At 42.6% G+C, this 60948-nt stretch overlaps 2 protein-coding genes across 3 annotated transcripts; one reads left to right on the forward strand and one right to left on the reverse strand.

Annotated features, from left to right (window-relative positions):
- Nucleotides 1-9230: 9230 nt before the first annotated feature.
- Nucleotides 9231-37723, forward strand: LOC118402210 (dual specificity protein phosphatase CDC14AB-like). 2 transcript variants are annotated; one of them, XM_035800228.2, is made up of 13 exons: nucleotides 9231-9585; nucleotides 10081-10171; nucleotides 12050-12125; nucleotides 12337-12429; nucleotides 12513-12592; nucleotides 13236-13302; nucleotides 14280-14430; nucleotides 14809-15039; nucleotides 15677-15815; nucleotides 17389-17554; nucleotides 34585-34670; nucleotides 34839-34982; nucleotides 36987-37723. In XM_035800228.2, the coding sequence occupies exons 1-13, from the start codon at nucleotides 9540-9542 to the stop codon at nucleotides 37033-37035; spliced, it is 1419 nt and encodes a 472-aa protein (XP_035656121.1). In that variant the 5' UTR covers nucleotides 9231-9539; the 3' UTR covers nucleotides 37036-37723. The 2 variants fall into 2 exon arrangements, with proteins under 2 accessions (XP_035656121.1, XP_035656120.1); XM_035800227.2 differs by lacking the exon at nucleotides 9231-9585 and adding an exon at nucleotides 9852-9989.
- A 5116-nt stretch (nucleotides 37724-42839) lies between these two features.
- LOC118402211 (cytochrome P450 7A1-like) lies at nucleotides 42840-46838 on the reverse strand. Its single transcript, XM_035800229.1, has 6 exons — nucleotides 46618-46838; nucleotides 45512-45752; nucleotides 44780-45384; nucleotides 44097-44227; nucleotides 43791-43969; nucleotides 42840-43693 (listed from the first exon to the last, which is right to left on the reverse strand). The coding sequence occupies exons 1-6, from the start codon at nucleotides 46698-46700 to the stop codon at nucleotides 43394-43396; spliced, it is 1539 nt and encodes a 512-aa protein (XP_035656122.1). The 5' UTR covers nucleotides 46701-46838; the 3' UTR covers nucleotides 42840-43393.
- Between the last annotated feature and the right edge of the window lie 14110 nt (nucleotides 46839-60948).

Raw genomic sequence — 60948 nt, forward strand, 5'->3', positions numbered from 1 at the left:
AAATTGTTACAGCTCTAAAGTTCACAAGCAATGTTATTCAACTTAAAATGTTGGCTAGATATTTCAATTCTGAATAGCAAGCGTGACTGTATGACTAAACTTTTATGAGGCTGCTTTGAGACACCACTAGTTCTAGCTACATTAGGGATTACTACAAATAACAATGCCTGTAGCAAACCTGTCCTACACGTGAATATCGACTTGACCCCTCCAGCATTGTTTTGTGGCACAGTTGATGCAATGCAGGGCTATGGGCCAGAAGGTTAAGTGTTCGCTGACCACTACTGAGGAGCTCATTCTCCCTGCCAGTTTCATCTCATTACACTATGATCAGAGCCGGATGCAGACAATGATCAGCTAGGGGGAAATCAGATCAACATTTTGATGCTATATTCAATGGCGATTTTTAGGATGTGCATCTTGGTGGCACAAAAAGTTAAATAAAGTGGGATGCATGCCCATAAAGCCAATACACAACACAACACTAAACAATACATGAATTGCACTTTAACGGTGACAAACTGTTAGGGCCTACATAAAGCTGTCCCAACAGCAGCCCCAACATTTTACCACTGCTACAACTGACTATCAGCAGAGCCTTGTCTGGCAGCGAAAGAGTTCATTCATCCTCATTTACTGCCTTTAAAAAAACATAGCCAATATGGCCGACTTGCTTAAACAAATGTGGTTTCTACTGACAATTTGGATGCACAAACTATGGCATAAGGGGGTGACAAGCGGATGAGAGGCAATCCGTAATTTAGATTAATTTAGTTTAATTTAGATTAAGAGTGTGGTGTCAGGAAAATAACCTCACACTCAACGTCAACAAAACTAAGGAGATGATTGTGGACTTCAGGAAACAGCAGAGGGAACACCCCCCCTATCCACATCCATGGAACAGTAGTGGAGAGGGTAGCAAGTTTTAGGTTTTAAATTCCTCGGCGTACACATCACAGACAAACTGAATTGGTCCACCCACACAGACAGCATCGTGAAGGTAGGCGCAGCAGCGCCTCTTCAACCTCAGGAGGCTGAAGAAATTTGGCTTGTCACCAAAAGCACTCACAAACTTCTACAGATGCACAATCGAGAGCATCCTGTCGGGCTGTATCACCACCTGGTACGGCAAATGCTCCGCCCACTACCGTAAGGCTCTCCAGAGGGTAGTGAGGTCTGCACAACGCATCACCGTGGGCAAACTACCTGCCCTCCAGGACACCTACACCACCCGATGTCACTGAAAGGCCATAAAGATCATCAAGGACAACAACCACCCGAGCCACTGGCTGTTCACCCCGCTATCATCCAGAAGGCGAGGTCAGTACAGGTGCATCAAAGCTGGGACCGAGAAACTGAAAAACAGATTCTATCTCAAGGCCATGTTGAATGTTTATCATTTTAAACTTGGAAAAGAGACACTCAATCCCAGATTTTGGACCACACAGCCACTCCACTGAATCGCAGGCTAGTGATTTCTTTACCGTGCTTGCAGTTATCCACTGTCACTGATTCCTTCCAAACCACTCATTGTTGAATTTGCGATTTCCAACTTGTTGTGTAATGTTTAGGTCCAATGGCTGGTGAGCACTGATAAATTTTGTCTATAATTTCTCTTCATTATTTCTCTTCATATGACAAGGACTAAAAAGGATTTGCCAGTAGATTGTTGACTTGATTCATGATGATGACTGCTAGCTAAGATTTTGAAAGTATGATGTTGACATGATCAGTCCAATGAAAGCTACTGTAGATATAACGTGATTTGACATAATTTTATCTGTGGCCAATGACCTTGAGCCTTCTTGGATGTAACTCTATGGCACCACCCAAGAGGCTTGAATTTTGGAGGTATACCCTTAGACTTGGCGGTGATGTAGTGTCCCACCACCACAGAAAGCACTGAGCTAGGCTGAAAAACCTGCATTTAGGAGCTGCCTTCCTCAAGAAATCAAAAAAGAGACCATGTTTGTACGTGGATTCATCAACTCAATGATTTATTTTTTTACATTGTTTTCAAACTGATATGTGATACGTATTAATGCCAAAATAACATGTGGGGCTCAAACCCACCTGTCCTGAATGACAGGTTGCCACTGGCTATAATTATAATTGTATCAAATATATGTAACAAATTTTCCACCAACAGGTTTCTGTGTCAATGCACCATACACAACCCAAAAGCAATGTATAACTGCATCCCGATTGCCGACTTTGAGTGCTTCATCATGGTTTGCGTTTTCAACACCAAAATTAAATAAAGTATGTCAATCTCGAACAAACACAAAATACATCCCTTCCTACTCAGCATCGAAGGCTTGACTTGACAAACTCCGATTGTCATTCGACTTTTTGGTGTTTTGTTTTCTAACCGATGTCTCTTCCCATTCTTCGAATGACCGGTGCACAGTTTGGATGCTGGAATTATATTGGAGTGGATGAACATGCACAGGTAGCCTACAGGAGACATTTGAAATAGCATAATCAGATTAAAACATTGTGACTGGTCGTGTTTATGCCACACATAATAGGTAATACATTTTAAAAGTATGCGCAGAATGTCATTCATTTCAATGGGGAAGTCCACAATGGAGTGAAATCGCAACGCCCCCTTGTGGTTGACGGTTCCGTTGTAAGATTAACACTACGTACTTTGAATTTTCTCTAACTTTCTGTCGTTTTCAGTCCAGCCAGAGTCCACCAAAGAACAGGAAGTGACCAAACCACTGAAGAAGATAAAAATATGTGGTTTTCGGTGATGGCATTATGGGATAGGTAGCAACTTGTAAACAATTGAGTACTATTTTAATAGTAATGTTAAATAATACACATTGTCTGTTAAGCCAACTATATTATGACTGTTGCCTCCCATTTAAGTTTATTGTGATGGTAATGATGTTTGTTTGTGATGATAATTATTAGGTGGAGGTTGCTAGCTACAGTGGTATCTTCGGCGTAATGAAATACGTCAGAAGTTTGCATCCTGTAGCTCTAACTCCAAAAAGTTCTGGGACACTGTGAAGTCCATGGAGAACAAGAGCACCTCCTCCCAGCTGCCCACTGCACTGAGGCTAGGTAACACGGTCACCACCGATAAACCCATGATTATCGAAAACTTCAACAAGCATTTCTCAACGGCTGACCATGCCTTCAGCCTGGCTACTCCAACCTCGGCCAACAGCTCCCCCGCAGCTACTCGCCCAAGCCTCTCCAGGTTCTCCTTTACCCAAATCCAGATAGCAGATGTTCTGAAAGAGCTGCAAAACCTGGACCCGTACAAATCAGCTGGGCTTGACAATCTGGACCCTCTATTTCTGAAACTATCCGCCGCCATTGTCGCAACCCCAAGGATTGGAAAGCTGCCGCAGTCATCTCCCTCTTCAAAGGGGGAGACACCCTGGACCCAAACTGTTACAGACCTATATCCATCCTGCCCTGCCTCTCTAAGGTCTTCGAAATCCAAGTCAACAAACAGGTCACTGACCATCTCGAATCCCACCGTACCTTCTCCGCTGTGCAATCTGGTTTCCGAGCCGGTCACGGGTGCACCTCAGCCACGCTCAAGGTACTAAAGGATATCATAACCGCCATCGATAAAAGACAGTACTGTGCAGCCGTCTTCATCGACCTTGCCAAGGCTTTCGACTCTGTCAATCACCATATTCTTATCGGCAGACTCAGTAGCCTCGGTTTTTCGGATGACTGCCTTGACTGGTTCACCAATTACTTTGCAGACAGAGTTCAGTGTGTCAAATCGGAGGGCATGCTGTCCGGTCCTCTGGCAGTTTCTATGGGGGTGTAACAGGGTTCAATTCTCGGGCCGACTCTTTTCTCTGTATATATCAATGATGTTGCTCTTGCTGCGGGCAATTCCCTGATCCACCTCTACGCAGACGACACCATTCTACATACTTCCGGCCCGTCCTTGGACACTGTGCTATCTAACCTCCAAATGAGCTTCAATGCCATACAACACTCCTTCCGTGGCCTCCAACTGCTCTTAAACGCTAGTAAAACCAAATGCATGCTTTTCAACTGTTCGCTGCCTGAACCCGCACGCCTGACCAGCATCACCACCCCGGATGGTTCCGACCTTGAATATGTGGACATCTATAAGTACCTAGGTGTCTGGCTAGACTGTAAACCCTCCTTCCAGACTCATATCAAACATCTCCAATGTTTCAAATCAAGAATCGGCTTTCTATTCCGCAACAAAGCCTCCTTCACTCACGCTGCCAAACTTACCCTAGTAAAACTGACTATCCTACCGATCCTCGACTTGTCATCTACAAAATTTCTTCCAACACTCTACTCAGCAAACTGGATGCAGTTTATCACAGTGCCATCCGTTTTGTCACTAAAGCACCTTATTCCACCCACCACTGCGACCTGTACATATTCGTCGCCAGACCCACTGGCTCCAGGTCATCTACAAGTCCATGCTAGGTAAAGCTCCGCCTTATCTCAGTTCACTGGTCACGATGGCAACACCCACCCGTAACATGCGCTCCAGCAGGTGTATCTCACTGATCATCCCTAAAGGCAACACCTCATTTGGCCGCCTTTCGTTCCAGTTCTCTGCTGCCTGTGACTGGAACGAATTGCAAAAATCGCTGAAGTTGGAGACTTTTATCTCCCTCACCAACTTCAAACATCTGCTATCTGAGCAGCTAACCGACATAGTCTATCGGTAAATAGCCCACCCCTTTTTACCTACCTCATCCCCATACTGTTTTTATTTATTTTATTTTCTGCTCTTTTGCACACCAATATCTCTACCTGTATATGACCATCTGATCATTTATCACTCCAGTGTTAATCTGCAAAATTGTAATTATTCGCCTACCTCCTCATGCCTTTTGCACACAATGTATATAGACTCTCCTTTTTTCTACTGTATTATTGACTTGTTAATTGTTTAGGCCATGTGTAACTCTGTTGTGTCTATTTACACTGCTATGCTTTATCTTGGCCAGGTCGCAGTTGCAAATGAGAACTTGTTCTCAACTAGCCTACCTGGTTAAATAATGGTGAAATATATATATAAATATATATTATATATATTATATTTTTTATATATATATATACCTCGGCAAGACGGAGCTGCTCTTCCTCCCGGGGAAGGACTGCCCGTTCCATGATTTCGCCGTCACGGTTGACAACTCCATTGTGTCCTCCTCCCAGAGTGCTAAGAACCTTGGCGTGATCCTGGACAACACCCTGTCGTTCTCAACTAACATCAAGGCGGTGGCCCGTTCCTGTAGGTTCATGCTCTACAACATCCGCAGAGTACGACCCTGCCTCACACAGGAAGCGGCGCAGGTCCTAATCCAGGCACTTGTCATCTCCCGTCTGGACTACTGCAACTCGCTGTTGGCTGGGCTCCCTGCCTGTGCCATTAAACCCCTACAACTCATCCAGAATGCCGCAGCCTGTCTGGTGTTCAACCTTCCCAAGTTCTCTCACATCACCCCGCTCCTCCGCTCTCTCCACTGGCTTCCAGTTGAAGCTCGCATCTGCTACAAGACCATGGTGCTTGCCTACGGAGCTGTGAGGGGAACAGCACCTCAGTACCTCCAGGCTCTGATCAGGCCCTACACCCAAACAAGGGCACTGCGTTCATCCACCTCTGGCCTGCTCGCCTCCCTACCACTGAGGAAGTACAGTTCCCGCTCAGCCCAGTCAAAACTGTTCGCTGCTCTGGCCCCCAATGGTGGAACAAACTCCCTCACGACGCCAGGACAGCGGAGTCAATCACCACCTTCCGGAGACACCTGAAACCCCACCTCTTTAAGGAATACCTAGGATAGGATAAGTATTTCTTCTCACCCCCTCCCCCCCCCTTTAAGATTTAGATGCACTATTGTAAGTGACTATTCTACTGGATGTCATAAGGTGAATGCACCAATTTGTAAGTCGCTCTGGATAAGAGCGTCTGCTAAATGACTTAAATGTAAAAAAAAAAATTTTAACGATGTGTATGGGAACACGCATTAAAGGTTACTACAAGCTTAACTCCATTGACCTACGTGTGTGCGAGCACATGAGTGGAGTGGGATTTTTTAGTAGTGGACACATTTTGGCAACATGATATCTTCGTCTGTCCCACTCCTATTCACAAGGGGACGATAGCAACGTTTTTTGTGTGTTTCTTTTGTTGTCTTTTCAGTTTGTGAAAACAAGGAAGTCGCCTTCCCTTGCTAGTAAGTGCTAGCTGGCAGCTTGGCTAGCTGGCTTTAGACTGGCAAAAAAACATACCAAGCTAGTTAGCCTTTTTAGTTTCTCCATGTGAAATAATCAGATTTATAATTTTAAAATATTCCCTGGCCAGTACTCTTATACTTGCTTGTGTAACCTAAAACATTTTCCCAGTTTGTTATGGTGCTTGTGTATTCAGTCCCATATCAGTTTTGGTCAGGAAGCTCTTCAGCTGTTGCTGGTCGGTGGGGTTGGGCCAGTCTCGGACAGCCCCCACTGTCGATGTTACATTGAGCTGGGTGATCGGAATATGAATGACAGTCATCTAATATGCTGTAATAGAAATAAGGTCATGCTCATTAAAAAAATATATCATCCTCCCTCATCTTAAACGGCACCGATCTCCACTGCTATAGATCAGATCAAGGAACCAAGCGACGACAATGACTCCATGGCTGCGGAAGGAATGATAAGCGTGTCTCAATTTTCAGGAAATAAAAAAGAATGTTGAATGCCGGAGCTTATTACAAGGAGATCTCAAGGTGTGATCCCTTTTGTGACGAATAATGACATTGCAACACTCCAGATCTTGCGTCTGCATTGAGCTTGTAGTAAGCTTAAGCTTTGTAAGCTTAAGCTGTCCTGAATAACTGGGCCTGATGAGAACATAGGCCTAGGACGACTTGGGAGAATAAGGATCGGGAACAGACAGCGCATCAGAAGTACAAATACAGCCAGACTGTCCTGTACCGTACCTTTCTAGACCATACAATCTGTCGAGAGTCGACCCACAACTGATCCAAATGGAATGAGATATTCAAATAACAGGCCTTTTGCACCATTATTTAAATTATATTTGCACTGCAGTTTACATCTAGAATAGAATTGTACTAATTTGAAAACAATAATGCAATATTCATTGCATTGTGGCATTGTAGGCTAGTCTAGGTAGAGGCTAGTCTAGGTATTGTCCCCAAGGTCATACAAATTTAATAAACTGTAACAGTTACAAAAAAATAGAAAAGTGAGGTGAGCCAGTGGGGGAAAAAAATCATCATAATAACAAATAAAATAAGAGTTGCACTGCTTGTAATAATACTAAACAACCTTTGTACAACCCCTAGCGACCTCACCGTGAGATTTTAGCCTTTTGGTATTCCCACTTCTGACACCAATGTAGTAAACGGCAGAACAAGGAAGTGCAACCGGCTCACTGGTGTGAAAGGCAAACACCCTGTGCAGTTTTAGTCACAGTACATTTGTGTTAGGCTAGCTGTGTTTCTGTACTGCACATGTGATGGCAGAGTATGCAATACAAATTTGATACAAATCATCATGATATCATTCTGCCAGGTAGGCCTACTTTGCAGTCAACATTTAATTGGGAAGGTTTTTGGGGAAAAACTTTTTATAGAGCCGATATGCTTTATATCTTACCTTTTTTAGAAGTGTTTACATCAGGCTGACTACTAGCATCTATTGAGCTGATATTTCCCATAAATTCAATGTGCAAATCAACTTAAAGTAGTGTATCTACGAAATGTTCGGCAACGACACAATTCGAAAGGTAGGTTACAGCTAAATGGTTTCCTTTTACTGTTTGCGATTCACAAATGACTATTTTGATGGGCATGACTCGATTCACCGAGACTTAACCGACTACAATGGCGAAGAACATCATTCACTTAATGAATAATAATCTTTCAAAAATAATTCATTCATATTAATTAAATTTTTTGAGATGTGTGAAGAGGGGAATCCGTTCTACAGTAAATTACATTTGTATGGCCGAAAAAAGATCAACAGCAGAGCTTTTTGAGCTGCGTGTCTCATGTCTTGACTGTTATTTTATGTGCAGTGACGCACCTGGCCTCTCCACTGCCTGTCAGCTATTCAAATCAAATCAAATTGTATTAGTCACATGCGCCGAATACAACAGGTGTAGGTAGACCTTACAGTGAAATGCTTACTTACTACGAGCCTCTAACCAACAATGCAGGTTTTAAAAAAAATACAGATAAGAATAAGAGATAAAAGTCACAAGTGATTAAAGAGCAGCAGTGAAATAACAATAGCGAGACAATATACAGGGGGGTAACGATACAGAGTCAGTATGCGGGGGCATACGGGGGCGTTATTAAAGTGACTATGCATAGATGACAACAGAGAGTAGTAGTGGTGTAAAGAGTGGGTGGGGGTGGGGTCACTGCAAATAGTCTGGGTAGCCATTTGACTAGATGTTCAGGAGTCTTATGGCTTGGGGTTAGAAGCTGTTTAGAAGCCTCTTGGACCGAGACTTGGCGCTCCGGGTAAGGCTTGCCGTACGGTAGCAGAGAGAACAGTCTCTGACTAGGGTGGCTGTAGTCTTTGACAATTTTTTAAGGCCTTCCACTGACACCGCCTGGTACAGAGGTACTGGATGGCAGGAAGCTTGGCCCCAATTAGTGTCGGGGGTGTTAAACACTTCAGTGGCATGTCCTGCTATGGAGAGGTAGCAAGGCATAATGGTAGTCAGGTGGGAAGATATAGTTAGTTAAAGGACTGGATCACATGCCACAGGGAATGCCAAGCACACACACCAAGATTTAGATGCAAGTGGCTGTTCCACTGGTTGTCATAAGGTGTATGCACCAATTTGTAAGTCGCTCTGGATAAGAGCGTCTGCTAAATGACTTAAATGTAAATGTAAATGTAAATGAGTGTGCCATTTGTGTTGGTGGCTTGCACTTTACATCACTTCAATGTTAACCACACTATAAATGTGACTGTTTTACAGTTTTTACAAACCTACAGTTAGGTCTATGTACTTTTAATTCAGACATATCAAAACGAAAACTGACTGAAAAAAACATTGTAAAATGGCTATTATAAGACTAAAAGTGGAAAAGTAAACTTAAGAATGTAAAATAACAACTGAAATATGACACACAAATCCACAAAGAACATTCTGGAATCCTCATGCGTAAAAGACGTGGCACTTATTGTACTTGGCTAGGCTAGATGAGTAACCATCACTGCGCAGCCCAGACACTTGACAGGGGATTTACTTCTTAGGTCAGAGCCGCCTCCTATTAAATGATGATTGGCCGGACTCAACTAAACCATAGCGACGTGCCCTGTGTTGAGGTTAAGAAACATATGTTTTATTGACTCTTCACTAGTTCGTCAATATAAGATAAACAAGAGGAATACATTTACATTTACATTTAAGTGTGTTGTAGTTTAGTTGAAAAGGGGGCGCGTATAAATAACTTATTTTTGCACCAACAATTTGCGCCCTCCATCTCCAATTCATCTGTCGAAGGACCCTATATAATTTTGAGATTTTAACGACGAATGAAATGGCAGATGAATATGTACTACTTGGAGCGTCTGAGTTCATCAAAGGTAACAAAATAAAAGTAGTTGCGCAACTTGGCTTGAATAACATCCACTTATTGCGCGAGAGTTCATGGACGTGTTGTTCAGGCACATCATTAGATTGCTTTCGCCCACCAACGTTTAGAACGTGATTTAACAGCTGTTTAACTCATTTGTATGTGGAATCAATGCTTTTCATTCGTGTAGTTAGTTTCTATGAGCATTTTTTGTACAGTTTCTAGTGACTTTAGTACTTTATTAATATCCCAGAACGGAAATGTGATTGCACTAGCCCAAGCATAGGCCTACATGGACTCACATTTTAATGGAAGAGTAACTTTATATTTCCGGTGTTAATGAATGTTTGATGTTCTGGAAGAAACAAAGAAGGCTAAGCCTCGGGAAATGGAAAGGGTTTAAGAACCACCAATGTGGGTCACCGAGCGTGGGAAAATAAATATGATTATTCTTATTGTTGTTATCTCTTTGCCCTTGTTTTACATGGTCTTCATTCTCTTACAGACCGGCTGTATTTTGCAACCCTTAGAACCAAACCGAAAACTACAGCAAACTCTCACTACTTCAGCACAGATGATGAATTTCTCTATGAGAAGTAAGTAGGCCTGTTGTATGGACTACCCTCTTCAAATCAAACCACAGGTTTTCAATGGGTTTCATGTCTGGAGACAGATGTACTGGATACATTTCATGATCAGCACTATTTTCATGTAATCTGACCAAAGCACCAGGGGTTTACGGTGCATTCAGAAAGTATTCAGACCCCTTCACTTTTTCCACATTTTGTTACGTTACAGCCTTATTCTAAAATTGATTAAATAAAACATTTTCCTTATCAATCTACACACAATACCCCATAACGACAAAGCAAAAACATTTTTTTTGAAATGTTAGCAAATGTATTAAAAATTGAAAAACTAGTATCACAACTTGTATTCAGACCCTTTACTCCGGACTTTGTTGAAGCACCTTTGTCAGAGATTACAAACTCGAATCTTCTTAGGTGTGACGCAACAAGCTTGGCACACTTGTATTTTGGGAGTTTCAACCATTCTTCTCTGCAGATCCTCTCAAGTTCTGTCAGGTTGGATGGGGAGCGTCGCTGCACTGCTATTTTCCGCTCTCTCCAGAGATGTCCGATTGAGTTCAAGTCCGGGCTCTGGCTGGGCCACTCAAAGACATTGAGACTTGTCCTGAAGCCACTCTTGCGTTGACTTGGCTGTGTGCTTAGGGTCATGGTCCTGTTGGAAGGTGAACCTTTGCCTCAGTCTGAGGTCCAGAGTGATCAGGAGCAAGTTTTCATCAAGGATCTCTCTGTACTTTGCTCCGTTCATATTTCCCTCGATCCTGACTAATCTCCCAGTCCCTGCCGCTGAACATCATCCCCACAGCATGATGCTGCCACCACCATGCTTCACCGTAGGGATGGTGCCAGGTTTCCTCCAGACGTGATGCTTGGCATTCAGGCCAAAGAGTTCAATCTTGGTTTCTCAAGACCAGAGAATCTTGTTTCCCATGGTCAGAGTCCTTTAATTTGGCAAACTCCAAGTGGGGTGTCATGTGCCTTTTACTGAGGAGTGGTTTCCATCTGGCCACTCTACCATAAAGGCCTGATTTGGTGTTATGCTGCAGAGATTTTTGTCCTTCTGGATGGTTCTCCCATCTCCACAGAGGAACTCTGGAGCTCCGTCAGAGTAACCATCGGGTTCTTGGTCAGCTCCCTGATCATGGCCCTTCTCTCCCGATTTGGCTAGGCGGCCAGCTCTAGGACAAGTCTTGGTGGTTCCTAACTTCTTCTATTTAAGAATGAATGAGGCCACAGTGTTTTTGGGGACCTTCAGTGCTGCGGACATTTTTTGGTACCCCAAAAATGTGAGTGTACAATATAGTTTAGCATTTAAATAATTTATTTCATACAGTAATCTTTGCTCACCTTTATCAAGTGTGTCAAAAATGTCAGACCCAACTGTTTTATTATTTAAAAAAATATTTAACATTTATTTCACTAGGAACATCATTCTTACCCTGGCCAAACCCTAACCCGGACTACGCTGGGCCAATTGTGCACCGCCCTTTGGGACTCCCAATCACGGCCAGTTGTGATACAGCCTGGAATCAAACCAGGGTCTGTAGTGACGCTTCTAAGCACTGAGATGCAGTGCCTTAGACCGCTGCGCCACTCGGGAGTCACTCAGGACACTGTAGCCCACATAGATAAAACACGTGTTGCCTCTGGATTTAGCCTAACCAATAATCAGTAGGTCTAGGCCTAATGGCAACCAGTTACCATGTGTAAAATTGGATTTTATAATCTGATTTCTAAATTTAAAAAATGTGTATTACATGTACCTTATTCTGTAGTTGTTAATTTACAGTATTCAGGCCTACGTAATATTACCTTCCTCCACTGAAGAGTAATAGTTATACTATTCCTTACATTATTTACATTTGCTCTCTCGGGCTTGTGTCTCAGCTTCTATGCTGACTTTGGACCCCTGAATCTGGGCATGCTGTACAGGTACTGCTGTAAACTGAACAAGAAGCTCAAGGTAAGACACAGATACATTACCATTACTCCAAGGGGGTTTCCTCAATATGCACTTTACTTTACCCCTTTTGATAACCCATTCCATGAAGTTGCTCCTATTACTGTGTAATCGCAATGTCATTTCCAACACAATCTTTCCTATAAAACCAAACGTAGAAGCCGTTCAACAAACACCTCATGATTTGAAATGTTGATAGTCTGGTTTCTTTCAGTCCTTCACTCATTCCAGAAAGAGGGTGATTCACTACACCAGCTATGACCAGAGGAAGAGGGCCAATGCTGCAGTACTTATTGGTGCCTATTCTGTGAGTGTTCATCTTCTTGTCTTTATTATGTTATTCTCTTATTGTCTCTAATGCGTACGCACGCATGCACACGTCTGTTTCAGGTGATCTATTTGAAGAGAAGCCCAGAGGAGGCCTACAGGAGCCTCATCTCAGGAAACAATACTGCATATCTGCCTTTCAGGTAAACGAACAAAACACCTCTCCAGCTAACTATTCAGTTACTCTAGCGCCCAGTCTTACATTTAGAGGTTGGTAGGCTAATGCTGCGTACATAACACCCTGCATGAATGGTTCATATACAAATACTGCCAAACTTCATGCCGAATGCCTTTATGCCTAATGTTTGACACCGATAATGCTAAAGTAGCGTGCCGCTGAACAAAGGGGAATATTTGTTGTTTCTTTTCTATAACTGGTATCCATGTGCTCGCATTAGACTCCGATATGCTGCAAATCACAGTTTAGCCGGGCTGTGCCACTGACTGAAATGAGAATGTGGACGAATGATGGCAAAATTCCTGCAGAACTTTCTAGATTCCTGATGACTCAATGCCACATTGTAACCCCATCATCCTGACACCACAGGATGATACGACACCATACCAAATGACACTGTCACCGTTTGGGTGTATGTTGAGTAAATATCATTGGAGACGTTTATAATGAGGTTAGCTGTTGAAGTGACGACCATTTCATGTTCAACAGGATGGTTGGAAATAGTGCTTTTCCAGCAAGCATGTTAGGCCATTTCAACACACTGTGATGCACAGCCAACAATAGTCTCTAAATGTGAAATGAACTCACCATTTGTTCTTCTCTTTTAGGGACGCTGCTCTCGGAGACTGCACGTACAATTTGACCATCCTAGACTGTTTACAAGGGATACGCAAGGTAAAAATGCATTGTTTATTTTCAGTTGAGCCTTGGGTTGCTATTTACTATAAACAAGAAGATATTATTAGACTGTCCCTCTTGTCCTGGGTATTTGGTGTCTTCCAATGCTTGATATTAGTTATAACTGTCAGTAATAAGTATTAATAGACTTTTTATAAGTAGTACATACTCTTAATAAATGATTATTCCATTGTGTATTAACAGTTATGGCATTTACAATAGTGTAGCATTCAAACATGCTATAACATATTACCCAGCCTTTTTATGAGTTTGAAAGGACCCATAGACAGGTTAAATAGCCTCAACGAATCCATTTTCTTTCTCAATATCTCCCTCTCTCTCCCCCCTCTCTCTGTCTTGTTCGCAGTGTTAATCTTTTAGTCCAATTATGCTCACAGGGGGAGAAACATGGTTAGCATGTATCAACATGGAGGAAGGGTTACATCATGGGTTCACTCCAGAATGTTCCGTTCAGATAGAAATATAGAATTTAGATTAGACATGATTCTCAACTATGTAGAATATGGACTCATCTTAGTTCTCTGCAAAACATTTCTATCTGAGCATTTCAAAATGTTGCTCGCCTGGATGCGATCCTGCTCTATGTGATGGTGGTCACCCTAGCCTTTTAGTCAGGGACTCAATTCTTCACACGCAACCTGGTGTGTGGACTCTATATCCAGTTAATGGATTGGTTAACCAATCAAGTGCCAGCGAATTGCGAAGACCAGAAGGGTTGCGCAATGGAGTGCGTAATCAATAAGAGAAAAAGAGAAGATGAGGAAGAGCCGCAATTTCTCCTGGCCCCACGTTGACACAGGTCCTTGTGACTGCAAGGATATGTCTATAGTAATGACTCTACAGTGTATGTAAGTGGCTCCTAAGTACTGGTCTTCTTGTGAACAACAATTAATGTCAGGTTTGATTCAATACCACCCTGTGTGCTTTTTTTTTTTTTTTTTTTACATCCGTAGGCCCTGCAATGTGGATTCTTCAACTTTGAGACGTTTGATGTGGAAGAGTATGAGCATTACGAGCAAGTGGAGAATGGAGACATGAACTGGATTATTCCTGGGAAGATTTTGGCCTTTAGTGGACCTCACCCAAGAAGCAAGATAGAGAATGGTGACTTTTCCCTTGCTGCCTATACATGTTTTTCATAGTTCATGGTTTTAAGAGACAATTACAGCGCTTGTCATGTCACAGTAAATGGAATGGCAGTTGATAGTACAGAATACCTACATGTATTTAACTAGGCAAGTCAGTTAAGAACAAATTCTTATTTTCAATGACGGCCTTGGAACAGTGGGTTAACTGCCGTGTTCAGGGGCAGAATGACAGATTTTTTTTTTTACCTTGTCAGCTCGGGGATTTGATCTTGCGACCTTTCGGTTACTAGTCCAACACTCTCCACTAGGTTACCTGCCGCCCCAAATGACTGTCCTTCATCAACCTCCACTATAATGGCACTGACCCCAACCCTGTCCCCCCCCTCCCTCACAGGATACCCTCTCCATGCTCCAGAGGCCTACTTCCGGTATTTCCAGGAGCATCATGTAACCGCCGTGGTGCGGCTCAACAGGAAGATCTACGACGGACGGCGGTTCACTGACGGCGGCTTCGAGCACCATGACCTGTTCTTCGTGGATGGAACCACTCCCAGTGACCTCATCACACGACGCTTCCTCCACGTGTGTGAGAGCACAGAGGGCGCTGTGGCTGTCCACTGCAAGGGTGAGAGACTTTGTGTGTGTATTAATGAGTTCGTAAAGCCGTCATGTACGTTATACTTAGCTCTGCTGTTTGTTCAGTAGTAAATAAGGTCATTATTCAGTGTTGGACTCTAGCATGCAGTGACACAGAGACTCATCATTAGAGGGCAGCAATAGGCTGACATTTCAACAGTAGGCTTACTCCTCTCTCACCATTAGTCTATGTCAAGGCTCAGGAGAAGACCCAGGTGCAGACTGTTTCGAAGCAACAAAAGTTTATTACAAAAACAGGGAGGGCACGCAAACGACAGCTCAAAGGCAGGCAGAAGTCAGTACTCCAGGGTGGTATGGCAAGGTACAGAAAGACAGGCTTTCTCAGGGTCAGGGCAGGAAGAATGGTCAAAACCGGGAATGGTAGAAAACAGGAACTAGAGACAAGCAGGAGCATGGGACAAAATGGCTTGATGAAACAAAACAAACTGGCAACAGACAAACGGAGAACACAGGTATAAGTACACTGGGGATAATGCCGAAGATGGCCGACACCTGGAGGGTGGTGAAAACAAGCACAAAGACAGGTGTGTGACACTCATAAAGAACTGTCTTTTCTCTTCACTCTCACTCTTTTCTGCCCACTCTTCCCCTCTGTCCATTCACAGCGGGTCTGGGTCGTACGGGGACTCTGATAGGTTGTTACCTGATGAAGCACTATCGTTTCACAGCGGCTGACGCCATCGCCTGGATCAGGATCTGCAGGCCTGGATCCATCATCGGACCTCAGCAGGACTTTCTAGAAGAGTAAGGAATAAACCCCAATATGTCACACTAAGACCCAGTGAAAGATACAGTGCATTCAGAAAGTATTCAGACCCCTTGACTTTTTCTAAATGTTGTTATGTTACAGCCTTATTCTAAAATGGATTCAATTGTTTTTTTCTCTCATCAATCTACACACAATATCCCATAATGACAAAGCAAAAATGGACAAAAATGGACACATTTACAAAAGTATTCAGACCCGTTACTCAGTACTTTGTTGAAGCACCTTTGGCAGCGATTACAGCCTTGAGTCTTCTTGGGTATGACGCTACAAGCTTGGCACACCTGTATTTGGGGAGTTTCTCCCATTCTTCTCCAGATCCTCTCAAGCTCTGTCAGGTTGGATGGGGAGCGTCGCTGCACAGCTATTTTCAGGTCTCCAGAGATGTTTGATCGGGTTCAAGTCTGGGCCACTCCAGGACATTCAGAGACTTGTCCCGTAGCCACTCCTGCAGAGTCTTGGCTTTATGCTTAGGGTCGTTGTCCTGTTGGAAGGTGATCCTTCGCCACAGTCTGAGGTCCTGAGCACTCTGGTGAGAGTTTTCATCAAGGATCTCTCTGTGCTTTGCTACGTTCATCTTTCACCCGATCCTGACTAGCCTCCCAGTCCCTGCCGCCGAAAAACATTCCCACAGCATAATGCTGCCACCACCATGCTTCACCGTAGGGATTGTGCCAGGTTTCCTCCAGATGTGACACTTGGCATTCAGGCAAAATAGTTTAATCTTGTTTTCAACAGATCAGAGAATCTTGTTTCTCAAGGTCTGAGAGTCTTTTAGGTGCCTTTTGTCAAACTCAAGCGGGCTGTCATGTGCCTTTTACTGAGGAGTGGCTTCCGTCTGGCCACTCTACCATAAATGCCTGATTGGTGGAGTGCTGCAGAGATGGTTGTCCTTCTGGAGGGTTCTCCCATCCCCACAGAGGAACTCTGGAACTCTGTCAGAGTGACCATCGGGTTCCTGGTTACCTCCCTGACCAAGGCCCTTCTCCCCCGATTGCTCAGTTTGGCCAGGCGGCCAGCTCTACCAAGAGTCTTGGTGGTTCCAAACTTCTTCTATTTAAGAATGATGGAGACCTTCAATGCTGATGGGGACCTTCAATGCTGTAGACATTTTTTGGTACCCTTCCACAGATATGTGCCTCGACATAATCCTGTCTCGAGCGCTCTATGGACAATTCCTTCAACTTCATGGCTTGACATGCACTGTCAACTGTGGGACCTTATATAGGCAGGTGTGTGCCTTTCCAAATCATGTCCAATCAATTGAATTTACCACAGGTGGACTCCAATCAGGTTGTAGAAACATCTCAAGGATGATCAATGGAAACAGGATGCACCTGAGCTCGAGTCGCATAGCAAAGGTTCTGAATACTTATTGTAAATAAGGTATTTCTAAAAACCTATTTTCGCTTTGTCATTATGGGGTACTGTGTGTAGATTGAGGAGGAAAACAATTTAATCCATTTTAGTTTATAATCTGCCTCTTATATCTGTGGAAGTTTGGTACAGTTGAATATTTTTCTCCTCCTGACTCCTTATCTCTCTCTTTAGTAAGCAGCACAGTATGTGGGTGCAGGGTGACATGCATCGCACCAAACAGAAGCAGCAGCAGCGTCGCCAGCGGCCAAAGCTGGACCAGGAAGTGACTTGCCTCGTCTCCAGCATGGACGACCTGTCAATCAACACCGTTCTTTATAAGTCCTTCAGCCTGGATGAGGTTAGTGACTTTGGCAATGGTTCTTTGTAGGGTTGGGTAGGTTACTTTCTAAATGTGATCCATTAGTTACCTGTCCAAAATTGTAATCAGTAATGTCATTTTGGGATTTCCCAAACTCAGTAATGTGATTTGATTACTTTCCCTTTAAGAGCATTTTCGTTATGCATCTTGTCCTGGAGGCAGCTCTGCAGAGTGGTCACTAGGTGGCACACAGTAGCCACAAAGTTATACAATCCGATTTTAAACCTAACCTTAACCACACTGCTAACCCCTAGTGCCTAACCCTAACCTTAAATTAAGACCAAATTGTATTTTTGGTTTTCATACATTTTTACAATATAGACAATTTGTGTTCTGCAGCTGGCCCATCTAGTGGAAATCTCTCAGTTCTGCCTCAAGGACAAGACTCATCCCAATAAATGTCAACCTGCTTAAGAGGCATTAGAAGGAGACATAAGTAAATATTACCAATTGAACAGCATCCATTGCAGGATAAATCATTGTTAGAGTTTACATAGGTGGTCATAAATGGATGTTGGATTTTACTTAATGGGTTGGTTATATAGGCGGCTTCTAACACATTGCTTTCTTTTTGCATGTGAAAAATGTATGCCATATGCTGCATTTGCTATAGAGGCCTATTGTTTACGTTTTTGTTGGTGACACTGATATCTTGATAATTTGCAGCTGTTTGGGTCTATCAAAAGAGTGTGAGTTTGAGCATTTGTCCGTTAGGCCTATGTTATTTACAATTTTTTTTTATCAGCTTTCGATTGAGCAATAAAATCCCCACTCGTGGTCTTATTAAACAAATTTTTGACAGTACGGAGCACAGTACCACAGGGGAGTTTACTGGGTGTCCACTAAGGTCATATTAATTATGCCGATTCTGTTACAAAACGAAAGCAAACGGAACAAAATGGGAAGGGACCTACCTGAATTTTCTGATAGGAACTCTTATTTTACTCTGTTTGCTTAAAGTTTGGTTCTTAAACGGTAACAGATTTCTTGATGAATACACCCCTGGTCACAAAAACAATGATTCATAAGCAGCGTACAATTCTTCAATTCAACCATTGTGTTAAAATACACATATACATTTGTGAACAGCCATTCACATTCACAACACCGTAAAGCACAAATAGCTAAATGAGAGAGTAGCAGTGAGATTCACATCAATGCCCTACGTACACTGAACAAAAATACAAACACATGTAAAGTGTTGGTCCCATGTTCCATGAGCTGAAATAAAATATCCCGGAATTTTTGCATACGCACAAACAGCTTGTTTCTCAAAAATATTGTGCCCAAATTTGTTTACATCCCTGTTAGTGAGCATTTCTCCTTTACCAAGGTAAATCCATCCACCTGGCAGGTGGGGCATATCAAGAAGCTGATTAAACAGCATGATCATTACACATGTCCACCTTGTGCAGGGGACAATAAAAGGCCACTTGAAAATGTATAGTTTTGTCACACAACAACACAATGTCTCAAGTCATTGGATGATATCAGGTATGAAGGGAAGACCGAGATGCAGACCACGTCGAATAAACAATAGTTTAATCTTCTAACAGGAGCAGGCAATAGACAGGTCAAGGCAGGCAGGGGTCATAAAACCAGAGGTCAGGCAACGGTACCAGACCGCAGGCTGGCTCAGGGTCTGGGTAAGGCAGAGGTCGGTAATCCAGAGGGGGGTAGCGGTACAGATTGTCAGGCAGGCTGTGGGCTGGGCAGGCAGAGTGGTCAGGCAGGCTGTGGGTTGGGCAGGCAGAGTGGTCAGGCAGGCTGTGGGTTGGGCAGGCAGAGTGGTCAGGCAGGCTGTGGGTTGGGCAGGCAGAGTGGTCAGGCAGGCTGTGGGTTGGGCAGGCAGAGTGGTCAGGCAGGCTGTGGGTTGGGCAGGCAGAGTGGTCAGGCAGGCTGTGGGTTGGGTAGGCAGAGTGGTCAGGCAGGCTGTGGGTTGGGCAGGCAGAGTGGTCAGGCAGGCTGTGGGTTGGGCAGGCAGAGTGGTCAGGCAGGCTGCGGGTTGGGCAGGCAGAGTGGTCAGGCAGGCTGTGGGTTGGGCAGGCAGAGTGGTCAGGCAGGCGAGGGTCAAAACTGGGAGGGCAAGAAAAGAGAGACTAGAAAAAGCAGGTGAAACACAAAACGCTGGTTGACTCGAACAAACAAGACGAACTGGCAACAGACCAACAGAGAACACAGGTATAAATACACAGGAGAAGATGTGCGACACCTGGAGGGGGGTGGAGACGATCACAAAGACAGGTGAAACAGATCAGGGTGTGACAGATGACTTCATATTCCATTCACCCAGTTCAACGTAACAGCAATAGGTTTAGGCTACTACATGATACTCACATTTTCCCTATACCCATCATGAGGTTGCTAACCTAGCCTATGAATGAAAGTTTACAACGTACAGTTGAAGTCGTAAGTTTACATACACCTTAGCCAAACACATTTAAACTCAGATTTTCACAATTCCTGACATTTAGTCCTAGTAGAAATTCACTGTCTTCGGTCAGTTAGGATCACCACTTTATTTTAAGAATGTGAAATATCAGAATAATAGTAGAGTGATTTATTTAAGCTTTTGTTTCTTTCATCACATTCCCAGTGGGTCAGAAGTTTACATACACTCAATTAGTATTTGGTAGCATTGCCTTTAAATGGTTTAACTTGGGTCAAACATTTTGGTTAGCCTTCCACAAGCTTCCCACAATAAATTGGGTGCATTTTGGCCCATTCCTTTTGACAGAGCTGGTGTAACTGAATCAGGTTTGTAGGCCTCCTTGCTCGCACATGCTTTTTCAGTTCTGCCCACAACTTTTCTATAGGATTGAGGTCAGGGCTTTGTGATGGCCACTCCAATACCTTGACTTTGTTGTCCTTAAGCCATTTTTGCCACACATTTGGAAGTATGCTTGGGGTCATTGTCCATTTGGAAGACCCATTTGCGACCAAGCATTAACTTCCTGACTGATGTCTTTAGATGTTGCTTCAATATATCCACATAATTTTCCCTCCTCATTATGCCATCTATTTTGTGAAGTACACCATGCCCTCCTGCAGCAAAGCACCCCCACACCCCCTCCAGCTAACCGATCGCTGCAGCTGTACATAGTCTATCGGTAAATAGCCCACCCAATTTTACCTACCTCATCCCCATACTGTTTATATTTATTTACTTTTCTGCTCTTTTGCACACCAATATCTCTACCTGTATATGACCATCTGATCATTTATCACTCCAGTGTTAATCTGCAAAATTGTAATTATTCGCCTACCTCCTCATGTCTTTTGCACACAATGTATATAGACTCTTTTTTTCTACTGTGTTATTGACTTATTAATTGTTTACTCCATGTGTAACTCTGTGTTGTTGTCTGTTCACACTGCTATGCTTTATCTTGGCCAGGTCGCAGTTGCAAATGAGAACTTGTTCTCAACTTGTCTACCTGGTTAAATAAAGGTGAAATAAAAAATAAAAACATGATGCTGCCACCCCCGTGCTTCACGGTTGGGATGGTGTTCTACGGCTTGCAAGCCTCTCCATTACTCCTCCAAACATAACCATTGTCATGTGCAGTTGCAAACCGAGTCTGGCTTTTTTTATGGCAGTTTTGGAGCAGTGGCTTCTTCCTTGCTGAGCGGCCATTCAGGTTATGTCGATATAGGACTCATTTTACTGTGGATATATATACTTTGGTACCTGTTTCCTCCAGCATCTTCACAAGGTCCTTTGTTGTTGTTCTGGGATTGATTTGCACCTTTCGCACCAAAGTACGTTCATCTCTAGGAGACAGAATGCGTCTCATTCCTGAGGGGTATGATGGGACTTGTCCCATGGTGTTTATACTTGCGTACTATTGTTTGTACAGATGAACGTGGTACCTTCAGGAGTTTGGAAATTGCTACAAAGGATGAACCAGAGTTGTGGAGGTCTACAATCTTTTTTTCCGAGGTCTTGGCTGATTTCTTTTGATATTCCCATGATGTCAGGCGAAGAGGCACTGAATTTGAAGGTAGGACTTGAAATACATCCACAGGTACAACTCCAATTGACTCATTTACATTTACATTTAAGTCATTTAGCAGACGCTCTTATCCAGAGCGACTTACAAATTGGTGCATTCACCTTATGACATCCAGTGGAACAGCCACTTTACAATAGTGCATCTAAATCTATTAAGGGGGGGGGGGTGAGAAGGATTACTTTATCCTATCCTAGGTATTCCTTAAAGAGGTGGTGTTTCAGGTGTCTCCGGAAGGTGGTGATTGACCCCGCTGTCCTGGCGTCGTGAGGGAGTTTGTTCCACCATTGGGGGGCCAGAGCAGCGAACAGTTTTGACTGGGCTGAGCGGGAACTGTACTTCCTCAGTGGTAGGGAGGCGAGCAGGCCAGAGGTGGATGAACGCAGTGCCCTTGTTTGGGTGTAGGGTCTGATCAGAGCCTGGAGGTACTGAGGTGCCGTTCCCCTCACAGCTCCGTAGGCAAGCACCATGGTCTTGTAGCGGATGCGAGCTTCAACTGGAAGCCAGTGGAGAGAGCGGAGGAGCGGGGTGACGTGAGAGAACTTGGGAAGGTTGAACACCAGACGGGCTGCGGCGTTCTGGATGAGTTGTAGGGGTTTAATGGCACAGGCAGGAGCCCAGCCAAAAGCGAGTTGCAGTAATCCAGACGGGAGATGACAAGTGCCTGGATTAGGACCTGCGCCGCTTCCTGTGTGAGGCAGGGTCGTACTCTGCGGATGTTGTAGAGCATGAACCTACAGGAACGGGCCACCGCCTTGATGTTAGTTGAGAACGATAGGGTGTTGTCCAGGATCACGCCAAGGTTCTTAGCGCTCTGGGAGGAGGACACAATGGAGTTGTCAACCGTGATGGCGAGATCATGGAACGGGCAGTCCTTCCCCGGGAGGAAGAGCAGCTCCGTCTTGCCGAGGTTCAGCTTGAGGTGGTGATCCGTCATCCACACTGATATGTCTGCCAGACATGCAGAGATGCGATTCGCCACCTGGTCATCAGAAGGGGGAAAGGAGAAGATTAATTGTGTGTCGTCTGCATAGCAATGATAGGAGAGACCATGTGAGGTTATGACAGAGCCAAGTGACTTGGTGTATAGCGAGAATAGGAGAGGGCCTAGAACAGAGCCCTGGGGGACACCAGTGGTGAGAGCGCGTGGTGAGGAGACAGATTCTCGCCACGCCACCTGGTAGGAGCGACCTGTCAGGTAGGACGCAATCCAAGTGTGGGCCGCGCCGGAGATGCCCAACTCGGAGAGGGTGGAGAGGAGGATCTGATGGTTCACAGTATCGAAGGCAGCCGATAGGTCTAGAAGGATGAGAGCAGAGGAGAGAGAGTTAGCTTTAGCAGTGCGGAGCGCCTCCGTGATACAGAGAAGAGCAGTCTCAGTTGAATGACTAGTCTTGAAACCTGACTGATTTGGATCAAGAAGGTCATTCTGAGAGAGATAGCGGGAGAGCTGGCCAAGGACGGCACGTTCAAGAGTTTTGGAGAGAAAAGAAAGAAGGGATACTGGTCTGTAGTTGTTGACATCGGAGGGATCGAGTGTAGGTTTTTTCAGAAGGGGTGCAACTCTCGCTCTCTTGAAGACGGAAGAGACGTAGCCAGCGGTCAGGGATGAGTTGATGAGCGAGGTGAGGTAAGGGATAAGGTCTCCGGAAATGGTCTGGAGAAGAGAGGAGGGGATAGGATCAAGCGGGCAGGTTGTTGGGCGGCCGGCCGTCACAAGACGCGAGATTTCATCTGGAGAGAGAGGGGAGAAAGAGGTCAGAGCACAGGGTAGGGCAGTGTGAGCAGAACCAGCGGTGTCGTTTGACTTAGCAAACGAGGATCGGATGTCGTCGACCTTCTTTTCAAAATGGTTGACGAAGTCATCTGCAGAGAGGGAGGAGGGGGAGGATTCAGGAGGGAGGAGAAGGTGGCAAAGAGCTTCCTAGGGTTAGAGGCAGATGCTTGGAATTTAGAGTGGTAGAAAGTGGCTTTAGCAGCAGAGACAGAGGAGGAAAATGTAGAGAGGAGGGAGTGAAAGGATGCCAGGTCCGCAGGGAGGCGAGTTTTCCTCCATTTCCGCTCGGCTGCCCGGAGCCCTGTTCTGTGAGCTCGCAATGAGTCGTCGAGCCACGGAGCGGGAGGGGAGGACCGAGCCGGCCTGGAGGATAGGGGACATAGAGAGTCAAAGGATGCAGAAAGGGAGGAGAGGAGGGTTGAGGAGGCAGAATCAGGAGATAGGTTGGAGAAGGTTTGAGCAGAGGGAAGAGATGATAGGATGGAAGAGGAGAGAGTAGCGGGGGAGAGAGAGCGAAGGTTGGGACGGCGCGATACCATCCGAGTAGGGGCAGTGTGGGAAGTGTTGGATGAGAGCGAGAGGGAAAAGGATACAAGGTAGTGGTCGGAGACTTGGAGGGGAGTTGCAATGAGGTTAGTGGAAGAACAGCATCTAGTAAAGATGAGGTTCGATTCCCGGGCGTAGAATGTATGCATGACTGCCTTGTGCTAAAGCATATATATTTATATTATTATTGAGGGGGAAGGTGAGAGGGTGAGGTCAAAAGAGGAGAGGAGTGGAAAGAAGGAGGCAGAGAGGAATGAGTCAAAGGTAGACGTGGGGAGGTTAAAGTCGCCCAGAACTGTGAGAGGTGAGCCGTCCTCAGGAAAGGAGCTTATCAAGGCATCAAGCTCATTGATGAACTCTCCGAGGGGACCTGGAGGGCGATAAATGATAAGGATGTTAAGCTTGAAAGGGCTGGTAACTGTGACAGCATGGAATTCAAAGGATGCGATAGACAGATGGGTAAGGGGAGAAAGAGAGAATGACCACTTGGGAGAGATGAGGATCCCGGTGCCACCACCCCGCTGACCAGAAGCTCTCGGGGTGTGCGAGAACACGTGGGCGGACGAAGAGAGAGCAGTAGGAGTAGCAGTGTTATCTGTGGTGATCCATGTTTCCGTCAGTGCCAAGAAGTCGAGGGACTGGAGGGAGGCATAGGCTGAGATGAACTCTGCCTTGTTGGCCGCAGATCGGCAGTTCCAGAGGCTACCGGAGACCTGGAACTCCACGTGGGTCGTGCGCGCTGGGACCACCAGATTAGGGTGGCCGCGGCCACGCGGTGTGGAGCGTTTGTATGGTCTGTGCAGAGAGGAGAGAACAGGGATAGACAGACACATAGTTGACAGGCTACAGAAGAGGCTACGCTAATGCAAGGAGATTGGAATGACAAGTGGACTACACGTCTCGAATGTTCAGAAAGTTAAGCTTACGTAGCAAGAATCTTATTGACTAAAATGATTAAAATGATACAGTACTGCTGAAGTAGGCTAGCTGGCAGTGGCTGCGTTGTTGACTTTGTAGGCTAGCTGGCAGTGGCTGCGTTGTTGACACTACACTAATCAAGTCGTTCCGTTGAGTGTAATAGTTTCTACAGTGCTGCTATTCGGGGCTAGCTGGCTAGCTAGCAGTGTTGATTACGTTACGTTGCGTTAAAAGAACGACAATAGCTGGCTAGCTAACCTAGAAAATCGCTCTAGACTACACAATTATCTTTGATACAAAGACGGCTATGTAGCTAGCTATGTAGCAAGCTACGATCAAACAAATCAAACCGTTGTGCTGTAATGAAATTAAATGAAAATGTGATACTACCTGTGGAGCGAAGCGGAATGCGACCGGGTTGTTGAGTGCGGAAGACGTTGGCTAGCTGTTGGCTAGCTAGCAGTGTCTCCTACGTTAAGGATGACAAATAGCTGGCTAGCTAACCTCGGTAAATTAAGATAATCACTCTAAGACTACACACTCTAAACTACACAATTATCTTGGATACGAAGACAGCAAAGACAACTATGTAGCTAGCTAACACTACACTAATCAAGTCGTTCAGTTGAGTGTAATAGTGTAATAGTTTCTACAGTGCTGCTATTCGGTAGACGGTGGACGTTTGCTAGCTGGCTAGCTGCTGGGCAGATAGCAGTGTAGACTACGTTAGGACGACGAAATACGATAATTACGCAATTATCTTTGATACAAAGACGGCTATGTAGCTAGCTAAGAAGAAATTGCTAAGATTAGACAAATCAAACCGTTGTACTATAATGAAATGTAATGAAAAGTTATACTACCTGCGGACCGAAGTGCGGATGCGACCTGGCCTGTCAGAAGCTTCTAAAGCCATGACATAATTTTCTGGAATTTTCCAAGCTGTTTAAAGGCACAGTCAAGTTAGTGTATGTAAGCTTCTGACCCACTGGAATTGTGATACAGTGAATTATAAGTGAAATAATCTATCTGTAAACAACTGTTGGAAAAATTACTTGTGTCACACGCCAAGTAGATGTCCTAACCAACTTGCCAAAACTATAGTTTGTTAACAATACATTTGTGGAGTGGTTGAAAAACGAGTTTTAATGACTCCAACCTAAGTGTATGTAAACTTCCAACTTCAACTGTATAGGTGCACACACGTCGAGAGACAAGTTTCTATTGGACAAATTCTGGTATGTTTATCCCCATTTTGTTGTTTGCTTGCATTTAAGAAGCGTTTTTTTCAACAGAATCGGCAGAATGAATACACACCCCATATCATGCGTAAACGGAGTTCACTCTCATAACAGCCATGTTGTATTCCTTCTCTTCCCTCCGTTTGTGGACTTCAATGCACAACACATCAGCTGTATGTGACCAGGCGAAAATACCTTTCCAAGCCAAACCGCTACACACAGCCTACACCATGTCACCATATTAGCTAAAGTAACGTCATAGCTAATAGAACTAACGTGTTAGTAAACCCGCTACAATCATGCATTTCACTGGCGGGCCCCGGTGGCAATACTTTTGTAATAGCAAACGCTTACCTTGACTTGGAAGAGTTCCAGTGTTGTTTTGGACAGTCATAGCCACCTAGGTAACATAGCATCCCTCTGTTTGAGCAGGCTAAACTAGCTGCATTTGCTAGCTAAGTAAGTGAAAGTGAAAAAAATAAATATTTCTCTCTTGCTTCTCCATCATTTTGGAAGAAATTAAGTTGTTAAACTGTTAAACTATTGTCTTTCCCTCTCTTTGAGTCAAATACTCACCATATTTTAAAGAATGCAGTGCTAGCTTATGCTTTCAGTACTAGTTTAATTATCTGATCATTTGATTGGGTGGACAACATGTCAATTCATGCTGCAAGACCTCTGATAGGCTGGAGGATGTCCTCCGGAAGTTGTCATAATTACTGTGTAAGCCTATGGAAGGTCTTGAGAACCATGAGCCTCCTAGGTTTTGTATTGAAGTCAGAGGAGGGCGGAAGCCAGCTGTCTTCCGGCTACACCATGGTGCTACCCTACAGAGTGCTGCTGAGGCTACTGTAGACCTTTGAAAAATAGTGTTTTAATCAGTTATTTGGTGACGTGATTATATTTAGTATAGTTTTTTCTAAAAAGGATAACTTTTTAGATAAAAAAAAGCTGAAGGGGGGGTTCGCCCAGGGAGCCATACTAGCTAGAACCGCCACTTCGAGTCACGACCACTCACACTGTAGCCTAAACATAGTCCAGTTCAAAGTGAATGGCACAGATCTATATATGACAATGGCTATTTACAAATAGGCCTACTACAGCTCTGATTGGTTATGGCGCACCGGTTTGTGTAGAGTACAGGCCTGATTCGAGCCTGTCAATGCAATAGAATCCTACTCCAATGCACTCTACCTACAAGACAATCTCTAGCAAAGTTAATTTAGCATACCGTCTTCATTGTTTGTTTTGTTACGATATGTTACATTTAATGTGGCTAATATTGCCACAGTAGAGCCAAACGTTGATAGTGTTAACTAAAGAGGAAAACTCTAGAAAATTGAGTGAAGTTCAATCGAGTACTTCTTTGCGTGGGCCGAGGGGAGCTGAGCGCCCACGCATGTGTGCAGCTTAAAGGAACATTGCTATTGAGCATGTTTTGGATGCTCTGGATCGACGTGTACCACAGCGTGTTCCAGGTCCTGCCAATATCCAGCAACTTCACACAGCCATTGAAGAGGCATGGGACAAAAAACATTCCTCAGGCCACAATTAACAGCCTGACCAACTCTATGCAAAGGAGATGTGTTGCGCTACATGAGGCAAATGGTGGTGACACCAGATACTGACTGGTTTTCTGATTCACACCCCTACCATTTTTTAAGGTATCTGTGACCAACAGATTTATACTGTATCTGTATTGGCAGGACCTGTACATAGCACCTGTACATAGCCCATCTGTAAATAGCCCAAACAACTACCTCATCCCCTACTGTATTTATTTATTTATCTTGCTCCTTTGAACCCCAGTATTTCTACTTTGCACATTCATCTACTGCACATCTACCATTCCAGTGTTTAATTGCTATATTGTATTTACTTTGCCACCATGGCCTATTTATTGCCTTTACCTCCCTTATCTCACCTCATTTGCACACATTGTATATAGACTTGTTTTTCTACTGTATTATTGACTGTATGTTTGTTTACTCCATGTGTAACTCTGTGTTGTTATATGTGTCGAACTGCTTTGCTTTATCTTGACCAGGTCGCAGTTGTAAAGGAGAACTTGTTCTCAACTATCCTACCTGGTTATAAAGGTGAAATAAAAATAAATGAATACATTCCCAGTCATGTGAAATCCATAGATATGGGCATAAATTAATTTATTTCAGTTGACTGATATGAACTGTAACTCAGTAAAATCTTTAAGATTTTTGCATGTTGCGTTTATTTTTTGTTCAGTTTAGATAATAAGTGATATCCAAATCGCCCGTAGGCTACACCACTGCTGTTATCCTTACCTCCAAGCATTTATTCAAGTTGGATAATCTTTGATTGCCAAACTGCAGTCACTCCATTGGAAGATGTAGCTTGGACTATATTCCTTCAAAAGCCTATTCCTGCTCTTTCCCCGAGATTCATCAAACGCATTTGGTGTGTCATCATAGTGGTCTCTGACTTGTGGTCAGACTCGCTCAGGCGGAAACAAATGTAAACTTGAGTCTTTTTTCAATGCTGATTTGAATGTCATTGAGAAAACAAAAAGGTGTCCAAATAAAATGATGCAAACATCCTTTCTGAATTTAAAAGTAAGCCTAGAAGTAATCTAGTTTTTCAAAAGTATCTGTAATCTGATTACTATATTTTTGCTGCTAATATAACATATTCGTTAGTTTTTTTGTAATCTGTTACATGTAACGGATTACATCTAATCCGTTACCCCCCCCATCCCTGTTTGTATGTTTTACTTTTCAACTTTATTTATAGACTTAAGATATAACAACAAAAACAATACAACCCCAACCCCTCATTCTCCCATCCATCCCCTCCCTCCCTCCCTCCCTCCCTCCCTCCCTACAAACCACCCACCAAGGCATCTATAAAAGTAAGTTAAATAGGACAGAAAAACAGAAACAAACAGTAATAGAAATAAAAACAATGGGGATAAAGTTATATAAAAATTCTTATCAGCACAAATGGCCACTAGAACAGACATGACCGCTTACCAAACTATGCAAGTTACACTAAGTAAAATACTTTCCATGTATTATGTTAATGGAGACCAGTTTAAGTCAAACTGTTGTTGGGACCCATGCACAGTGTACCTAACCTTCTCCAGAAGCAGAGATGACATCACCTCCTTAACCCACTGCATAAAGGAGGGCGGCTTTCGCATTTGCCTGATGCTTGGTAGCATTCTGGTCTAGGGGAAGTACCCCAAAAATGTCAGGGACCGGGTTGGTGCTAACAGTTGTATTACACATATGTGAGAATGCCTCTCAAATGGGTCCCAGAAGCCAGTCAAAGATTGGCATGACCAAAACATATGTCCCACAGTCGCTGGACTCTGGTGGCATCTGAAACACTTGGTCAACATTTGGGTGTATTTTCCCAATCTGTCATTTGACAAAAGCCCACGCCTTATTCAAAATGATGATGTGTGGATACACTCAATACTCTGTTGCCAAAAATCATCATGTAGCTCGCCACCTACAGTGGGGGAAAAAAGTATTTAGTCAGCCACCAATTGTGCAAGTTCTCTCACTTAAAACGATGAGAGGCCTGTACTTTTTATCATAGGTACACTTCAACTATGACAGACAAAATGAGAAAAAAAATCCAGAAAATCACATTGTAGGATTTTTAATGAATTTATTTGCAAATTATGGTGGAAAATAAGTATTTGGTCAATAACAAAAGTTTATCTCAATACTTTGTTATATACCCTTTGTTGGCAATGACAGTGGTCAAATGTTTTCTGTAAGTCTTCACAAGGTTTTCACACACTGTTGCTGGTATTTTGGTCCATTCCTCCATGCAGATCTCCTCTAGAGCAGAGATGTTTTGGGGCTGTTGCTGGGCAACACGGACTTTCAACTCCCTCCAAAGATTTTCTATGGGGTTGAGATCTGGAGACTGGCTAGGCCACTCCAGGACCTTGAAATGCTTCTTACAAAGCCACTCCTTCGTTGCCCGGGCGGTGTGTTTGGGATCATTGTCATGCTGAAAGACCCAGCCACGTTTCATCTTCAATGCCCTTGCTGATGGAAGGAGGTTTTCACTCAAAATCTCACGATACATGGCCCCATTCATTCTTTCCTTTACACGGATCAGTCGTCCTGGTCCCTTTGCAGGAAAACAGCCCCACGCATGATGTTTCCTCCCCCATGCTTCACAGTAGGTATGGTGTTCTTTGGATGCAACTCAGCATTCTTTGTCCTCCAAACAAGACGAGTTGAGTTTTTACCAAAAAGTTCTATTTTGGTTTCATCTGACCATATGACATTCTCCCAATCTTCTTCTGGGTCATCCAAATGCTCTCTAGCAAACTTCAGACGGGCCTGGACATGTACTGGCTTAAGCAGGGGGACACGTCTGGCATTTGAGTCCTTGGCGGCGTGGTGTGTTACTGATGGTAGGCTTTGTTACTTTGGTCCCAGCTCTCTGCAGGTCATTCACTAGGTCCCCCCGTGTGGTTCTGGTTTTGCTCACCGTTCTTGTGATCATTTTGACCCCACGAGGTGAGATCTTGCGTGGAGCCCCAGATCGAGGGAGATTATCAGTGGTCTTGTATGTCTTCCATTTCCTAATAATTGCTCCCACAGTTGATTTCTTCAAACCAAGCTGCTTACCTATTGCAGATTCAGTCTTCCCAGCCTGGTGCAGGTCTACAATTTTGTTTCTGGTGTCCTTTGACAGCTCTTTGGTCTTGGCCATAGTGGAGTTTGGAGTGTGACTGTTTCAGGTTGTCTTTTATACTGATAACAAGTTCAAACAGGTGTCATTAATACAGGTAACGAGTGGAGGACAGAGGAGCCTATTAAAGAAGAAGTTACAGGTCTGTGAGAGCCAGAAATCTTGCTTGTTTGTAGGTGACCAAATACTCATTTTCCACCATAAATTCATTAAAAATCCTACAATGTGATTTTCTGGATTTTCTTTTCTAATTTTGTCTGTCATAGTTGAAGTGTACCTATGATGAAAATTACAGGCCTCTCTCATCTTTTTAAGTGGGAGAAGTTGCACAATTGGTGAAAAAATACTTTTTGGCCCCACTGTATGTCTTGCTCCCATGCAGACTTTGTATTTGCAAAGGAAGGCGGATTAATGTTCTGTATTATGTCGTATAGAGATTGTGCCCTTCAGATAAGGGTTAAGATCTAAGCACCTCTCAACTGGACACTTAGTGGGCTCAAGTGGAAATGAAGGGAAATGTTTTTTGGCAAAGCTGCAAGTTTGTAGGTATCTAAAAAAAAAGTGGGTATTGGGAATATTATGGTCAACCCTCAGAGTATCGAATGAGACAAATGTGTTATCAACAAATAGGTCACAAAAAAACAGCAGACCGTTCCTAGGCCAGAACTGGAATGCCGTGTCAATCTGTGATGCTGGGAAGAGATGATTAGATGTTAATGGAGAGAAGCCACTTGCTTGTTAAAGGCTAAAGTGACTTTGGAATTGGGACCAGATTTTAAGGGAGTTCTTAACAATGGGGTTCAAAACATGGATGCCAAGGTTCATGGGCATTGGGGAGCACAGGAGCGATACCGGAGACGTTGGAAGGCTTGACTGTAACTCTATGATGGCCCAAGTTGGGCCGTCCTTGTTTTCAAATGTAGAAACCCAATAAACACATTTAGAAATATTTGCTGACCAGTAGTAGTGTAAAAAAGCCTGTGGGCTTAGGCCTCTCTAGATATACCTTTCTCATTCGTGGATTTGACTTATTCCAAATGAAGTTGGAAATGTAACTGTCCAGTTGTTTGAACATCGACTTTGGCAGAAAAATGTCAATCATTTGGAATAGGTACAAAAACCTAGGTAGTACAGGCATCTTAACAGAGTTAATGCGACCTGCTAATGAAATGGGAAGAGACGAGCACCTAATGAAATCCTGCTTAGTGCGCTCCAGGAGTGTTTTGAAGTTATGTTTGGACAGAGCCTTAAATGAGCGTGTGACCTTTATCCCCAAATAAATAAAGACCTGATGCTTAAATGGGAAATTGGCATACCCAATTCCTTCTGCGAATGGATTAATGGGGAGGAGCACACTTTTTGTTAGGTTTAGCTGACAACCAAAACCTTGTAGCATGTCTAAGAGAGCGGGCATAGTGTTAGAGATGTATAAAAGAAGATTGTCTGCATATAAGGACACCTTGTGAGTTATGTTGCCCCTTAGTATTCCCTTAATCCTCTCCTCCGCCCCGCAGGGCGATAGCAAGAGGCTTACACAGATATAAGCAACCCTACCCTATACGGATAAACAGCAACCCTGCCTGGCCCTCTGTGGAGAGGAAGTAGCTGGAGGTAACATTGTTGGTGTGAACAAAATCCACTGGGGATGAGTACAACATCTTAATCCAGGAAAGGAATGACAGGACCAAACCCAAATCTCTCTAGTACTGCAAATAGATATTCCCACTCAACCCCCGGTCGAAAGCCTTTTCAGCATAAGAGATGACAACTTCTGGCTGTAGAGTTGAGTGGGCAGAATAAAGTACATTTAAATAGGCGGCGAATATTATAGAAAGATTGCCTACCTGAGATAAATCCGGTTTGGTCAGAGTTAGTTTGTATGTTTTTTAAATGTGATTTTACAGTTTGAATGGGGTGTCATGGGTCCTGTTCTGAAGGGTGTAATGTCACAGAACGTTCAGATAGAAATGTATTGTGCAACAAACACAGGGCTGCCAAACTCAACCAGTGCATATTGAAAAAGCTCAACGAATTTGCGGGCCAGACATAGCCTATTATATTTGTTAAAAACATTTTTTTGCATAGTCCTACAACTGCTACCCATGTCCATTTTATAATGTCCACTTATCTACGTAGGATTCTGCATATAGCATTTTAACATATTGAAACAAAAGAAGAGATATTTGTCCAGTCTTTGCTGCTACGCTTGTGCATTCCTGTGACCTTAATCAAAAAGTATTTCATAACGCCGAATAACAAAAACATAGCTCAGTTGTTGTAACATTTAAAACATTTTTTTCATTTCTTGCACTGCGTGGATCACTGGTGTGGCAGAATGCAACATTGCTGTATGGTGCAATCAAAATGTCTTGATTTGAGTAGGTAGCCTAGGCTACTTCTTAAATGTTGCTGTAATAGTCCCACATGTTTCTCCTTTGCATGGTTGTTAGATATCTTATGAATAATGACTAAACCATATTTACATTTAAATAGAACTATAACTAATTAAACTCTAACCTGTTTTACAATATCTGATTAATAATGTTAGTTCCTAAGGAAGAGGTTATGTAGCATGGACAAGGGGTAATTGGAAATTATAGCCATTGTGGATGAAGGAATGTATGTGTGTGTGTGTCTAAAGTAAGCAAAGAGTGTCATTAACCTATGTTTGAACCGACTCAGCTATAACTCTGTGGCGATCAAATAAGACAGCGGGAGCCCCTCCAGGTTTTCCTTATCTGGAACTGTCTGCTAAGTGGTAATAGACTATGGTGAGACTTCAGGAGTTAATCCAGGTATAGTGTGTCAGGTATGTGCGCTAGTGAGTTGGAATGAACTTTTGAACCTGCTTTGTCCTGGTCGAGAGGAGGAGAGACATTTTATAACCTATGACTTCATATGTGATATATAAACTGTTGTACATGGTTCTATGAGCAGCGCTCTCGAGAATGCTATTGGCTAATTTTGATAGACTGGTCTCTGTCTGTTTTATGCAAATGAGGATCTTACAAATTCTTAGAAACAGACAGTGATTTCAATTGAATTGGTTAATGAATATATATTTATAGGAATTGTTCAATTCCTTTGACAATGGTGTTTTTTTTTTTTGGCTAGTCATTGTCAAGCTACAACATATTTGCCAGACCACAACATATTTGTAGCTTAGCTAGGACTGTGGCATGTGTCTGTACCCTCTGCTGCGAGCTGTAAATGGGACACACAGAAAGCAACGTAAACGGGACACAGAAAAGCAGCGCAAAGGAACTTTGAATTCACCGGGCGCATCAGGTTGTAATTTTGTAAAGTTTACTAATTTATACTCGCTTGTGTGTCCTATTGTCCTTTAGTAGTAATTTATACCCTCGTGGGAATCCTTTATCTTAACTCTTTTGACAACCAAGATGACATTTTATGTAGGTTACAGCAATGACTAGTCGGTACCGAAACTCGGCATGGACATTTGGCTTACACCACTTTTAAACACTGGCTGGCTCGTGCATTGCTTGCTGTGACTTCTAGTGCAGCGCATAGCAGGCGGTATGGAAGCGGGCCAAAATGAATTGACATCCCAAATCATTTCACGGGCCAGATAGAAATGTGTCACGGGCCAGACTCGGCCCGTATTGGACACATGTGGTGTTACATATAGGACTGTCTGTCAGGTACAATAAGGATTCAGGTCAGTTTTATTCATTGCATTATAATCTGAAATGGTCTGACCCTGTCTAAGTCTTTTGAGGGCTGGCATTTTGCTTAGGATGTGAAATGATTGCGACTGCATGTCTTGGTTTGTCGCCCTCTCTCTGTCATCTGCAGAATAACTACAGGGAGTGTCTGACCCAAGGAGATAAACTCAGGGATTTGAAAGGCCGTCGCTCATCCAGGTCTGCCACCACTTCACGGTATGGGCGTGTGCTGTGCGAAAGTGAATGTGGTTAAACATCCATCAATACTTCGTTGACGTTGATTGCATTGTACATCGACAGACATAACCCTGCGTTCAACTTTAGAGCTATACTATTTTTAAATGGTTATAAAGCCTTATTGTTTGTTGTACCATCTTTCTCCAGGTTGAATTTGACAAAGACCAGTCAGACCTCTATCACCCCTCCCAAGTGTTCCAGGCTATCTCAGGTCCCTGTCCCCTTCTCCTCCTCCTCTTCTCCCAAGAGGCTGGTGCAAAGCTCCTCATCATCAGCTAGTAACCTTAAGAGGTGAGTTTCTGTGTGTGTGATGTGTGTGTTTTTGTGCCATCTTCATATGTGTTCAGGTATGTACAGTTGAAGTCGGAAGTTTACATACACTTAGGTCGGAGTCATTAAAACTAGTTTTTCAACCACTCCACTAATTTCTTCTTAACAGACTATAGTTTTGGCAAGTCGATTAGGACATCTACTTTGTGCATGACACAAGTAATTTTTCCAACAATTGTTTACAGACAGATTTTTCACTTATAATTAACTTTATCACAATTCCAGTGGGTCAGAAGTTTACATACACTAAGTTGACTGTGCCTTTAATCAGCTTGTAAAAATCCAGAAAATGATGTCATGGCTTTAGAAGCTTCTGATGACACCATTTGAGTCAATTCGAGGTGTACCTGTGGATGTACATTGGGGCAAAAAAGTATTTAGTCAGCCACCAAATGTGCAAGGTCTCCCACTTAAGAAGATGAGAGAGGCCTGTAATTTTCATCATAGGTACACTTCAACTATGACAGACAAAATGAGGAGAAAAAATCCAGAAAATCACATTGTAGGATTTTTAATGAATTTATTTGCAAATTTTGGTGGAAAATAAGTATTTGGTCACCTACAAACAAGTGGGAGAACTTGCACAAGTGGGAGAAATTGCACAATTGGTGGCTGACTAAATACTTTTTTGCCCCACTGTATTTCAAGTCCTACCTTCAAACTCAGTGCCTCTTTGCTTGACATCATGGGAAAATCAAAAGAAATCAGCCATGATATCAAAAAAAAAATTGTAGACCTCTACAAGTCTGGTTCATCCTTGGGAGCGATTTCCAAACGCCTGAAGGTACCACGTTCATTTGCACAAACAATAGTACGTAAGTATAAACACCATGCAGCCGTCATACTGCTCAGGAAGGAGACGCGTTCTGTCTCCTAGAGATTAATGTATTTTGGTGCGAAAAGTGCAAATCAATCCCAGAACAACAGCAAAGGACCTTGTGAAGATGCTGGAGGAAACAGGTACAAAAGTATATATATCCACAGTAAAACGAGTCCTATATCAACATAACCTGAAAGGCCACTCAGCAAGGAAGAAGCCGCTGCTCCAAAACTGCCATAAAAAAGCCAGACTACAGTTTGCAACTGCAGATGGGGACAATGATCATACTTTTTGGAGAAATGTCCTCTGGTCTGATGAAACAAAAATAGAACTGTTTGGGCATAATGACCATCGTTATGTTTGGAGGAAAAAGGGGGAGGCTTGCAAGCCGAAGAACACCATCCCAACCATGAAGCACGGGGGTGGCTGCATCATGTTGTGGGGTTGCTTTGCTGCAGGAGGGACTGGTGCACTTCACAAAATAGATGGCATCATGAGGTAGGAAAAGTATGTACTTATATTGAAGCAACATCTCAAGACATCAGTCAGGAAGTTAATGCTTGGTCGCAAATGGGTCTTCCAAATGGACAATGACCCCAAGCATACTTCCAAAGTTGTGGCAAAATTGCTTAAGGATAACAAAGTCAAGGTATTGGAGTGGCCATCACAAAGCCCTGACCTCAATCCTATAGAACATTTGTGGTCAGAACTGAAAAAGCATGTGCGAGCAAGGAGGCCTGCAAACCTGATTCAGTTACACCAGCTCTATCAGAAGGAACGGGCCAAAATTCAACCAACTTATTGTGGGAAGCTTGTGGAAGGTTACCTGAAACGTTTGACCCAAGTTTAAAAAATGTAAAGGCAATGCTACCAAATACAAATTGAGTGTATGTAAACGTCTGACCCACTAGGAATGTGATGAAAGAAATAAAAGCTGAAATAAATCATTCTCTCTACTATTATTCTGACATTTCACATTCTTAAAATAAAGTGGTGATCCTAACTGACCTAAGACAGTGAATCTTTACCAGGATTAAATGTCAGGACTTGTGAAAAACTGAGTTTAAATGTATTTGGCTAAGGTGTATGTAAACTTCCGACTTCAACTGTATGATCTCTCCCGTTGTCTCTCTCTCTCCTTCTAGTCCCTTTAGCCTGAGTATGTTCAGCTCTAAGGCTACTACCATTCACTGAGCCCACGTTGATCACTGACTTTTCATCTTTGACCTTCTGACCTTCCAGTTGACCCCAGGAGACAGGAGGTTAACCCCCTCAACAGCTGGAGAAATGTGCACGATAGTCTCTGTTATAAATGCACGTTAAATAACATTTAATAATACAACAACAAAAAATCGAATCCACCCCTGAGACACTCTGTAAAAAATAATATTTGTAACAATTGGATTTGTAGACATGATCTCGTTTCAATCAATGTAATTGTTTGGTTTCAAAATGGGTTTATTATCATTGTTATTGTGTGCAAGGAGAATGTTTATCATGGCTTTCTCTTATTCAGTTATTGAATTGATTTATATTGTTTGATTGACGCTGTAAAAGAGGACACATCCTACTGTACACTCAATTGATTCATGAGTGGCTGTCTTATGAATGTTGTCATTCAGGAGATCCATTTGTTTTATGTGAATACAGATTTGGATTGTAACAGAAGTGACTCTGGTTGAGCACTTTTTTCTGACTTGTTTTTACGACTCTTGTTGACAGGCTCGAGACAATTGTTTTGTTTTAAATGACTTTAAGTAGTAGGCCTGTATGGCGTATATGGAATGTATTTCTGCAAACTTTGCAGAAATACTATTGGTACATTGTCATTTAAATTTGATTAAAATCATTCCTTGTTAAAATAAGTTGTCTTTCTCTGCAAATGTTATTTGACTCATAAACATGGCAGGTTAAGACACATTTTTCGGCTTATATTAATATCTCCAACAATAAAATAGGGACCATGTATAGCAGTTGTAAGGGCAGGAAATCAACAGAAGTCAAGGCAGATTGAAGTGCTACCTTTAAAAAATATATATATATTTGCAGATCTTGTGTTTACACAGGCAGCCCAATTCTGATGATTTTTTTCCACTAATTGGTATTTTATGACCAATCAGATTTCTTCACAAGATGTTTTTCAGAATTGATCTGATTGGTCAAAATACCAAAAAATACCAGTGAAAAAAAATATCAGAATTGGGCTGCCTGTGTAAACGCAGCCTTATAGTGATCCAATGGTGAATATGCCATAGGCCTACTTGGCCTCATACGTGACCATACCATTACCAAATTGTAAACCAATGAACTGGTTCTACAATGTAAAAGGCAATTTACATATCCATCTTTACTTTGATACATTTGTATATATCAGAAATAACGGAAGAAGTTTTGATTTATTAAATAACATTTATGTTAAATTGAACACTTTCAATACTTTTCTAACAACTCATAGTAACCTCCCTAGGCTTGGACTTCCAAATGAGGAGCGCAGGCCACGTATATACATATACTTATGACCAATTAGATCAGCTCTTTTGCCAATAATTGGGCAAAATATCAGAATTGGGCTGCCTGTGTAAACGCAGCAAGAGAAACTAGACTCATGCACAGATGGAGCGCTCCAAACAAAAGTACATAAATGTTATGTAATAAATCAAAACTTCTTTCTCACAAGTGTAACATAGGCCTCGTTTGTGAACACTGCAAACAATGTGACCACTCCATAGCCGTGGGAAGATGTGGGGGTACTGAGAATTCTTTTGAAAACGTTTTTTCGCCCGTGCTACAGACGACTATATCGGCCCGTTAATTCAGGACTAGTGAAGGCCCAGTGCATAACCTTCGTGAACTATTTCATTGTTTATGTCACGCCGGGAATAAGAACAGAAGTTAAAGATGTCGACTAACCAAACACTTACATTCTAGAACACCGGGTATGACGTTGGTTAACGCATTGGCATTGGCCCCCTAGATTGGGCAATTCCATTCAACTCTGTTTGAACTTTAGTCACCCAACAACAAAGGGACCAAATGAATGACCAGCTGTACAGATTTCATTCATAGCATTCTTCATCTCGCCCCAGAGTAACCCCTGTTCCAGTTAAATGACCTCACATAGACTCTCTCTCCCAACCCGCGCTTGTGGCTCAGACCGCAAATCAATGATTGCATCTCTGCTCAAAGGTCACACTTTCAATTGTTTTGAATGGCTCTCGTCTTGGGTTTACCTGAGGATGGAATGGCGGGTAAGGTTCGCTAAATCTCAGAACCGTATGTGCTTTAAGCCAAACGGTCATTTTGTACATGTCATGTCAGGGTAAAGCACATAGCTACAGAACTGGTGCCAGGCTAGGGAAAGTTAAACCACAGTTATGAAAGCTTCTGGGATTATGGTGACATTTGTAAGAACTAAGAATGCAGTGTATCTCAGGAGTCTCTGACATGAAATGATTTGTATAACACCTTGAATAGCCTAAAGTTGTGAAGAAAGACTATCTTTAAAGTTATCATTATCTTCTCCTGTTATCCTGTCTTTTGTATTTTTAACATAGTTCCATTATACAGTACCATGGTTTTGGTATATGATTGATGGTAGCCCACATAGGCACATTTGGGTCTGAACTGTGGTAAACTCAACTGTTTAATTTGATGGCCTTTACAAACTCTCTGAAGAGCAAACAAGCAATTCAACAGTAATATTTCAACAGCAAACACTGCAGTACAATTGAATCACAAGTTAGTTTAAACGAGATTCAAGTCAATCTAATCGTACATGTTCACTTCTGAAGCGTCATTAGCATCAAGGATGTGCTTTTGGGTGTAGGTTATATATAACCAGATCAAATTCCAAAGAAATAAAGCTAGATGGGTTCTTCGGTTAGAACACTACAGCGAGAACATAATTTTGGGATTAAATCAAGCACAGATATAAAACAACAAATAGATCAAATAGGATCAAAGTTATTAATTGTGTTGCAGTCATTAAGGCTGCTCAGCCAAGCTGTGCCTGAGGCATGAAATGCTCTTCCAATAACTACTTTCACAGACGGTAGCTCACAAATGCACCCGTTGGCCTGTTGGTGAGACAGCTGTGCTGACAGCAGCAGTTGGGGTTACGATGTGCCAGTGACACTGTGCCTACTGGTTCTCTTATCATCCTGGGGTTGATGTCTAGCCCAGCTGGCACACATACAGTCAGGTCCATAATTATTGGCAGGTCCATAATTATTGGCACTCTTGATGAAGATGAGAAAGAAAATACTGTATAAAATAAAGCATTTCAAGACTGAGGTATTATTTTGTTCTCAAAAAAAGGGAAAATTATATTATTTTATACGAATACAATTGCTCAAAGATATATATTTTATTTAAGAAGTAATAAAAAAATATATATAAAAACGATAGGGGTTAAAATTATTGGCACCCCTCTTTTCAATTTTTTCGAACCCTCCTCTGGCGAGGATAACGACACTGCCTTTTTCTAAAATGTTTAATGAGATTAGAGAACACATTGGGAGGGATCTTAGATAATTTCTCCATACAGAATATTTCCAGATCCTTGATATCCTTTGTCTGCGTTTATAGACTGCCTTCTTCAATTCAAACCACAGGCTTTCAAGGGGTTTCAAGTCCAGAGACTGAGATGGCCATTGCAAAATGTTGATTTTGTTGTCAAAAATTGCCAACAAGTGACATCAATAAGGGATCACAACTTTCACCTGGTCAGTCTGTCATGGAAAGAGCAGGTGTCCTTCATGTTTTGTACACTCGGTTCTTTGTGAATTTTGATTAGTGCTTGGGGTTATAGTCTTCCTGGAAGACGACCAGGTTTTTGGCTAAAATGTCCTGGTACTGGGTAAAGTTCATGATGCCGTTGACCTTAACAAGGGCCCCATGACAAGTGTAAGTTAAATAGCCCCATAACATCAAAGATCCACCACCATATTTTACCATAGGTATGATGTACTTTTATGCATATGCTTCTGTCTTCAACTCCAAACCCACCACTGGTTTGTGTGGCCAAAGAGCTCTATTTTCATGTTATCTGACCATAGCACCTGTTCCAACAGGTCTAAACACCCTGCCGGAATGTTCTCCAATCTCATCAAACAAGGCTCATCTGTATTCCTCCAGTGGTGTGTATTCATGGATGCCGAGGGAAGCCAGGCTTTCCCCAAAAATGACCAACAAGTGACATCAATAAGGGATCATAGCTTTCACCTGGTCAGTCTGTCATGGGAAAGAGCAGGTGTCCTTCATGTTTTGTACACTCAGTGTCAATGCCTAAGGCCGAGTACAACACAACGACACAGTGGCAGAATAAATTAAACCACACCTTTGTTACATCACAAAACCGGAGAGCAACCTCTGTCTGGTGAAGCCCACAAAGCATATTGCATGTAACAAACAGTTACATGACCTACAGTATGGTCAAGGAAGTGAATGTTTTCGACATTTTCGGACTACTAAACAACTATTGATTTAGAACCATGGAGAGTTACAGCAAGTCGCAAAGAAAACAATAGCTGCCTCTACTATTCCAGCGTCATTTCAACTTCAACATCAAAACAATCACCTATGCTTAGTCTAATACAGTGACAACTAAAAGAAACCAAAAACAATTTAGTCCAATCAACGTAAGCTGAATATGATGTCCATGGTTCTGATTTTTGTGTGTGTATGCGTGCGTGCAAGTTGAAAAAACATGTTGACTCCACCTACTTGTAGAGAAACGCCAATGCCATCCTCCTCTCTTTAATGTTGATGAAACGGTTTATGACTCTGTCATACCGTACACAATTTTTTTAAAGTTATGTCCTAGGCTACGTGGCTAAAGTACTTCCTCAATAGCCTAACTTCCTTTCATGGGAAACGTTAGCTAGTTGACGTTGGCCTACTACATCTAGCTACATATTGAAGTTCCATCCTCTCAGTCCAGGGGCACAATGTAAGAATTTACGGATGGATCAGAATGGCCTTTATAATCATTGGCCAGTACGGAGAATTAAGTAAAGCCACAAGTCTGAATCCCTATCTCCATCCATTGCTAATTTAGGAAAGTGCCAATTTTAGCTAGCTACCTAGCCACCGGAGGACGACAACACAATGAGATGCAACAAGTTGTTTCAGTCAATCACGTATTTATCTCAATGCGATGTAATAGGAGTGAAGCCAAATCCAAACTGGCTTCCCTTGACACTTCTGTTGGTGCGCCAGGACCATTCACAGTTGAGCTCACTCAGTTAAGCTCAACACTGATTGGCTATTATTTTATACTTTTTTTTTATCAAGGGAGGCCAAATGCTCACTGGCTACACATACAGAGACAGAGGGGCGCTGTTTTACTCATTTGGATACTTTCTCCGGTGAGATACATTCAGCCTCTTGCGAATTGAAGGAAAATTATGAAACACACAGAGACAAAATAAATAAATAAATAAATATGTTTTTCAATTTTTTTTCTTGGTCAATTTGTTTGGGAAGGCTGGCTTCCTTTGGCACCCATGAATACATGTCACTGGATTTCTTGTATTACTTTTTTCTCTGAGCAATTGTATAAAATAATAGAATTTCTCGTTTCTTACATACAATATAGTCAATTTCATACAGTATTTTTTGCTAATCTTTATCAAGGGTGCCAAGGGTGCCAATAATTTATGATCTAATGATGACTGGACAAGTTACCACAGGACATTAGGAGCTGACCCATTGTTCTATAGGTCTATTTACTGAATCTTGTCATAGTCTTGATATCTTCTAAATGATTCATTCCAATGCTAGTCTTCTAAATAAAACCCAAATAGTACTAACCACCAAGCCCTTATGGACCTGAGATGGGACACCAGCACCTGGTGTACCACATTTACCTTCCAATGTAGAAGAGAGAGAGAGAGATACCTTATCTGAGGTTTATGGAATTACCTAATACCATGAGAGTGTGGTCAAACTAATGACTGAATAAACAAATGAATGACACAATACACTGTTATAGAAATGTATTGATTTTATACTCGTTTTATAAAGTATATCAAATTAAACATTGCATGCATTTTAATACTTGTTTTGTACAGTATATCAAAGTAAACATTAATACAGATTACCAAAATGTATTTCATCCTAGCAGAGGGAATCATTCAATGGAACTACAATGTACATTACTCTACTCAGTCGGTGTAGTTAGAGCCATTCAACATCACAGTAAATAGTGGCATTTACCAACTAACTACTGATAGTGAGGGTCACAAACAGAATTACCTCCGCAATGTTGAATGATTTCACAGTTCAAAGATGGAGGTCGACAATAAGGATATAGTTATGATGATTAACTGGAAGATGCAGTAAATATTACTGATAACACTTATATGGAGTTCTACCAATGTCACTTTCGAAATGGGATGGGCGTTTCGCCAGTGCTACCATTCTGAGGCGATCACAAACCACTCTGTGGCTTTTGTTTTGCGCATCAACTTCAAAAAGACATTAGAACAATTCTTAAATATACAATATGTACAATTTACATTATTAAGAAAGTAGATGAGTGGAGTCCGTCTTACTGAGTTTTCAGTTTGTATCGAAAGTCAATGTCATAGGTGGGTTGCAGGATCCCCAGACCTGCACGTGATTGGTCGAGAGGAGGCACTTTAACGGCTGAGTCTAGGAGCTCCATGTTGAAGTAGGACAGAACCAGCGCCAGGAACTGCTTGATCTCATGCACGGCGAAGAAGCGCCCAGGGCACTTGGTCACCCCTGAGCCGAAAGGCATGTAATAGTACCTCAGCTTGCGTCCCTCCCTGTAGAACGTCGTCTTCTCCTGGCCGTTGTCATCAAGATATCTGTCGTATTTGTAGGTCTGTGGATTGAGAGGGGAGTTAGAGGAAAGACTGACACTCCTAACCCTAGTTATATGGCCTTTCATCTTTAAAGGGAAGACACTGAGCATCACTCACCAAGGGATCCTCATAAATCTTTGGGTCAAAGTGGAGCATCTGGGGGTAAAGGGCGATGACGTCATCTTTGCGGATGCGGTACGACTCCTGGTTATCAAGGTGAAGCAGGAAGTCCTCTTTGGCCACTCGGATGTTCATTGATGCGCTCGACAGACGCATGGCCTCCTTGATGATGCTGTCTGCAGGGTCAAGAAGACATGGTTCTTTATTATACCATATTCACTGGACAGCTTGACTTTCGTGTCAAACATGATTTTGGAAAAATATCTACTAAATCATTTTTTGTATATTGCAGCTTCCCCTTACCTATTACAGGCATATTGTCCAGGTCCTCCCGGGAGAGAGTGAGTTGTGGTTTGCTAGGGTCGACACGCTGACCTGAACTCTCCAGAATATTCTTCACCTCCTCATTGGCTGCTTTCATAGCCTCAGGACTCCTGAAGAGGCAAGACAAGATGGAGGGTAAGTCAAACCATCAAGTTCAGACTATACAGATCATGTATCAAAATATTCCCAACATGCACTTTGGACCAGGTTGTTCTCTGCAGCTCTATGACATAAAGGGAATGCTATGTCTCTCCAATGAGCCGTTCTTGACACATCTGTTATCACAGGAGTTACTGTGAGCTAGCACTAAGTCGCAGTCAGTAGTTGAGAATGACAATTTACTGTACAGGACTGTTACAAAATACATTGCCCAGCCCTTATCTCCACCCTAATGAGCACAGCATCTATGTTCAGCTGTTTGAACAAGATAGCTAAGCTGATACACCCCCCCCACAATGCAGGAAATGCAAACTTGTATTGTATTTGAGTTTTAAAAAGGATTGACATTTCAGACTTGTTTTGCCCTAATAAAAAATGTATCAACCCCTATAGAAATGTCCATGAATTGTAATCCACATAATAATTCAAATGTCCTGTTGCTGCAGGACACTTTTCCTGCTGTAGTAAGCTGGCTCAAATTAAGATCCAACATCTGTACATACCTAATCATGTGGAGCAGGCTCCAGAAGGCAGTCGGGAGCGTGTTGGCCTGCGAGGCCCACAGCAGAGCCACGTGGGTGCGGGCCTTGCTCAGGTCATTGAAGGTCGACAGGGTGTCATTCAGCAGCATGCGCAGTGAGATCAGGTCCGATACATTCTCGCGTTTGCTCAAGTTCTCAGCCAGCATGGTCTTCGCCAGGTTCTCCCTTGCAGAGTGGGCACTCTTGAACACATGGATGGGCAACCCAGCCACCAACGCCGGGAAGATCTTGTCGAACTCCTTGAAGTTCTCCAGGGTGTTGAGGACCAAAGCCTTCTGGGCCTCCTGGCGCGCAGCATTCTTGTCGTTACCCAGATCCTTGCCGAAGAGTGTCAGGTAGCTCGACTCGAACATGACCTTGTAGCAGAAGGCGAAAATGCCATCCACGTCCCATCGATCCTTGCTGGGGCTGAGGGTGTCTGACTGCAGCATGACCGACTGCAGGTTCTCCATCATGGTCTCGATGAGCGAAGGGAGGGCTTCACCTTGCAAGGTCTTCATGAAGGTCTGGTGGAGGTTCTCTGTGGTGTAACCGTGCCTGGGGTCCATGCTGTCATGGCCGAAAGCCTGGGTGGAGATAAAGAGAGGTTTCATTTAAGACTCTTGAAAGCCTGCATTGACAGATATGGATAGATTAACTCATCATCAGCAAATATTTAGTTGAACAACAATTCAGAGTTAGGCATGTCTTTACCTTGACCGAGGTGGAGAAGTGAAACTTCTTCCAGTCCAGATGCCTGCCTTGGCGGATGACGGCGTGGTAGGAGAAAGGGTCGCACAGGAAGTGAAAGTACTTGCCAGCGATCTTGCAAGTGAAGATGTGCCCATACTTATTCTGTCGGCTCCGGAGAAACTCCAGGGGGTTGGTTCCAAACTGGACGGCACAGCCGAGGTACGGGATCAAACCATTTTCCACTGGTGGTTCACCTGGTTTTCTTGAAGAGCAACAACAATCATTTAGCATCATAGCAATGATAAAGCAATGTCCAAAGCAAGCCATCGGAAATACTTGAACATAGGAAACACAAAGGTGATGTTTAGACATGAGATGTTTAAAATACGTGAGTTAAAGCAACATCCAAAGGACACCTAAAGATGTCCAATGAATCCAGACTTGTATCTGAACCTAATTTAAATGTTGTCTTATAAACCCAAAGCAAACAACAACAAGGTGATGTCAGAATCGAGTGATGTGCTCAAATGACAAAACTTTGGAAAGTTGTAAGTCACATCCAGCAGAACAAAACCCAATGCCACTGCAGCAATCTCAGAATAACACTACCACTTATACATAACTGTCAGGTTTGTACAACAAAATAAAGTATGTCACGAAATTACAGCTGGCTTTTTTTGGCAAGTAGACATCACTAAAGTCTCCATAAAAATGAATAACCTTTTGCAACATGGAACCCTTTTACATATTTTTTAAGAGCAATACAGGTGACACAAATAAAACCCACATAACATCAAAGAAAGAAAACAATAAAAGGGTCAGCTGTAAATATGGTTGTTCAAATCAAATCAAATGTATTGATATTGCCCTTCGTACATCAGCTGATATCTCAAAGTGCTGTACAGAAACCCAGCCTTAAAACCCCAAACAGCAAGCAATGCAGGTGTAGAAGCACGTTGTTGTACACTTTAAAAGGAATACCACACCCAAAGCCTTCACATTATCAGACACATGTTCCATTCCACAATGTTATGCTGTGTGCTTCATTAGACTGTTGACCATCAAACATTGAATACCATTCAACATTACTTTTTGCATTACTATAAAATGCGTGGGTCTCTGCTTACCTCTTACGGATCCCCAGAGCAAGCCACAGACAGCAGCAAAAGCTGATCACCACAACCCAAATCAAAGAGACAGTGATGATCATGGTTGCTTAAGATGCTCGTGGCAAATACCTGTGTGGAGAATAGACCAAAAGGTGCCAGGTGCTAGAGAGGGCTAATGGCCAGGTTTAGTGTTAACTCCCTGGCAGAGAGAACTCAGCTAGATGACAGTGGAGGTTCTGGAAACTGTGCTCGTGGAATCCTAAACTCTGATTCAGATTATTTATATGGTGCTCCACACAAGCCATGGGGAGGGACATGAAGCATAGAAGCAGTGGGGATGACTGATTGGCAAGTGCAGCCAAGACACCGCCCTCCTGTTACATGTTTGCCAGTGTTACCTATTACACTAGATGTCTCTAGTAAATCCATGGAGGTGTGTGTGTGAGTTGTACAATGGCCTTGACTGTAGTCCATGGACAACACCACCTGAAGGACAGCAGACTGTACCTGATAGCACCACTGGGTGGGCAAATAGATTTCAAGGTAATTGATGCTTTTTCTGTGTCCCACTCGCACTGTGTGTGTGTGTGTGTGTGTGTGTGTGTGTGTGTGTGTGTGTGTGTGTGTGTGTGTGTGTGTGTGTGTGTGTGTGTGTGTGTGTGTGTGTGTGTGTGTGTGTGTGTGCGCGTGCCTGTTTTGACCCATTGAGACCAGTAACTAGGCGGAGGAGGCAAAGTATTATTTTTCAGCTACTCTTAGAACATAAATATCAAAACAATTCATATTTTTGCACTCAAGAGGTAATTATCTTGAACAATAACCGTTTCCCCATACCTCATCAACCCTCAGTATAGAACATTTACATGCAGTACATTATTATTACCCTCAGGTGGTGACTAGTCCTTTTCCAGCGTTTTATAGAGAACAGCAGCTCTTGTATCTACAGTTTATGAGATTAGTCAGATATGTGGAACCTAGTATATAATTAGAAGTGAAAGAAGTGAAATAGTCTCCAATGTCTCAACAGTATGTTAGGTTTGGATGATGTAAGCTTTTTTGGAAAGAGCCTCTCTACATGGTTGTTTTGGACAAGTGACTATGTCTGGACAAGTGACTGAGTCAGACACCCATGCTTGAACAATAGGTACCCTGTCATGTCGGGGGATCTTTGTGGTTGAACAACACGTGTCATTTCATCAGTTATGGTCCTTCTGTAGCTCAGTTGGTAGAGCATGGCGCTTGTAACGCCAGGGTAGTGGGTTCGATTCCCGGGACCACCCATACGTAGAATGTATGCACACATGACTGTAAGTCGCTTTGGATAAAAGCGTCTGCTAAATGGCATATATTATTATATTATATATTATAAAGACTATGTAGTGCTGGAACTGAGTGACACTGCTCTTAAAATAGGGTTTCTTTCTCAAGATTAATTCATGTTCAAAAGTGGGACCATTTGAGCTCAGAGTGTGTGGATTTTCAGGATCTAAGTAAAATCTTGAAATTGTAAGAGGATTGTTGCATCTTTCCTCATACATTTTTACAAAGGTGAATTATATATTCTCCAAACCACAGGATGATACTCTGATGAAAATAACTAACTAAGATGTTCATTTATGTTCATCCATGTCTGCAAGACTGCCTACCAATGTAGTACTATACTTATTTTCTTCCCACCTCACCAAATGCAGCCACTATGCACACACAGCAGACAACTGACAGTTCAAGATGAAATCATGAGATTGATTAAAGAGGAACAGTTGGAATGAACCAGTGAAGATGTGAACAGGATGGGACTTGTCCACCTTTCAAAGTTAGCCGTTCACGAAAGAGATGACATGTATTTCACCTCACCGACAGTTTGAAAAGACTTGCTGACACAGGTTATGTCCTTATCCCTGGCGTCATGCCAACTGATTTCAAGTTTAAAGTATTGTTCATTGTTTGTATTATGTCCCTTGTGGTCTCAGATGGAAAGGAGTTTTGCTACATTTTTTTATTGTAAACTTTACCATGTGAAACTTTTAGAACACTCCTTAATAGATGTACTAAAAAACAGACACTCAAATCAGTTGATCAGATGACTCTTTGAAAAATTCTAAAAAATTCTCCACTTGTGTTTACACAAAACCATACCAAACCCCTCTTTCTTTCTGTAACTAACTCCCTACTTTACATAGCTTCAGATTTACTACAAATGTGAGTCAAACCAAAAGCTCCTTCTGACCAGTGATGTGGTTGGATTGCATCACCACTTTCCTGCCCGCCTGCCCTTTGAGTTTAGACTGTAGTAACCTAAATCCATCCGCCTCCACACAGGTCACTCCTGGATAAAAGGTTACTCCCCTACCATGGTTGTGGCAACCTGTGGCTGATGGCTCTCATATCATTCAGTTAACAGTCAGGAAGGCCAACCATTCCTTAATTTGAGCTATCACCTAATGCTGGGATGGGCAACTTTGATGGGGGTGGGGGCCACAACAAATCTGAACTCGCAGTGGCTCGCAGGTCTGTGTACCCACATATGCGGTCAGAGCCAGCCCTAGCCTTTTGGGAGACCCTAAGCAAAATGTTGTGTATTTTACTATTCTTACTCTCAACAGTAAGTTGAGCCCCCGACTGAGCCTACCATTTTTGAGAATGGCTATGTTGGTGGTTGTGGATCCTGTTAATGCTTGTATTAGGTTGGTGTCACAATTTGTGACAGAATGTATTTATACGCTACTCTGTCAGGCAGCTACAGTGCTTCAGAATGTTTTTATACACTACTCTGTCAGGCAGCTACAGTGCCTTCAGAATGTATTTATACACTACTCTGTCAGGCAGCTACAGTGCTTCAGAATGTTTTTATACACTACTCTGTCAGGCAGCTACAGTGCTTCAGAATGTTTTTATACACTACTCTGTCAGGCAGCTACAGTGCTTCAGAATGTTTTTATACACTACTCTGTCAGGCAGCTACAGTGCCTTCAGAATGTATTTATACAATACTCGGTCAGGCAGCTACAGTGCCTTCAGACTGTATTTATACACTACTCTGTCAGGCAGCTACAGTGCCTTGAGAATTTAATTATACACCACTCTGTCAGGCAGCTACAGTGCCTTCAGAATTTAATTATACACTACTCTGTCAGGCAGCTACAGTGCCTTCAGAATGTATTTATACACTACTCTGTCAGGTAGCTACAGTGCTTCAGACTGTATTTATACACTACTCTGTCAGGCAGCTACAGTGCCTTCAGAATTTAATTATACACTACTCTGTCAGGCAGCTACAGTGCCTTCAGAATGTTTTTATACACTACTCTGTCAGGCAGCTACAGTGCCTTCAGAATGTATTTATACACTACTCTGTCAGGCAGCTACATTGCCTTCAGAATGTATTTATACACTACTCTGTCAGGTAGCTACAGTGCTTCAGACTGTATTTATACACTACTCTGTCAGGCAGCTACAGTGCCTTCAGAATTTAATTATACACTACTCTGTCAGGTAGCTACAGTGCTTCAGACTGTATTTATACACTACTCTGTCAGGCAGCTACAGTGCCTTCAGAATGTTTTTATACACTACTCTGTCAGGCAGCTACAGTGCCTTCAGAATGTATTTATACACTACTCTGTCAGGCAGCTACAGTGCCTTCAGAATGTATTTATACACTACTCTGTCAGGCAGCTACAGTGCCTTCAGAATGTATTTATACACTACTCTGTCAGGCAGCTACAGTTCCTTCAGAATGTATTTATACACTACTCTGTCAGGCAGCTACAGTGCCTTCAGAATGTATTTATACACTACTCTGTCAGGCAGCTACAGTTCCTTCAGAATGTATTTATACACTACTCTGTCAGGCAGCTACAGTGCCTTCAGAATGTTTTTATACACTACTCTGTCAGGCAGCTACAGTGCCTTCAGAATGTATTTATACACTACTCTGTCAGGCAGCTACAGTGCCTTCAGAATGTATTTATATACTACTCTGTCAGGCAGCTACAGTGCTTCAGAATGTATTTATACACTACTCTGTCAGGCAGCTACAGTGCTTCAGAATGTTTTTATACACTACTCTGTCAGGCAGCTACAGTGCCTTCAGAATGTATTTATACACTACTCTGTCAGGCAGCTACAGTGCCTTCAGAATGTATTTATACACTACTCTGTCAGGCAGCTACAGTGCCTTCAGAATGTATTTATACACTACTCTGTCAGGCAGCTACAGTTCCTTCAGAATGTATTTATACACTACTCTGTCAGGCAGCTACAGTGCCTTCAGAATGTATTTATACACTACTCTGTCAGGCAGCTACAGTGCTTCAGAATGTATTTATACACTACTCTGTCAGGCAGCTACAGTTCCTTCAGAATGTATTTATACACTACTCTGTCAGGCAGCTACAGTGCCTTCAGAATGCATTTATACACTACTCTGTCAGGCAGCTACAGTTCCTTCAGAATGTATTTATACACTACTCTGTCAGGCAGCTACAGTTCCTTCAGAATGTATTTATACACTACTCTGTCAGGCAGCTACAGTGCCTTCAGAATGTATTTATACACTACTCTGTCAGGCAGCTACAGTGCCTTCAGAATGTATTTATACACTACTCTGTCAGGCAGCTACAGTTCCTTCAGAATGTATTTATACAATACTCGGTCAGGCAGCTACAGTGCCTTCAGAATGTATTTATACGCTACTCTGTCAGGCAGCTACAGTGCCTTCAGAATTTAATTATACACTACTCTGTCAGGCAGCTACAGTACCTTCAGAATTTTATTATACACCACTCTGTCAGGCAGCTACAGTGCCTTCAGAATTTAATTATACACTACTCTGTCAGGCAGCTACAGTGCCTTCAGAATGTATTTATACACTACTCTGTCAGGTAGCTACAGTGCTTCAGACTGTATTTATACACTACTCTGTCAGGCAGCTACAGTGCCTTCAGAATTTAATTATACACCACTCTGTCAGGCAGCTACAGTGCCTTCAGAATTTAATTATACACTACTCTGTCAGGCAGCTACAGTGCCTTCAGAATGTATTTATACACTACTCTGTCAGGTAGCTACAGTGCTTCAGACTGTATTTATACACTACTCTGTCAGGCAGCTACAGTGCCTTCAGAATTTAATTATACACTACTCTGTCAGGCAGCTACAGTGCCTTCAGAATGTTTTTATACACTACTCTGTCAGGCAGCTACAGTGCCTTCAGAATGTATTTATACACTACTCTGTCAGGCAGCTACAGTGCCTTCAGAATGTATTTATACACTACTCTGTCAGGTAGCTACAGTGCTTCAGACTGTATTTATACACTACTCTGTCAGGCAGCTACAGTGCCTTCAGAATTTAATTATACACTACTCTGTCAGGTAGCTACAGTGCTTCAGACTGTATTTATACACTACTCTGTCAGGCAGCTACAGTGCCTTCAGAATGTTTTTATACACTACTCTGTCAGGCAGCTACAGTGCCTTCAGAATGTATTTATACACTACTCTGTCAGGCAGCTACAGTGCCTTCAGAATGTATTTATACACTACTCTGTCAGGCAGCTACAGTTCCTTCAGAATGTATTTATACACTACTCTGTCAGGCAGCTACAGTGCCTTCAGAATGTATTTATATACTACTCTGTCAGGCAGCTACAGTGCTTCAGAATGTATTTATACACTACTCTGTCAGGCAGCTACAGTGCCTTCAGAATGTATTTATACACTACTCTGTCAGGCAGCTACAGTGCCTTCAGAATGTATTTATACACTACTCTGTCAGGCAGCTACAGTGCCTTCAGAATGTATTTATACACTACTCTGTCAGGCAGCTACAGTGCCTTCAGAATGTATTTATACACTACTCTGTCAGGCAGCTACAGTGCCTTCAGAATGTATTTATACACTACTCTGTCAGGCAGCTACAGTGCCTTCAGAATGTATTTATACACTACTCTGTCAGGCAGCTACAGTTCCTTCAGAATGTATTTATACACTACTCTGTCAGGCAGCTACAGTGCCTTCAGAATGTATTTATACACTACTCTGTCAGGCAGCTACAGTGCCTTCAGAATGTATTTATACACTACTCTGTCAGGCAGCTACAGTGCCTTCAGAATGTATTTATACACTACTCTGTCAGGCAGCTACAGTGCCTTCAGAATGTATTTATACACTACTCTGTCAGGCAGCTACAGTTCCTTCAGAATGTATTTATTTATACACTACTCTGTCAGGCAGCTACAGTGCCTTCAGAATGTATTTATACACTACTCTGTCAGGCAGCTACAGTGCCTTCAGAATGTATTTATACACTACTCTGTCAGGCAGCTACAGTGCCTTCAGAATGTATTTATACACTACTCTGTCAGGCAGCTACAGTGCCTTCAGAATGTATTTATACACTACTCTGTCAGGCAGCTACAGTGCCTTCAGAATGTATTTATACACTACTCTGTCAGGCAGCTACAGTGCTTCAGAATGTTTTTATACACTACTCTGTCAGGCAGCTACAGTGCCTTCAGAATGTATTTATACAATACTCGGTCAGGCAGCTACAGTGCCTTCAGAATGTATTTATACGCTACTCTGTCAGGCAGCTACAGTGCCTTCAGAATTTAATTATACACTACTCTGTCAGGCAGCTACAGTGCCTTCAGAATTTAATTATACACCACTCTGTCAGGCAGCTATAGTGCCTTCAGAATTTAATTATACACTACTCTGTCAGGCAGCTACAGTGTCTTCAGAATGTATTTATACACTACTCTGTCAGGTAGCTACAGTGCTTCAGACTGTATTTATACACTACTCTGTCAGGCAGCTACAGTGCCTTCAGAATTTAATTATACACCACTCTGTCAGGCAGCTACAGTGCCTTCAGAATTTAATTATACACTACTCTGTCAGGCAGCTACAGTGCCTTCAGAATGTATTTATACACTACTCTGTCAGGTAGCTACAGTGCTTCAGACTGTATTTATACACTACTCTGTCAGGCAGCTACAGTGCCTTCAGAATTTAATTATACACTACTCTGTCAGGCAGCTACAGTGCCTTCAGAATGTTTTTATACACTACTCTGTCAGGCAGCTACAGTGCCTTCAGAATGTATTTATACACTACTCTGTCAGGTAGCTACAGTGCTTCAGACTGTATTTATACACTACTCTGTCAGGCAGCTACAGTGCCTTCAGAATTTAATTATACACTACTCTGTCAGGTAGCTACAGTGCTTCAGACTGTATTTATACACTACTCTGTCAGGCAGCTACAGTGCCTTCAGAATGTTTTTATACACTACTCTGTCAGGCAGCTACAGTGCCTTCAGAATGTATTTATACACTACTCTGTCAGGTAGCTACAGTGCTTCAGACTGTATTTATACACTACTCTGTCAGGCAGCTACAGTGCCTTCAGAATTTAATTATACACTACTCTGTCAGGTAGCTACAGTGCTTCAGACTGTATTTATACACTACTCTGTCAGGCAGCTACAGTGCCTTCAGAATGTTTTTATACACTACTCTGTCAGGCAGCTACAGTGCCTTCAGAATGTATTTATACACTACTCTGTCAGGCAGCTACAGTGCCTTCAGAATGTATTTATACACTACTCTGTCAGGCAGCTACAGTGCCTTCAGAATTTAATTATACACTACTCTGTCAGGTAGCTACAGTGCTTCAGACTGTATTTATACACTACTCTGTCAGGCAGCTACAGTGCCTTCAGAATTTAATTATACACTACTCTGTCAGGTAGCTACAGTGCTTCAGACTGTATTTATACACTACTCTGTCAGGCAGCTACAGTGCCTTCAGAATGTTTTTATACACTACTCTGTCAGGCAGCTACAGTGCCTTCAGAATGTATTTATACACTACTCTGTCAGGCAGCTACAGTGCCTTCAGAATGTATTTATACACTACTCTGTCAGGCAGCTACAGTGCCTTCAGAATGTATTTATACACTACTCTGTCAGGCAGCTACAGTTCCTTCAGAATGTATTTATACACTACTCTGTCAGGCAGCTACAGTGCCTTCAGAATGTATTTATACACTACTCTGTCAGGCAGCTACAGTGCTTCAGAATTTTATTATACACCACTCTGTCAGGCAGCTACAGTGCCTTCAGAATTTAATTATACACTACTCTGTCAGGCAGCTACAGTGCCTTCAGAATGTATTTATACACTACTCTGTCAGGTAGCTACAGTGCTTCAGACTGTATTTATACACTACTCTGTCAGGCAGCTACAGTGCCTTCAGAATTTAATTATACACCACTCTGTCAGGCAGCTACAGTGCCTTCAGAATTTAATTATACACTACTCTGTCAGGCAGCTACAGTGCCTTCAGAATGTATTTATACACTACTCTGTCAGGTAGCTACAGTGCTTCAGACTGTATTTATACACTACTCTGTCAGGCAGCTACAGTGCCTTCAGAATTTAATTATACACTACTCTGTCAGGCAGCTACAGTGCCTTCAGAATGTTTTTATACACTACTCTGTCAGGCAGCTACAGTGCCTTCAGAATGTATTTATACACTACTCTGTCAGGCAGCTACAGTGCCTTCAGAATGTATTTATACACTACTCTGTCAGGCAGCTACAGTGCCTTCAGAATGTATTTATACACTACTCTGTCAGGCAGCTACAGTGCCTTCAGAATTTAATTATACACCACTCTGTCAGGCAGCTACAGTGCCTTCAGAATTTAATTATACACTACTCTGTCAGGCAGCTACAGTGCCTTCAGAATGTATTTATACACTACTCTGTCAGGTAGCTACAGTGCTTCAGACTGTATTTATACACTACTCTGTCAGGCAGCTACAGTGCCTTCAGAATTTAATTATACACTACTCTGTCAGGCAGCTACAGTGCCTTCAGAATGTTTTTATACACTACTCTGTCAGGCAGCTACAGTGCCTTCAGAATGTATTTATACACTACTCTGTCAGGCAGCTACAGTGCCTTCAGAATGTATTTATACACTACTCTGTCAGGCAGCTACAGTGCCTTCAGAATGTATTTATACACTACTCTGTCAGGCAGCTACAGTGCCTTCAGAATGTATTTATACACTACTCTGTCAGGCAGCTACAGTGCCTTCAGAATGTATTTATACACTACTCTGTCAGGCAGCTACAGTGCCTTCAGAATGTATTTATACACTACTCTGTCAGGCAGCTACAGTTCCTTCAGAATGTATTTATTTATACACTACTCTGTCAGGCAGCTACAGTGCCTTCAGAATGTATTTATACACTACTCTGTCAGGCAGCTACAGTGCCTTCAGAATGTATTTATACACTACTCTGTCAGGCAGCTACAGTGCCTTCAGAATGTATTTATACACTACTCTGTCAGGCAGCTACAGTGCCTTCAGAATGTATTTATACACTACTCTGTCAGGCAGCTAAAGTGCCTTCAGAATGTATTTATACACTACTCTGTCAGGCAGCTACAGTGCCTTCAGAATGTATTTATACACTACTCTGTCAGGCAGCTACAGTTCCTTCAGAATGTATTTATACACTACTCTGTCAGGCAGCTACAGTGCCTTCAGAATGTATTTATACACTACTCTGTCAGGCAGCTACAGTGCTTCAGAATTTTATTATACACCACTCTGTCAGGCAGCTACAGTGCCTTCAGAATTTAATTATACACTACTCTGTCAGGCAGCTACAGTGCCTTCAGAATGTATTTATACACTACTCTGTCAGGTAGCTACAGTGCTTCAGACTGTATTTATACACTACTCTGTCAGGCAGCTACAGTGCCTTCAGAATTTAATTATACACCACTCTGTCAGGCAGCTACAGTGCCTTCAGAATTTAATTATACACTACTCTGTCAGGCAGCTACAGTGCCTTCAGAATGTATTTATACACTACTCTGTCAGGTAGCTACAGTGCTTCAGACTGTATTTATACACTACTCTGTCAGGCAGCTACAGTGCCTTCAGAATTTAATTATACACTACTCTGTCAGGCAGCTACAGTGCCTTCAGAATGTTTTTATACACTACTCTGTCAGGCAGCTACAGTGCCTTCAGAATGTATTTATACACTACTCTGTCAGGCAGCTACAGTGCCTTCAGAATGTATTTATACACTACTCTGTCAGGCAGCTACAGTGCCTTCAGAATGTATTTATACACTACTCTGTCAGGCAGCTACAGTGCCTTCAGAATTTAATTATACACCACTCTGTCAGGCAGCTACAGTGCCTTCAGAATTTAATTATACACTACTCTGTCAGGCAGCTACAGTGCCTTCAGAATGTATTTATACACTACTCTGTCAGGTAGCTACAGTGCTTCAGACTGTATTTATACACTACTCTGTCAGGCAGCTACAGTGCCTTCAGAATTTAATTATACACTACTCTGTCAGGCAGCTACAGTGCCTTCAGAATGTTTTTATACACTACTCTGTCAGGCAGCTACAGTGCCTTCAGAATGTATTTATACACTACTCTGTCAGGCAGCTACAGTGCCTTCAGAATGTATTTATACACTACTCTGTCAGGCAGCTACAGTGCCTTCAGAATGTATTTATACACTACTCTGTCAGGCAGCTACAGTGCCTTCAGAATGTATTTATACACTACTCTGTCAGGCAGCTACAGTGCCTTCAGAATGTATTTATACACTACTCTGTCAGGCAGCTACAGTGCCTTCAGAATGTATTTATACACTACTCTGTCAGGCAGCTACAGTTCCTTCAGAATGTATTTATTTATACACTACTCTGTCAGGCAGCTACAGTGCCTTCAGAATGTATTTATACACTACTCTGTCAGGCAGCTACAGTGCCTTCAGAATGTATTTATACACTACTCTGTCAGGCAGCTACAGTGCCTTCAGAATGTATTTATACACTACTCTGTCAGGCAGCTACAGTGCCTTCAGAATGTATTTATACACTACTCTGTCAGGCAGCTACAGTGCCTTCAGAATGTATTTATACACTACTCTGTCAGGCAGCTACAGTGCTTCAGAATGTTTTTATACACTACTCTGTCAGGCAGCTACAGTGCCTTCAGAATGTATTTATACAATACTCGGTCAGGCAGCTACAGTGCCTTCAGAATGTATTTATACGCTACTCTGTCAGGCAGCTACAGTGCCTTCAGAATTTAATTATACACTACTCTGTCAGGCAGCTACAGTGCCTTCAGAATTTAATTATACACCACTCTGTCAGGCAGCTATAGTGCCTTCAGAATTTAATTATACACTACTCTGTCAGGCAGCTACAGTGCCTTCAGAATGTATTTATACACTACTCTGTCAGGTAGCTACAGTGCTTCAGACTGTATTTATACACTACTCTGTCAGGCAGCTACAGTGCCTTCAGAATTTAATTATACACCACTCTGTCAGGCAGCTACAGTGCCTTCAGAATTTAATTATACACTACTCTGTCAGGCAGCTACAGTGCCTTCAGAATGTATTTATACACTACTCTGTCAGGTAGCTACAGTGCTTCAGACTGTATTTATACACTACTCTGTCAGGCAGCTACAGTGCCTTCAGAATTTAATTATACACTACTCTGTCAGGCAGCTACAGTGCCTTCAGAATGTTTTTATACACTACTCTGTCAGGCAGCTACAGTGCCTTCAGAATGTATTTATACACTACTCTGTCAGGTAGCTACAGTGCTTCAGACTGTATTTATACACTACTCTGTCAGGCAGCTACAGTGCCTTCAGAATTTAATTATACACTACTCTGTCAGGTAGCTACAGTGCTTCAGACTGTATTTATACACTACTCTGTCAGGCAGCTACAGTGCCTTCAGAATGTTTTTATACACTACTCTGTCAGGCAGCTACAGTGCCTTCAGAATGTATTTATACACTACTCTGTCAGGCAGCTACAGTGCCTTCAGAATGTATTTATACACTACTCTGTCAGGCAGCTACAGTGCCTTCAGAATGTATTTATACACTACTCTGTCAGGTAGCTACAGTGCCTTCAGAATGTATTTATATACTACTCTGTCAGTCAGCTACAGTGCCTTCAGAATGTATTTATACACTACTCTGTCAGGCAGCTACAGTGCTTCAGAATGTATTTATACACTACTCTGTCAGGCAGCTACAGTTCCTTCAGAATGTATTTATACACTACTCTGTCAGGCAGCTACAGTGCCTTCAGAATGTATTTATACACTACTCTGTCAGGCAGCTACAGTGCTTCAGAATGTATTTATACACTACTCTGTCAGGCAGCTACAGTTCCTTCAGAATGTATTTATACACTACTCTGTCAGGCAGCTACAGTGCCTTCAGAATGTATTTATACACTACTCTGTCAGGCAGCTACAGTGCCTTCAGAATGTATTTATACACTACTCTGTCAGGCAGCTACAGTGCCTTCAGAATGTATTTATACACCACTCTGTCAGGCAGCTACAGTCCCTTCAGAATGTATTTATACACTACTCTGTCAGGCAGCTACAGTGCCTTCAGAATGTATTTATACACTACTCTGTCAGGCAGCTACAGTGCCTTCAGAATGTATTTATACACTACTCTGTCAGGCAGCTACAGTGCCTTCAGAATGTATTTATACACTACTCTGTCAGGCAGCTACAGTGCTTCAGAATGTATTTATACACTACTCTGTCAGGCAGCTACAGTTCCTTCAGAATGTATTTATACACTACTCTGTCAGGCAGCTACAGTGCCTTCAGAATGTATTTATACACTACTCTGTCAGGCAGCTACAGTGCCTTCAGAATGTATTTATACACTACTCTGTCAGGCAGCTACAGTGCTTCAGAATGTATTTATACACTACTCTGTCAGGCAGCTACAGTTCCTTCAGAATGTATTTATACACTACTCTGTCAGGCAGCTACAGTGCCTTCAGAATGTATTTATACACTACTCTGTCAGGCAGCTACAGTGCCTTCAGAATGTATTTATACACTACTCTGTCAGGCAGCTACAGTGCCTTCAGAATGTATTTATACACTACTCTGTCAGGCAGCTACAGTGCCTTCAGAATGTTTTTATACACTACTCTGTCAGGCAGCTACAGTGCCTTCAGAATGTATTTATACACTACTCTGTCAGGCAGCTACAGTGCCTTCAGAATGTTTTTATACACTACTCTGTCAGGCAGCTACAGTGCCTTCAGAATGTATTTATACACTACTCTGTCAGGCAGCTACAGTGCCTTCAGAATGTATTTATATACTACTCTGTCAGTCAGCTACAGTGCCTTCAGAATGTATTTATACACTACTCTGTCAGGCAGCTACAGTGCTTTAGAATGTATTTATACACTACTCTGTCAGGCAGCTACAGTTCCTTCAGAATGTATTTATACACTACTCTGTCAGGCAGCTACAGTGCCTTCAGAATGTATTTATACACTACTCTGTCAGGCAGCTACAGTGCTTCAGAATGTATTTATACACTACTCTGTCAGGCAGCTACAGTTCCTTCAGAATGTATTTATACACTACTCTGTCAGGCAGCTACAGTGCCTTCAGAATGTATTTATACACTACTCTGTCAGGCAGCTACAGTGCCTTCAGAATGTATTTATACACTACTCTGTCAGGCAGCTACAGTGCCTTCAGAATGTATTTATACACCACTCTGTCAGGCAGCTACAGTCCCTTCAGAATGTATTTATACACTACTCTGTCAGGCAGCTACAGTGCCTTCAGAATGTATTTATACACTACTCTGTCAGGCAGCTACAGTGCCTTCAGAATGTATTTATACACTACTCTGTCAGGCAGCTACAGTGCCTTCAGAATGTATTTATACACTACTCTGTCAGGCAGCTACAGTGCTTCAGAATGTATTTATACACTACTCTGTCAGGCAGCTACAGTTCCTTCAGAATGTATTTATACACTACTCTGTCAGGCAGCTACAGTGCCTTCAGAATGTATTTATACACTACTCTGTCAGGCAGCTACAGTGCCTTCAGAATGTATTTATACACTACTCTGTCAGGCAGCTACAGTGCTTCAGAATGTATTTATACACTACTCTGTCAGGCAGCTACAGTTCCTTCAGAATGTATTTATACACTACTCTGTCAGGCAGCTACAGTGCCTTCAGAATGTATTTATACACTACTCTGTCAGGCAGCTACAGTGCCTTCAGAATGTATTTATACACTACTCTGTCAGGCAGCTACAGTGCCTTCAGAATGTATTTATACACTACTCTGTCAGGCAGCTACAGTGCCTTCAGAATGTATTTATACACTACTCTGTCAGGCAGCTACAGTGCCTTCAGAATGTATTTATACACTACTCTGTCAGGCAGCTACAGTGCCTTCAGAATGTATTTATACACTACTC

The sequence above is a fragment of the Oncorhynchus keta genome, chromosome 23 (genome assembly GCF_023373465.1).
Source record: "Oncorhynchus keta strain PuntledgeMale-10-30-2019 chromosome 23, Oket_V2, whole genome shotgun sequence".
Taxonomy (NCBI): domain Eukaryota; kingdom Metazoa; phylum Chordata; class Actinopteri; order Salmoniformes; family Salmonidae; genus Oncorhynchus; species Oncorhynchus keta.

Coding starts and splice junctions, on each gene's coding strand:
- LOC118402211 (XM_035800229.1), bottom strand. CDS start 46,700: ATGATCATCACTGTCTCTTTGATTTGGGTTGTGGTGATCAGCTTTTGC. Junction 44,228..44,779: donor AGCCTGCTCCACATGATTAG/GTATGTACAGAT, acceptor TTGCCTCTTCAG/GAGTCCTGAGGCTATGAAAG. Junction 43,970..44,096: donor GGACAATATGCCTGTAATAG/GTAAGGGGAAGC, acceptor TTGACCCTGCAG/ACAGCATCATCAAGGAGGCC.
- LOC118402210 (XM_035800227.2), top strand. CDS start 9,926: ATGTTCTGGAAGAAACAAAGAAGGCTAAGCCTCGGGAAATGGAAAGGG. Junction 10,172..12,049: donor GATGAATTTCTCTATGAGAA/GTAAGTAGGCCT, acceptor CTTGTGTCTCAG/CTTCTATGCTGACTTTGGAC. Junction 15,816..17,388: donor CAGCAGGACTTTCTAGAAGA/GTAAGGAATAAA, acceptor CTCTCTCTTTAG/TAAGCAGCACAGTATGTGGG.